This window comes from Trachypithecus francoisi, unplaced genomic scaffold (assembly GCF_009764315.1).
Source record: "Trachypithecus francoisi isolate TF-2019V2 unplaced genomic scaffold, Tfra_2.0 Lachesis_group2, whole genome shotgun sequence".
Taxonomy (NCBI): Eukaryota; Metazoa; Chordata; class Mammalia; order Primates; family Cercopithecidae; genus Trachypithecus; species Trachypithecus francoisi.
In genome coordinates, this window is record NW_022681465.1 from 101,964,574 (window position 1) to 102,020,348 (window position 55,775).

The 55,775-nt window shown below is 42.6% G+C and overlaps 2 long non-coding RNA genes across 2 annotated transcripts; one reads left to right on the plus strand and one right to left on the minus strand.

The window, feature by feature from the left end:
* Positions 1-12,771: 12,771 nt before the first annotated feature.
* On the plus strand, positions 12,772-24,175 carry LOC117064513. The gene is made up of 3 exons (XR_004429504.1): positions 12,772-12,825; positions 22,799-22,882; positions 24,044-24,175. It is a non-coding gene; the product is annotated as an uncharacterized LOC117064513 (long non-coding RNA).
* On the minus strand, positions 22,195-37,688 carry LOC117064512. Its single transcript, XR_004429503.1, has 2 exons — positions 37,316-37,688; positions 22,195-22,317 (listed from the first exon to the last, which is right to left on the minus strand). It is a non-coding gene; the product is annotated as an uncharacterized LOC117064512 (long non-coding RNA).
* Positions 37,689-55,775: the final 18,087 nt, after the last annotated feature.

Below are 55,775 nucleotides of genomic sequence, written 5' to 3' on the forward strand. Positions count from 1 at the left end.
TTTTATTAATAGAAGCTTAAGAGTTTTCCCCAGGCAAATATGTTGGCTAGCTGTACAACTTTTTTTTTTTTTTTTTAATTGCAGGGATGGGTGGTGTGTGTGTGTACGTGTGTGTGTGAATCATTTTCTTGAAATACATAAATTCTTAGAAAAATAATGGCTGGAGAGTTGTGAGTACATGAAAATTTGGTAAACAGGTGGCTTTTCTGTGATAAATAAAAATGCATATGTTTTGGAAGCAAGGTGCTATAGGGTCTTGCCCCCTGCTTCTCTTGGGGCCTATTCCTTCCATGTCTCCCAGTGAGCATGAGGCTTCACCACACTGGCTTCCTTAATGTTCCCCAACACACCAGCCATGCTCTGCCACAGGACCTTAGCATTTCAATTTCCTCCCCCTGCAAGACTCTTCCCCACTAACCTTCAAGGCTGACTTTCTCACTTTCTTCAAATAGTGGCTTCTCCCTGAGGATGTTTTTGGCTACCCATCTGCAAGTTTATTCCTTCTGCTGGGGCTTCGGGATTTCGTATTCTGCTTCTTAATTTTTCTTCTCTTTAGCACTTATTAATATCTAGCACACTATAAAATTTTAAGCTCTTTATTTTATTGATCTCCTTCCTCCCTCATATAACCTTCCTAATACTATGGTAATTGTAATTTTTTATTTTTATTTTTTATTTTTTTATTTATTATACTTTAAGTTCTAGGGTACATGTGCACAACGTGCAGGTTTGTTACATATGATACTTGTGCCATGTTGGTGTGCTGCACCCATCAACTCGTCAGCACCCATCAATTCATCATTTACATCAGGTATAACTCCCAATGCAATCCCTCCCCCCTCCCCCCTCCCCATGATAGGCCCCAGTGTGTGATGTTCCCCTTCCCGAGTCCAAGTGATCTCATTGTTCAGTTCCCACCTATGAGTGAGAACATGCGGTATTTGGTTTTCTGTTCTTGTGATAGTTTGCTAAGAATGATGGTTTCCAGCTGCATCCATGTCCCTACAAAGGATGCAAACTCATCCTTTTTTATTGCTGCATAATATTCCATGGTGTATATGTGCCACATTTTCTTAATCCAGTCTGTCACAGATGGACATTTGTGTTGATTCCAAGTCTTTGCTATTGTGAATAGTGCCGCAATAAACATACATGTGCATGTGTCTTTATAGCAGCATGATTTATAATCCTTTGGGTATATACCCAGTAGTGGGATGGCTGGGTCATATGGTACATCTAGTTCTAGATCCTTGAGGAATTGCCATACTCTTCTATAATGGTTGAACTAGTTTACAATCCCACCAACAGTGTAAAAGTGTTCCTATTTTTCCACATCCTCTCCAGCACCTGATGTTTCCTGACTTTTTAATGATTGCCATTCTAACTGGTGTGAGATGGTATCTCATTGTGGTTTTGATTTGCATTTCTCTGATGGCGAGTGATGATGAGCATTTTTTCATGTGCCTGTTGGCTGTATGGATGTCTTCTTTTGAGAAATGTCTGTTCATATCCTTTTGGGCCAGCATTTTAAAGGAAAGTTGGTGGAGAGTAGAGTATGAGGGCTGAGGGTATCAGCAAAGGATTAAGAGCTCAGCGTTAGCTGCAAGGTTGCCATATTGCACTACTCCACAGAGTACTGTTCTCACTGAATTCTGTATGAATGGTGTGCTCTAAAGTTGTACAACACAGGAAGTCCTTGTTCAGCTGACCCTTACAACTAGTATTTATAGAGTTCTTATGAACTAGGCACTTCGTATGCATGGTCATATTTAATCCTCGCAAAAAATGTATGGCGTAGATCCTTTCTTTGTATTTACAGATGAACGAACCGAGGCTGAAAGAGTTCAGTGAGTGAACCTAAAGTCTCACGTACCTGGTGAGTGGCTGAAGGGGATTTGAACCAAACCTTGTGACTATAACTACTGCACTCTACTGCTCCTTCCACCTGCAGATTTTTTTTTTCTGAGTTCCTTTCTATTTAAATCTGGCAGACTGTAGGCTTTACTTAGAGAGGAAACTGCTCTCTCAAACCACTTGTGAGGACTGTAAGTGATTCATCGTTCTAAGTTATAGATTTTCTTCTAATGAGAAGGATTGTTTGTGTGTTGGTTTCTCTGCCTAGACAAATCCCCTGTCCTTACCTACTGGACTGGGGTGTGTCTCTGCCCTTCCAGATAGCTGAGCCAAGCCACCAGCTTGGTCTAACACAACTCTCAACGGCCTCCGTGGTCACTCTGAATCTGCTCAGACCCAAACCCCACTGCTCAGGCTGGCTCCCACAAATATACCCAAGTTTTCTTTCATTATGGATTTACGATTTTGTTTTTTGGAGGTGCTTACTTTCTTGACATGAAATTAAGTAGACTTTATTTATTTATTTATTTTTTGAAAGGAGTTGGAGCTTCTAAAGTCTCGAAGTTATCACTAAGGCATAAGAAAGGAGAAAGAAAGAAAAGAAGAGAGAAACACGAAGCTCCCAAAGGGCCTTGGTGCTGGCTTGGGTAGAGGAGATGATATATTTGAGGTTTTATTAAAATAAAACTAGATAAATTGCTTGGTGATGACTCAGGCCACTTTTGGTTGAAAAGCAAAACCTGTGAACTGAGGGGGCCTCAGTATCCCAGCATGATGCTGCTTTAAAAAAATCAGCTTCTATTTCCCATTGTATTTTGCAACTTTGATGATTGATTATCTCAGCATCAAAGATGAAATGTCTACGCACATGGAAAATGAGAGAAACAGTCACAGAACTTTCTCTAGCAGTTAATAACACAGCTAATGGATTTTGGGCTGTTTTCTTTGAAAGGTGAACCAAATTGTAGGAGTCTCTGGGGCCTGAGGAAGCTGAGGGCTTTTTTGACCCCAACCACTGCCGACGTCATCCAGGTTTCTGCTTGTCTTGATTAGGCTGAGAATAGCCAAACACTACTCATTGAGACAGATATTGATTTTGGTCAGGAAGTTCTGTCATTGGCAGTAATTACAATTGCTTGTTTTAATTTATCAGACCAGGAAATCTAATAAATTTTCCATGAGTCCTTTCCCCACATTTTGTTGGTATGTAGAAAATATCTCCAAGTTATTTCTGAGAAAATGTGCCACAAAACAGGACTTAGATGTGAAATGAAAACTCTTGCTTTCCTCTTCACTGATACCATTGATAGGAAGCCACCTTTTTAGTGGTATGGCCTGGGAGGAGCAACTTAATCAAGCTACTTAAGTAAGCGTCATGCCTCCTTTTCTACACTTGCAAAACGAGAGGAATAATTCTACCTAGCATTTTTTTTGTAAGAGTTAACCAAGTTTATTCATTAAAAACTTAGAAAACAAGAACACATAGTAGGCACTCAAAAAAAGTCAGCTATCATTGTTACTATTATCATTAATAAAAACACAAAAAGGCCTCCAAGACATATGTTGTAAATAACAGAAGTGGGTTATTTCTGAGGTTTAGTACTGAGGTGGTACAGAAAAGTACAGAGGGTTTGGGGAATAACTGAGAATAGCAAGTTGAATTCCATATGTGGTGAAGATAAAAAGAAACAAACTGGTCTAATTATAAAGCACTGCATGTTTATTGTAGAAAACATATTTCATAGAGAAAGAAAAAACATATCCAAACTCTACAACCCAGAAATAACCACTGTTAACATTCTTCTATGTTTCCAGATTTTTTCTTTGCATCTATAAATGCATGAATTTTTAAAATGTATTTGAAATTCTGTGATATATAGTATAATTTTAATTTTTCTATTTTATTTTCTTTTGTTGTTATATATGATGCTTCAAAATAACATGACATGTATGTAAGTTATAAAGCATAATAATAGAATGAACATCTGTGAATCTAGTCTAACCTTTATGTCATCCCTCTATCCCTGGAGGCAACCACTATTCCCAATTTTGGGTTTTTTATTACTTTGTTTTTTAAAATAAAAGAGGTTTCTTTAAAAAAAAAAGTCCATATAATATATCATTTGTTTCTGAGTTTTATAAAAGGAATAACATACTGTCTGCAGTCTTCTTGAAATTACTTTATTAAAAACATCAATATTATACTTCTAAGTTTTATCCCTATTGTTTTGTGTGACAACACATCATTTCCAATTTTGTATAGTATTCTATTGTGCGTTTATACCATCCTTTACAAAAGTCCATTCTTCTGCTATTAGAGTCCATTCTTTCGCTATCACAGAGTCTGCAATAGACTTTCTCATACACATCATTTAGGGCAGTTTTGGTATCATGTGGGAAACGGTTAGAAATGCAAATATTTAGACCTCATACCAAACCCATTGAATCAGAAACTCTGAGGTGGGATACAGAAATCTGTGTCTTAACCAGCCCTCCAGATATTTTGATGTTTGCAGACAACTACTGATATTGGGACTTTGTTTGGGAGTGGAATTAATGGGTCAGAAGGGTGTCTTAGTTCATTTTATATTGGTATAACAGAATATCACTGGCTGGGTAATTTACAAAGAAAAGTTTATTCAGTTCATGATTCTAGAGGCTGGGAAGTCAGAGAGCATGGCACTGGCATTTGGTGAGAACCTTTTTGCTGTGTCATAACATGGCGGAGGGCATCCTGTGGTGAGAGGGAAGCACATGCCTGTTAGCTCAGGTCTTTCCTCTTCTTATAAGGCCATCAGTCCATCATGAGGGTCCCACCCTGATGACCTTCTCTAATCCTAATTATCTCTCAAAGGCCCCACCTACAATCGACATATGAATTTGGGGACTAAGTTCCCCATACATAAAATTTGAGGGGCATATTCAAACCATAGCAAAGGGTATATAAATGTCCAACTTATAAGACTATGGCTGTTCAATACTGTAGCCACAGGTAGCTACTGAGCACTTGAAATGCAGCTATCATTAATGATGAACTGAATATTTAATTTAATTCTAATTAATTTTAATTTAAATACTGAAATGTAGTTATTGTAAAATTTTTAAGTATGCTTGGAACAATTTTAGTATGTACATGACTTTTTCAACTGTCAATTTTATAAAATCTAAATAGAGATCAAAGATTTCCAGTGGTAATTCAGCCTCTGAATGTGTAAAATGCATCCTGGATATTTTGAAGACTTATTATGAAAAAAATCTCATTAATAATTCTTTTAATATTGATTCCATGTTAATAATATTAATATTTTAATATATTACTAAAATAATATTATTTAGATATAGTAAAGTGTAACATATTATTACAATTACTTCATTTATTTCTTTTTACTTGTTTAATGTGGCTACTCAAAAATGTTAATATTGACTTATAATGCTAACAAGTTTTTCAAATGGTTGCATCAATTTACACTTTCACCATCATTGCATGAGAGTTCCTGTACACTGATAAACTTTATATTCTTCTCTTAACACTGAGAATTGTTGTATTTCCTAGGTTTTGCTAATCTCGTAGGTATAAAATGCTATCTCATTGTGTTTTAATCTGCATTTTACTAGTTTTTAATTATCTTGAGAGTTCAAAAATATGTCCAGTTATCACTTGTGTTTTCTCTTTTGGGAAATGGCTATTCATGTGATTTGTCCATTTTTCTATTGGATTTTTTGTCTTTTTTATTGATTTGAAGAAGTATTAAAACTATATTCTGGATACTAATCCTTGGCTGTTAATATGTGTTGAAAATATGTTCTTCCAGGTTATAGCCTGTCTTTTCGCTTTTCACTTTCTTTACATGGCATTGGAGTTTCCATAGAAAAGAAATGATGACCCAAAGAATTGGATAGGCCTGAGATCTTATATACCATTTCAACAAAGAATAAATTGTGGAGTTGTGACAAGACAAAGGAAAAAGGAGTTTGGGCTAGGGATGGTAAATTTTGGGAAAGTGACTAGGAAATATGTGGGTGAAACTAATGCAAGATGAGGGTTATTTCAGTAGGTTTCTTTGTACAGATTAAACTTGGTATCAATGCTCCATCTCTGGTGATGAGAATACAACTTGTTGGCACAGGAAGGGTACCTTTCTCATGGGAAATTTTATGACCTGCTTTTAGGTAGAAAGGAGGTGGTCAGAGAGCCCTTCTTGAATCTGCTGTTCCTCAAGTGACTTCAGCTCAAAATACACCAAAGTGGCGTATTTTGGAATAGCATGTTCTGATCCTTTGCAGCATCAAAACCTGTAGAATGGAACAAAATCCCTGAGACAATCATGGCACACTCTTTTAAGAAATGTTGCATCACTCATTTTCTCAATAGCACAGAAAATAATATTATGTAAAAAAGCCACAGACACTGACAACTTGAAGTTGAAAAACAATTGAATGATACTATGCTGATAAAACTGTACCCAAACAAGCCTAAAATAAGTTTTAAAAATATCTAAAATTTCCCTCTTCTGCTCTTGATATACAAAAAGCAATGCATAAAATCGATAGTGTCTTCAGTTAAATGAAATATATCTTCTTCTTTCTACTTGGGTTCATTTCATGATTATTTTCTACTATCTTATGTTAAATACTTACCAGCTAGAGTAACTTCATAGTGCTCTTTTCCTAAGTCCTAATCCTATGGGGTGAAACAAGGAGGGTATCATGGTGCCTGTAATGCAATGGGGAGCATTCAAAAGAAAACTTTGAAATTAAAAGACTCTAAACTTGTATAAAACTTCTGGGATCTCTCTGTTCTCCACTTCAGAAAGAGCAATTACTCGTCCTGAAATGTAAGTAAATCTCTTCCAGGAAAGGAGAAAGAGGTCTTTATCTTTGTTACCTTGGGCTATTTCTAGGGAGTGAGATGTCTCTAAGCTTTATCACCCTGAAGTGTTTCCTTATGCAAGCATTGGCTATAAATGCCTTCACTCAGAGGACTCAGGCTGTGCAGAAACATGAGCTATTCATGGAGAATTCACAGTTATATGTTTCCATCTAAATATTGCTTTTGCTACATGACACAGTTTTATTTTGTTTTGTTTTAAATGTAGATTGTAAACATATTTACAAATATACTTATATATTTGTAAACAATGAAATAATATATTTATAATTGTATTTGCTTATCTTTCATTTTTGCATCCTAGTCTGTCTTCGCGGAAAAAAGTCATTCTTTCCAATGTTTGCTCTGTATAATTTTTTTAAAGTGAGTGTTATTTGTGTGGTAAACTTCCTCCATTATGAAACTTTAGGTCTTATTTAGATTTTAAAGACAATGTTGATTTATTTTAAAAGAGACAATGACCTTGTTAGGTTCAGGTCTCAAGTTTTGGCCTATTTTCTGTGCACTGTGGTTCCTGCATCAGTTCTGTTTTCAAAGCCTATGTAGTACTATTTGGATCTGTCCAGCATATACATTAGCCCATCTGGGACCGAGGAAGTGGTCTGCCTTATAGTGCAGATCTCAAAGCTTTTAATATACTGTTTAAGGTCAGATCCATGCATACAAAGCTTGGAGTTGAGCCTGGAGTTTTACACATACTTTCTGTTTACTCTCTTGAGTTCTTTCTTCTCCATGATCTCTGTAACATTTTCCAGCTGACTGGGGCCTCCATTCTTAGTCTTCAGGCTAGAAATGTGGGGTCCTCATTTCCTTCTTCTGTTCTATACTTCCTTTTATTGCATCTCCGTCCAAGGATCCAAGGACAAGCAATGGGAGGAGGGCGGGGAGAGAGAGAGAGAGAAAGCAAGAGAGACAGAGAGAGAGAGAGAGAAAGACAGAGAGAAACAGGAATTCATTCCATGCTCTTGGAATCACAACTACTCTGGTCAGAGAGAAGGATTCCTCTCTTTCAGACTGTAAGTGCCTGCTACCACTGTTGCTGCTGCTATGAGTAAGAAAAAAATGGAAAAAAGAGAAAAAGAACATGGATTTCTCTCCTACTTTCTCTGACCTTTAGAAATCTCCTTTCCCACTCCTAGACCAGAAGGAGAGGGCTCCTCTTGGAGTTCTTCCTTTCCTCACCCAGTTTTGTGTTGCTTTTGAATCTAGGCCAGGAGATATTTGAAAGAAAAAAAAAAAAAAAAAGGAAACTCACTACCAGATCAATTCTTAAAATTTTGGCATCCATCCTCAATCTTTCTGTTACCGATTATTTACTTTTTATATTCCTGAGACAGCTGCTCATGAATTTTGCCCATTGTTTTAGTTGTGTTAAATGAGAGCGACAGAGTCAGATTGTTACAGTAGGTAGCTAGTCAGACATAAGCAGGGCGGGGCAGGGCTCCTGTCACCCCCAACCAGGAATGTCAGGTGACCATCAGGTAATGGTCAGTCAGTTGTTACACTGTTTCTCTAAGATAATAATTGGCTGCAGCCTGTGCCAGGGAAAGGCAGTCTCCTAACAGATAGAAACACCTGAAACTGGTGGTCAGCAGCTTCCTGATAAGATCTCAGTAGTTAGGTGAGTGGGTTCAAGCATGCGCACTAAGAGGCAAAATGGCAGCGTTTAACTGGTACATGACCTTCTAGGAACATTCCACTGGTAAGGGAAGAATATGCCTCAAACGAGCATGCGTATGACTCCAGTAAACATACTATGCATGTGGCCCCTCCCAAGTGCTGGAAGGCCACTGCACATGCCTGCAGCCCATCCCAAGGGAAGAACAGCAGGGGAGAAGTAATGCAGAAAGAGAGCCAACACAAGAAACCCCAAGTCAAAGGTCGAACAGGGCACTGACTCTCTCCAGTCGCCTGCTTGGGCCTCTTCCCAGTGTACTTTACTTCCTTTTGTTCCTGCTCTAAATTTTTAAATAACCTTTCACTCCTGCTCTAAAACTTTCCTCAGTCTCTCACTCTGCCTCATGTCCTTCGGCTGAATTCTTTCTTCTGAGGAGTCAAGAATTGAGGTTGCCGCAGACCCCTAAGGATTTGCTGCCAGTAACAAAATGTACTCACCCTAAATTGTCTGGAATCAGGACCAACTGGTATTCTTGAATGATAGTTGCTTTTGAGCACATAGCTTTAAGTTGATAGTTATTTCTCTTTCTTTTCTAAATACCCATTGTTGCTGTTGAGAAATTTGCTTTCAGTCAAACTGTAACTACATTAAAAATAATCTATCAATTTTCTCTGGCTACTTTTCAAAATCCTCTCCTGTTCTTTTGGTTTTCTTTCACCACAATATCTCTAGGTGTGGATTTCTTTTTTCTTTTTGGGATATGTTGTGTTTCCTGGATTTTTGGATTCATGTTTATCATCAGTTTTGGAATTTTTAGTATTCTTTTTTTTTTGAGACAGGGTTTCACTCCTGTTGCCAAGGTTGGAGTGCAATGGTGTGATCTTGGCTCACTGCAACCTCTGCTGCCTCCCGGGCTCAAGTGATTCACCTGCCTTAGCCTTCTAAGTTGCTGGGACTACAGGCACATGCCAAGGCACCTGGCTGACTGTTTGTATTTTTTGTAGAGATGGGGTTTCATCATTTTGTCCAGGCTGGTCTCGAACTCTCGAGCTCAAGCGATCCAGATTGCAATGATCTTTTTCCTGAATTACTTAAATAGCCTGGTAACAGGTATTGTCTCCTCCAAGTCATTCTTCACAATGTAGGAACAGTCATCCTCCAAAATAGCAAATCTGATTATTTCTTTTTCCTTAATGCAGATGTCAAGCATGGAGCTTAAGCAGCCATGATCACGGGATCGTGAGGCAGTAATTCTGGTAATGTGATGAAACAGCAAGAGATAAGTAAGTCCAGGTCAGTGAAGACTTGGTGGGGCTGACATATCAACTAAGAAATGCCCACTTTTGGACTTTCACTTAAGACAAAAATAAACTTACCTCTTTTTTTCCCAGGTGTCTGTTACTTTCCCTATTTTGCAATACTTAACTGGTACATACAATCTGCCAACTCTTCTCTCTGGACCTGTGCATACACTGCTCCATCTGCCGGAAACAATCTTTCCCTGGTCAACTGCCTACCCACTGCCAACTTGGATAACAGTTACTCATAGTCACCCTCAGATTGTATCATTCTCTTACCCCTCTCGTCCTCTTCCTTCCCATTTCACCACCTCCCTTCAACCTTGGTGGGCTTTGCCCATCTGTCTGCTTGGCAGGATACCCCTATTGTTACCTTTGACTGGACTATTAGATGACATCTCGGTTACTTACCTTTCGTGTGCCAGAATTAATTTCCTAGCTGGAGTTCCCCCCATGACCTGAAGCTGAGTGCCTGCTCTACTATGCAAGAAGCTCTATTGCCAAGGCCTAGGCCTATTTTGGGGGCTTCTCTAGCCAATGTCAATGTCTCATTCCTAGTTGCATTCTGAAATATAACATCTGAATTCATAGTGTTGTCTTAAGCTCTAATCACTAGAGAGAGCTCTGTTGGTGTTGTGGATGCCTTGCACCATGCCTGTTACATAGGAGAAGCACAGTAAATAAGCGATGGTTCCCTAGGATGACTGCATAGACACAGGAACATATGTTTCGGCTTCATGATAGTGATAATGATGTTGCCAGTTGTAAGGGAAGGAACACTGCTCTTTTTTCATGCCACTTGTGAGTATCTACCTCTATGTATCTCTCCAAAGGGAGAGAACTTGTTAATCTGATGATGGAACAGAGTTCCAGACAATTACTAGGAGGTGGGGCAATGTGCCTTGAAGGGTGCCATCTTTGGTTCCACCACTCCTCTTTTGTTTTCATTTTATTCTGTATGCACTTCTTTCTCTTTCATGCTGAGTCCAAGAAATTGGATGATAGCATGCTGGGTGGCCCTGAAAGTTCATCCATCTCTTTATAGCTCTCTGAAAGCACATCTGAGCTTGATAATCCCTAGATTTAGGTTTGGCAGGGAGGTAATAAGTCCTGCTAAGGTCTCAAGCAGAATCGACTTGTTCTAATTCACTATTTATTTATTTATTATTTTTTGCAGAGATGGGGTCTTGCTGTGTTATCCAGGCTGGCCTCAAACTCCTGGCCTCAAGTGATTCTCCCTCCTCTGCCTCTCAAAGTACTGGAATTAGAGGTGTGAGCCACTGCACCTGGCCATAACTCAGTGTTTTTTTTTTTTTGAGACAGAGTCTTGCTCTTGTTACCCAGGCTGGAGTGCAAAGGCACGGTCTTGGCTCACTGCAATCTCCGACCCCTAGGTTCAATCAATTCTCCTCTCTCAGCCTCCCTAGTAGCTGGGATTACAGGTGCCCTCCACCATACCTGGCTTATTTTTGTGTTTATAGAGATGGTGGCCAGGCTGGTCTTGAACTCCTGAGCCCAGGTGATCCACCCACCTTGGCCTCCCAAAGCGATGGGATTACAGGTGTGAGCCACTGTGCCCGGCCAACTCAGTATTTTTAACAGAGCTCTTTTCAAAACATTGGCATTTGAGAGCAATTAATAAAATGATATTTTATTCTCATATTGCTATTGCACCTTGCGTATATCTTCCTGGAATCTTGCTGTAGGGAACAAATGTGATGACAGGGCAGAATTTGTCATTCCTGGGTCTCTGATCATACGACCACAGATAGAGTTGAATGCAACCACGCTATTCTTTCCAATAATCATGGTGACGTAAGAACTCATGCAGTTATGGTTCCCAGCACTGACTGGCTGCTGCTGCTGCTTCTGAAGGAGAAGGAATAGAGAAGGAAAGAGGGAAAGATATTGTGAACTGCCAAAGCTGAGGCCCTTGTAATTAGAATGTGGTTCATTACTGAATGCCGGATACACGTTCGGTAGGTTACCCTCAGGAATATTTTTTTGTGATCCAAGGATGGTACAATTTCACCTAAGAGAGGACCAACTTATTTTAAGTGACTCAAAACTACATGACAAATGGAGAGATGCAAGTTAAAACATAGGCCTAGGCCAGGCATGGTGGCTCACACCTGTAATCCCAGCACTTTGGGAGGCCAAGGCGGGCGGATCACCAGGTCAAGACACGGAGATAATCCTGGCCAACATGGTGAAAACCTGTCTCTAGTAAAAATACAAAAATTAGCCAGGCGTGGCGGTGTGTGCCTGTAGTCCCAGCTACTCGGGAGGCTGAGGCAGGAGAATCGCTTGAACCTGGGAGTTGGAGGTTGCAGTGAGCCAACATTGTGCCCCTACACTCCAGCCTGGTGACAGAGCGAGACTGTTTCAAAAAAAAAAAAAAAAGAAATAAAATAAAATAAAAGACTGGCCTAAAGCTGAAGTTTCCCCACCATTTGGGTGGGCAGTAGTCTTCACCGACCACTTCCATTGGCCATGAGCCTCTCCATTGTCCCCTGCATCAAAAACAAACTCCATATAAAACCTCAGCAGTATTAATGAAATGAACACCACTGTGTTTGGTGGGCTGTCAATGAGGTGATGATGTCTGGCTCTTATTAAGCATCCTAAGTCAATTACTGATTGTCAGAAATAGAAGCACAGCATTATTTGGTTATGATCAGTGACGATACAACCGAACGGCCTTCAGACCCCCTGGGGGGCCACAGCGCTGACAGGCCTGTGGGTGTCTGCATCCTCTGAGCTGCCTGGGGGAGCTGCTGATGTCTCTGAGGAGAGGCGGCGGATGTGGGCTAACGAGGACGTGCTGTTCTACACAGGGCACCCATAAAGTGCTGCCAGGTCTCTCATTAGGGACTCCTCAGCCTGGCCCTTTCTGGCAGGCAGCCAGTGTTCTCATCCACAAAGGAAGAAGGTGAGGCAGACAGAAAACAAAGTCCAGAGTGACCTTGGGACAAAATCAGGGTTGGGACTCAGTGTTCCCACGGCCTGTGCCTGGACTGTTCTGACGCTTGGCAGCTGTTTACCTGAGTAGGCGGCGTGTTCTCCGCCCTCACTTGAATCATTCTTCCCACTAATAGCCTCTGGCCCAAGTAACTCGGAAAAGCAATTGGCATGGCTTTGGTCCTGATGCTGGACTTGTTAAGATGGTAAGAGGAGATATTTGTGTTTATAACTAACTTAGCATGATTTTGTAAGGTAGACCACTTGGGCCATGTTATCTATATTTCCGTATAATATTATATCTTTTGCCTGCCTGAAGATTATGGGACAGGCCAAGAAAATGGATATAGCAATAAAAGATCCATACCCAGGATCTGAAGAGGCAGATAGAATCTGACCATTGGGGGTACTTAGCAACATGCAGCTCTTGGGGAAGGAGGCTACCACCATTTCTTAGAGATACAGATATTTGGGTTGATGGGCTCTCCAGTCCTATCTATGGAGTGACTAAGGGCAGGAGAGAGGGGGCTGGGGAGTGAGCAAGGGCGTATACCTATAGGGAATAGTATCAGTATAGACATGTATTGAGTTTGGTCCAAGCTGCATCCGTCTTCAGTTCCAGTGGAGAAACTGAGGCAGTTTAGTAGCTTTGCCAGGGCCAAAGATGATCATAACTTTTCTGTATATCTGGGTTCTCAGCAGAGGCTCTGGTTTGGGTTTCATTTGTGCCTCACTTATGGGGAAATGGTGATAACAGACTTAGGGCTCATCTAACTTTTCCTGAAGCTGTCAACAGGGCTGGAATACCTCCTGCTTCCTCCTCTGCATCCGCCAGGCGTGGTCCAACATCTATCAGACTTTAGGGGATTGTCCACAGGCTTACATTAATTACACGGGACCATTTCTTTCATCTGAGCACATCAAAAGCTTCTACAATGCTCAAGGAGTGTGATGTTGTCTTGGGGACTTTTTTTTTTTTTTTCTCCAAGTCCTCTTGGAAATCACTTTTAAAAAGTTGACAACAAGAAATTATTCCTTGGGTGATGTATGACACACAGCATTTTCCAAGATCCCCAATCATCCATTATAGATTGGGTCACAGGCAGCATGGGTTTGGCTTGGTCCCGGAAACTTGCTTCAAGCCTATTGTCTATTCCTTGGTGGGATCATCTGGGTCTGAGGAGCTACAGGCAGGCTCTATGGGGAGGATATGGAGGGAGGGAGGTGAGAGAAGGTTTGTCATGACTGAATTCCAGCAAGAAGACTATTGTGGCCTGGAGACAGCTCTCATGTTTACCCTGTTAAGTGTTTGAATTTTCTCTGTTGACTTGTAATTGAGACAAATGGGTTGAGATGTCCAGTCACATTATTTTTAAAAAGTGATGGACTCCCATATTGGCAGAGGCATTGAAGCACTCAGCAGGGCCAATGGGGACGGTGCTTCTGAGCAAAGTATGAGGATGTGTTATTAGTGCTGTGGCCCCAACCTCTTGGCATGCTTGGGGCTCTCAAGGCAGAGGGGCAGAGGGCAGGGAACAGACTAAGCTGGCATAGGGCAGTGGTGGGATGGGGAAGGGGACCAGTATGGACCAATGACTGGCAGCAGCAAGTTCCTAATGCAAGGCGGAGGAGTACTGACACGCTTGGTCTTGCCGTCAGCCACGCCTGAGGTAGCCAGAAGTCAGGGCTTCCAGGAGATGGCTGCAGTTCTTGGTTGTAGCTGAGTGTCCAAGGTACAAATTAGAGATTTGCCTAAGCTAATGTAAGGAAGCAGGGACCAGCCCCAAGAAAGGGAGCTGGCAGTGGGTAACTGAGAGAGTCCAAGCCCCCAGTTCCTGTGGCCCGGGGGGGCAAGGGGCTGGGCCCTAGATTCAATGAAGTTACAGCTAGGAACTGGGGACATGAGGAAAAGGCCTACAAAGTAATCTGACTGTGTGTCTTGGGGATGAGGTAAGCACTGTTTGCTTTTTCTGTGGGCTCCAGACACAGGCAGCAACCATTCCTGGTGGACCAGCTGGTTTAGGAGGAGTTCTTCCTTTTCTTCCCCATCCCCCTCCCCCCTCCTCCTCCCCTCCCCCTCCCCCACCTCTACCCCTCCCCCTCCCCCTCCCCCTCCCCCTCCCCCTCCCCCTCCCTTCCCGCTCCCCCTCCTCCTCCTCCTTCTTCTTTTTCTTCCCCTCCTCCTCCTCCTCCTCCTTCTTCTTCCTCAAGATCTCATTCCATTGCCCAGGTTGGCACAGGCTATAGGACAATGTGATCATAGCTCAACTGCAGCCTCGAACTCCTGGGCTCAAGTGATCCTCCTGTCTCAGCCCCCTGAGTAAACAGGATTACAGGCATGCACCACCACACTTGGCTAATTTTTAAATATTTTGTAGAGACTGGGTATTGCTATGTTGCCTAGGCTGTTCATGAACTCCTGGCCTCAAGTGATCCTATCATTTTGGAGGAAGAGTTCTGAATGTTCTTTCCAGCCCAAAGCCTTATGGCCCATAGCTGGACTAACCAGTCCAGGCTGAAAGCCCTACCAGGGGCAGAAGAAAAAGAACTCCTTCTCTGCAATGTGTTGCCTGCCTCTCTCCGTCATGTGAAATTGTCTCTCTAAGGCTGCCTCATTGCGGAGGATGTGAAGGGCTTCTCTCCCTTCACTGCACTGTGCTCTTCTCTCCAATTACTCTGCAGAGCACCCCTGCCTTCTTCAAATCTCTTCTGTCTTGGCACGTTCCTAGTTTTATTTCTGTTTCTCTGGTCGTTTGTTTGCATCGTCTCTGGATCTCTTTGCTCTGCCCTGCCGTAAGTATAGGGTCCTGAGGTTCAGTTATAGGTGCGTGGTCTCACCTCCCTCTCTGCCTCTCCTTGTGTAATCTGGTCCTTTCCCATGGCTCTTGTATTAGTCAGTTTAGGCTGACATAACCAAATATCATAAACTGGGTGGTTTAAACAACAGATACTTATTTTCTCACAGTTCTGGAGGCTGAAGTCTAAGATTGAGGTGTCAGCACAGTCAATTTCTGGTCATGGCCCTCTTCCTGGCTTGTAGGCCACCTGCTGACTGTGTCCTCACATGGTGGGGGCTTTGGGGGTTGGGGAGAGCCAGCAAGCTCTCTGGTATCCCTTCTTATAAGGGCACTAATCTCATATGAGGACTCCACCCTCATGGGCTTATCTAAACCTAATTATCTCCTAAAGGCCCCGTCTCCAAATACAATCCCACTGGGGGTTAGGGCCTCAACACAGGAATTTTTGGGGGTCACGATTCCTTAGGTAGCAGCTCTTTTTAGTGAGTTCCTAATGCATATCCTTAGCATTCTATCCTGTGTGATTCCTCTATATTTCTAACTGGAACATTCTGACATGTAGTTGATCCACACACCCACAGGAGTCTCACACAAAACACATTATGTTCTGCTCAGACCAGCCACTTCTGCCATGTTTCCTAGATTAATTTATGGCACATAGTTCCTCCAGCATAAGCCTCTTCCCTGTGGCATGGTATGGCGTAGTACTTTGGGATTTATTGCCCTCTCAAATCTGACTTTGGGCAGCCCAGAATAGCTTTCCACTACAGCTGGGGGTAGTCATTCCGAGCACAGCAGTTACACACCTGCACAGGGCTGCAGCCACACCTCTTCCATCTACTCTTTCTGATTTGACTCTTAAGGGCTGTGGTTCTCAAGGAAGGCTAACTCGGGAGGTTTTAGAAAATACTGATGCCTGGACTTCACCCTGGACCAAATGAATCCATTTCTCTGGGAGGGTCCCTGGCATCCAGAGGTTTCACAGTGAGAGTGGAGAACCTGTGCTTTAAACCCCTCAGCCTGGGCACCCACGTACATGTGTCCCAAGGCTGTTATCACAGATCGGGACCTCCCTCTCTGGAACAGCAAACTCCCAGGGCTTGCCTTGCTTCGCTCGCCACCTCTCTATCTTTCCAGATCTATCCATACCCTAAATGATAGGCTTCCTCCTGTCTTTGGTCCTGGCCCTGCCCTTTGAACTTGTCAGCTGATCCACCTCACCTTGACTGATCATGACACACTCCAAAGGCTTCAGCTTCCTTCCATCTCCAATCTTTCCCCCAGGCGAACTGATTTGGTCTTGCTTAGCCGCTTTCCTCTGCAGGAGGATCTGGACATTCCTTTGCTATCTTCTAAAAAAATCACCATCATTACTGCACACACGAGGATGTTTAATACTTGCTGTTGCTGTCAGAGCCCAAAACTGATTTTGACTATTGTTGAGTCCTGCTGATAAAATCAGCAGCTATTTTTAATGATCAATTTCCTTCTTTGTTTGAACTGCTTATTTAGAGGAGGAAAGAAGAGGTATATGGCTTTTGCTAGACAAGATAACTAATGTATCATCTGGCAATTTTCTGTGCTTCTTCTAGGTGTACAATACACACTAGGGGCAATATGCTAACCCCAGCACTGACTTGGACAAGAGTTTAATTAGGATTGTGGTATCAGATTGTGTTTGCTTTCTGAAAACTGACTGCACTAAACAATAGTAAATCTTACAAAATTAAATATTAATAAGAAAAGCAACTCAGTAAAAAAATTGGCAAAGGATATACACAGGCAATTCACAGAATATGAAATGAAAATTTACCAATAAACATGAAAACATGCTTATTGTCACATATAAGCAGGAAACTATAAATTTAAAGGCATCATTTTTCACTAGATCAGTTGTTGGCAAGGATATGGGGAAATGGATAGATACAAGGATATATATATGTTACTGGTGGCATTGTAATATAGTACAATTTAGGATTGTACTATATTTTGGAGGGCAATTTATCAGTATATGTTAAGATTTTTCTCAGTATATATTTAACTTTTTATCAACTTAAAATTTTATTTTGATTTGGAATCATTTTGGTAAATCCATTTTCTCCTGAGCATCTTGGGATCAACAACTGGTAAAACTGTCCAGTGTCAGATTCTGAATGACATCTCTTATTAACTCTCACCCAGAAATATTTTAGGTAGTATTTGACCAAAGCCATGAAATAGATCCACTTGCTTATTTTAAGCATATAAAAAAGGAAAATAATTGGAACCCTTTGGTTTGTCCATTTTACTTAAGGAGCCCATACAATGTTAGACTTTTTAGAATAAAGTTAGAATTAGTGTTTTGCAATGGAACTCAGCAAAGTTTTTCTGTGAAAGACCAGATTTCAAACATTTCGGCCTCGGTGGTCTATGCAGTTTTGGTTGCAGCTGCTCACTTCTGCCGTTGAAACACGAAAGCAGTCCCAGGTAATATGTCAGCTAATGAGCAAAGTGGTATTCCAATACATTCTTATTTACGGATACTAGAAACTGAATTTCATATCATTTTCTTTTTTTTTTTTTTTTTTTTTTTTTTGAGACGGAGTCTCGCTCTGTCACCCGGGCTGGAGTGCAGTGGCCAGATCTCAGCTCACTGCAAGCTCCGCCTCCGGGGTTTACGCCATTCTCCTGCCTCAGCCTCCCAAATAGCTGGGACTACAGGCGCCCGCTACCTCGCCCGGCTAGTTTTTTGTATTTTTTAGTAGAGACGGGGTTTCACCGTGTTAGCCAGGATGGTCTCGATCTCCTGACCTCGTGATCCGCCCGTCTCGGCCTCCCAAAGTGCTGGGATTACAGGCTTGAGCCACCGCGCCCGGCCATCATTTTCATATGTACGATATATCATTCTTCTTTTGATTTTTTGCCCAAATGTTAAAAAAATGTAAAAACTCTTCTTGTTCAGGGCCCATACAAAATCAGGCAGGGGGCTGGATTTGGCCTGCAGGCCTTAGTTCACCAAGCCCTTATTACACTTCTTAAAAATTAGAAATTGCTGGTGCACTATTTATTGTAACTTAAATAACTAACCATTATTCCAAAGAAGACATTAAAGGACCACTTCTGAGCAAGCAAAATGAGTTACTTTACAAATATTCTACATCTTTTATTTTGTTAAACAAAGATTAGGTTTTAAAAAACTTCATCTTATGACCCATTTTTGTACATTCTTTTCTTTGAATTAGTCCCCAAATCCATTTGTATTGTCACTCCTATGGATAATGTATAGGTCAGTATCAAACCAGGACAGCTGATGATGGCACCTGAGGTAGCCCATTCATAAGGCTCTAGGCATGTCCCAGATCTGGCAGCCAAATAGCTGGCCAGTCACCATCAGGATAAAGTCATGATCTCTGTTCCAACACAGGCCCATCCTCGAGGCATTCTGCCTCTATCCACAGCCAGGGTCATGCTGAAAATAACCAATGAAGTGTAAGACCAATGGTCTCATTCTAAGTCACTGACTCCATTCTGAAGAGAGAGCTAGTCAATTCATCTGAAAGGCAGCTTAGCCTCATACATTTGGAACAAAACTGTAGCCTCAAGCTGCCATTCTTATTTTTAGAGAGGAAGAATTGTGTCAAGAGTTATATCTCCCTAAATTTCAACAGCTTATGCAGCTTCCTTGTCCTGAGCAAGTTCATAGAGAGGTTATTTTACTCAACCAAATAAATGTTATGTTTTTGGTTGTTACAGTAATCTTCCTCACTTTGGAGGCGGAGGCAGAAGTGGGAGGATTGCTTGAGGCGGGGAGTACGAGGCCAGCTTGTGCAACATAGCAAGACCCTGTCTCTAATAAAAAAGCGGCTTCCTCTAGATTTTTTTTCTTATGGTAACCAGGAAGCACGCTGATGATTCAGGCTAGAGGTGAGCTCCAGACGTATGTAAATATACTGAGGTTCTACATGTATAAGAAACTCTGCACAGCATAACCAGGCTGCTGAAGATGCTGTCTCACTCGTTTAATAATAAGCTGACTATTGTGAAAAGGGTGGAATGCAAGCTCTAGGGTTTCACCTGAGAAATTCAAACCAATTGTTCTTTAGAACTATTTTGGAACTTTTGGCAATCTTTCAGGTGATACAATTAAACAGGAAAGAATGGAAAGTCTTCATGGCGCTAGCGTTCAGCTTCTAGGTTTACATGTGGTCAATCTGTGCAGGATGAATCTTTTCTAACCTTACTAGCGATAATTCAGCAATATGCAGGTATGCCCAGTAGATATAGAGGAGCTGAGAGTCATTTGTGTTTGCTGTCCTTCATGCTGGTGACTGTGGGGACATCCCTGAGCCCACACCTGTAGTCTTCATCATACAGGCAATGGCCAGGGATGCCCTTTCCCTTAACTATGGGCTCTTGGTCACGGTTCAATTACCACACTCACCAGCTCATTGATCTCTGGTGAAGACGACTGTTGTGCTCATATGAAGCTGTGCCTTTTGCCCAGCAAATTGTGCACCTTTGTGTGAACGAGATGTCATTCCACAGTTTGTCAGTTCCAGTCAGTTTGCACTTGCCCACTGTCATTCTCCTGTGGGTGGAACACAGTGGTAGCTGCAGAGGGCATGCATATGGGAGAAATAAGGATTGGTGAGTGGAGCCCTTTCCATCCTGGCTCAAGTGTGCAATGGAGTCAGGGACTCAGGCTATGGCTAAACAGGATCTCTTTAAGGACCAACATCAGGACTAAACATCATTTCATTGTGCGTGCAGCTTCATTCTTATGCCTCATCTTGGCAGTTTAATTAGTTTTATGGTGGCATGTTTTATCACCTATAATAGTTCAGCCAGACGCTGGCCATTAATTGGAAGAGCTGCATCAAGCTGTGTAGACGAGGCCCGTAGACTCCCATCATGTCCCAGCTTGTACTCACTGAGCTTGTGTCGTTACATACTGCCCATCTGCCAGCCACTTCTTGAGTGAACGACAGAAAATTTTTGTTCCTATGTCTTCTGTAGGATCTGGATGGCGTCACATCTACTTCCTCAGAACGTCCTGTATCACTCAGAGAAGGAGCAGTTATTGCAGCCCCACAATGGATCCCCGTGTGGGTGTGGGTTTGTTGCTGCCTGTGACTAGCAGCTCCTTTTCTGAAGAGCTCCCTGGCTATGTCCAATTCTACCAAAGCAGCCTGAGTAGTCTTTTGTCCATTGAGGGTTTTCAAAAAGCTGTTGTGGAGCCCACTTCAGAAACTCTTAAGGGAACAGACTCTGCTCCTATGCAGGTGGAGGCATCCTAGATCTGTGGCTGATGGGCTCTGTGGACCTTTTTCCTTCTACTCATCATGCCCAAGGTCAGGTGGAGAGAGGCTTAAAATCATATTGCAATTTTAAAGGTCTATATCTTATGTCCAGCAATTTTACTTCTTAGAATGTACAGTGACAAAATATTTACAGATGTGTGCACCTATTCACTGCATCATTATTTATGATAATAAAAACTAGAAACAACTGGCTGGGCGTGGTGGCTCACGCCTGTAATCCCAGCCCTTTGGGAGGCTGAGGTAGGCAGATCACTTGAGGCCAAGAGTTTGAGACCAGACTGGCCAACATGGTGAAACCCTGTCTCTACTAAAAATACAAAAATTAGCCAGGCATGGTGATGCTCACCTGTAATCCCAGCTACTCAGGTGGCTGAGGCAGGAGAATTGCTTGAACCTAGGAGGCGGAGGTTGATGTGAGCTGAGATCATGCCACTGCACTCCAGCCTGCGTGACAGAGTGAGACTCTGTTAAAAAAAAAAAAAAAAAAAAAGGAAACAACCACAAGCCAGGCACAGAAAGACAAGTTTTGCATATTCTTATTTATTGTGGGTGTAAAAATTAAAACAATTGAACTCATGGAGCTAGGGAGCAGGATGGTTACCAGAGACTGGGAAGAGTAGTAGGGGGAGGTGGAGGAAGTGAGGAGGGTTAACAGGAACAAAAAATAGAAAGAATGAATGAGACCTAGTATTTGCTAGCACAACAGAGTGACTATATCAAAAATAATTTAATTCGACATTAAAATAACTAAAAATGTGTAATTGGGTTGTTTGTAACACAATGGGCAAATGTTTGAGGAGATGGATACCTTATTTACCGTGATGTGATTATTACGCATTGCATGCCTGTATCAAAATATCTTGTGTACCCCATAAATATATACACCTACTATGGACCTACAAAAATTAAAAATAAAAAATAACCCAGAATAGAAACAACCCAAATATTCATTGGCAGGAGAACACTTTAATGTGAGCATGTAAGGAATGGGTACAACAGGTACAGAGGATGAGGCAGATCCACAGGTTCGTAAAGATGCGTGAAAAGTGTCTGCAACCCACTACTGACTGAACAACATGAAAGTCAAGATCCATAGGAAGAGTCTGATGCCATTTCTGCAAAGTATCAACTAATAACAACAGCAAGAGCGTCCTTGCTGCTTGGATCCACAGCAGTGTCCAGAGCTGTTCTGGAGCCATGTGCCTGCTCTGGATGCAGAGCCACCAGTTCTCAGCTGGAAAATGAGACAATGACAGTGATGAATCTCTTTAGCATGAGAGGCATGAAGGACGGGAGGGTGTTATTCTGCGGAAAGCAACTGCGGTTAAAATCTTGTGTGTGTGGAAAGGAATAAAGGTACCCCTCTCGGGTGTGAAGGAGGCTGTGCCACAGACAAGAAGAGAACTGACTTGTAGACGTATTCCCAGAACCCCCACCCCTAAAAGACGTCATATTCACCACTTCCAGAATCACAGACTTGGCAGGGCTTAATCATTTTTATTTTAACAGCTCTTACTTTAATGTCTGATTCATACGGGAAGAGCGGGGAAACAGTCCAAGTCTCTGGGATCATGGAGTCTTTAACCTCACGATGAACCTGCTGTGGAAGAAAGAGTTATCACTTTGAATGCTGGCCTTGACACAGTGGCTGGTTTGGAATAGTCCTGCTCTAAAATGCTGACGCCAGACACCGAAGAGACCGGTCATCCACTGCCCTCTGCAGTAGAAAGAGGACACCGCAGTGAGGGACAGGATCTACCCAAGCCATACAGGTGTTTCAGCTGTGATTTCTTTTTTATTTTCTAAATTGACTAATAAAATTTTTTTTATTATTCATATTTATTGTGTATAACACGATGTCTTGATATATGTAAACATTATGGTATAGCTGAATCAAGCAGATTAACGTATGCAGTACCTCACATACTTAGCATTTTTTTGTGCTGAAAACTTAAACTCTACTCTCTTAGCAAATTTCAAATATACAATATATTGTTATTAACTATAGTCAACATGATGTGCAATAGATCTCTTGAGCTTATTTCTCTTATCTAACTGAAACTTTGTGTGTCCCCAAACAGACCCCGGCTTCCCTGCCCTTCAGCCCCTGGCAACCACCATTCTACTCTCTACCTCCATGAGTTCTGCTTTTTGAGATTCCACATGTAAGTGGAACCTCTCACGCAGTAGTCTTTCTGGGCCTGGCTTATTCCACTTAGCATAATGTCTTCCAGGTTGATCCATGTTGTTACAAATGACAATATTTTCTTCTTTCAAAAGCGGAATTGTATTCTATTGTGTGTAGATATACCACATTTTCTTCACCCATTCATCCATTCGTGAACACTGAGGTTGATTCCCTATCTTGGCTATTTTTTTTTTTTCATTTTTTTTATTATTATTATACTTTAAGTTCTAGGATACATGTGCATAACGTGCAGGTTTGTTACATATGTATACTTGTGCCATGTTGGTGTGCTGCACCCATCAACTCGTCAGCACCCATCATCAACTCGTCATTTACATCAGGTATAACTCCCAATGCAATCCCTCCCCCGTCCCCCCTCCCCATGATAGGCCCCGGTGTGTGATGTTCCCCTTCCCGAGTCCAGGTGATCTTGGCTATTGTAAATAGTGCTGCAACAAATATGGATGCAGATGTCTCTGAGGCATACTGATTTCACTTCCTTTGGATGTACACCCAGTAGTGGGATTGTGGGATCATGTGGTAGTTCTATTTTTAATTTTTGAGGAAGCTCAATACTGTTTTCTATGACGGTTATACTAATTTTACATTCTCACCAACAATGTACAATGGTTCCCATTTCACCACATTCTTACCAACACTTGTTATATTTCATATATTTGATAATAAACATTCTAACAGATGTGAGATGGTATCTCATTGTGGGTTTGATTTGCCTTTCTCTGATGATTAGTGAGTGAAGTTGAGCATTGTAAAATATACCTATTGGCCATTTGTATGTCTTCTTTTTTTTTTGAGAAATGTCTTCTCAGGTCCTTTGCCCATCTTTAAATTTGGTTATTTGTTTGTTTACTATTGAGTTGTTTGGTGATTTTTGTTATTAGGAATCTCTTTGCTTTCTCTAATTCTAGTATTTTGATTTCTTTTGCATGTTATGCATGATCATTGCAATGTACTGAATGTTTGTGTCACTTTCAAATTCATATGTTGAAACCCTAATCCCAATGTATTAGGAGGAGGGGACTTTGGGAGGTAATTAGTTTACAGAGACCCCATTAATTGGATTAGTGTCCTTATAAGAAGAGGTCAGTGATCTCTCTTTTTCTTTGCACTGTGTGAGGATACAGCAAGAGGTCAGCCATCTGCAACTTGGAAGAGGGCCCTTACCAGAATCTGGCCATACTGGCACCCTGATCTCAGACTTCAAGCCTCCAGCACTATGAGAAATAAATTTCTGTTGTTTATAAACCAACCAGTCTATGGTAATTTGTTATGCAGCCTGAACTGATTAAGAAATAACTTCATTAAACATTTCAGAAGAATAAGTATCATATCTGTGGCAACTGAATCTCTGTTGTTATTTGCCACCTTCTTCCCTGACTCTTTGCACACAGGAAGACGTTTCAGGACCATCCGAGTTCATGTGGGTCATGTGATGTGTTCTAGTGACGTAGTGTAGTGGTGCCAGTCACCTAACTTGACTTAGCTTGGGTCTAAATGCTACCTTCCCTATATCTTGACAGTGGCTACTGCTCATCAACAGGTGTGACAGTGTAAATGGCCGAAGGAGGGGTGGAAGGACCTTGCACTTGGCAGTTCAACAGACAGTTTGTGTGCAGTAGTGTAATGTCCACTTATTTCATGGTCTGGAATCTTCCTATGCTCCTTGTGGGGGCAGACCTCTTTCTATTTTCCATGAGGGACTGTGTCAGTCTGCAAAAGTCCAGCACTTCGCTTCTCAGGCCATCCCTACTGATGGTGCAGCCTAGACTTTGGGGAATGGTCTTTTCTTATCGTAGTTACACTATTATTACCAATATATAGTCCTTTCCATTTTGTTGGATATCTTATGAGAAATTGGAAAGAGGAGTTTCAAGTACTGTTAGTCTACCTCGTGATGCCTTATCTGTCATCATTGGTTTTATTACTATAATAATGGAAACATTTACAATCTTAGTGCCAATATGTCACTTGGGGGCCCAGGCCTAGTGTCCCAACTGTCTCCCCTGTAGTGAAGTCTGCTAGTCAAACTCCACAGACACACACGGAGCATCCAGTCAGCCATCTTGGTGGTGGGAAAGACCTGACAGGGATAGAACAGCAGGAAAAACTCTGGACGGTCACCTGGTCTTCCATTAAGTATAAATGCACAATCAAAAATCATGCATTTTGGATGTACTTATCCTTTTAACAACAAGACAGTTGGCAGAAGCTAGGAAGTAGAATGTTCCAGGAGGAGAAGAAGGGTGGGGCTGCTAATATCTTTCCCTCTCATGACAGGGAGTTAAGAGATAACAGTGTATGAACCAAGGGATAAAGATATAAATGTACAAAACAACATAAATGATTGGTTTGAAATAAACTTTAAATTGTACTGAACGTTTAATTAATTTTCCTCTGCTAAACCGTGGTGAGAAATTGAAGTAGGAAGATCAGATTAATTATAGACAAAATAAATACATTAGATTTCCTCATTAAATCCAAATTATAGAATGAATTAACTACTACCCTGCTATATGACAATTTTTTAATAGACACAAACAAAACCATGTCAATATTTCCAGTCACCAACAGAAAATGGAAGCAGTTTTGAGCAGGCATTTTAGCTTTCACTGTTCTGAAATATATTAGCCTATAGACTCTGTTTGCTGAGTGTAGTGATGTTTTGTAAAATTTTTAATACATAATTTTTAATACAATCATGTCTGAAAGTACAAAAGCAAAATATTACATTTGCTAGTGAGAAAAGGCTGATGATTATGATGAAAATGAAAATCAAGATAATTTTACAAATTCAAAATGATGATAAAATGACAAATTCTACATGTAAATATGAAATAAATTTTTCAATAAGAGACTGTTCCATGAACAAAGTCAGTCATGCAAAATGTATAAAGTGCTGTGCTTATGCAATTGACAATAATGAACAGAAAATGAGTAAGAGTCACACACGAATTAGAAAATTGTATGAGCTGTCGTTTTAGAATATTGTCAATATCAAGACTGATGTGCTTCTCTGGAGTGGGTTCTTTAAAAAATTCCTTATAATAAGATATGTTGGTAATTAGGCCCTCAAAGGAAAAAAAAATCTCTGATTTGTAACATTTGCCAATTTCTATTGTGTAAATACTCCCAGCACGGCTGATTTCAAACAATGAGCCTGACCTCACTAAACTTGGAGCTGGGAAAAGATGTGTAATAGGCTCCAAAGCCAGCTTGAGCTGGCTGCCACATGCCGCTGGATTTTCTAATATACTTCTTGTTCTCTGCACTGGACAATGGCAAATCACACCTAGATGCTATTGTACTGTTTTTTGGCTCTTATGGTGAGATAATTTTTTTCTGGACGTTGGCATACTTATGAACTCTGCTTATATGTTTTATGGGGTGGATACAACCAAGTGATTCCCTCAGAATGGGAGGGGCTCTGTCCTCTTCTCTCACTTCCCTGGGAAGAAATTATTGGCCCTAGTGGCATTTGGGGCACCTAAGTGTAACTTTTACCTCATTTGAGGTGGATTTAATGGGAAATTCTTTTCCTCTTTATTTTAAAAATACATTCATTAAATCAGTAAGAAAGCATAATTTCTGGACTGAGATTTCTCACTGGAATTTGGCAAACATAAAATGATCTCATTTCTTGTTGAGTTTAGTATAATTTATTTTCTGAAAGATGGGCACTCAAGAACAATAAATAAAAATCACAATGTTCTAATTCCCCATGTTTCCCAAGAAAAAGAGAAAAAGTCATTAAGATCCCCTAACAATGGCCGTAGGATCAGCATCAACACCAGATGCCTATTGACCTATTGCTAATTTCAGATAGGGCTAGGAGTTGGTCTGAGAGATTACAGATTAAACATGGCAGAGGGGCTGCTGCAGCAAATATTGTTGCAAACTCTGCATGCCTTGGACGGTTCCAAGGACCCAAGCCTCATTGGAATCTGCCTAACATTAAATTAAGTCCTGAGGTTGGGAGAAGGAAGACCACGTGTCTTAGGCTGGCTTTCCCGGGTACGGATACTGAAGTTCCCATGAGAAACTGATGAGGAGCAGGGGAAGCAGGACAGGGAAGCGGAAGCGTGTGATTTCAGGTAAAGCCTCGGGGGAGGTAACTTTGGCTTGATGTATTTGAGAAATTCTGGTGGGGAAGTTACCCTGAGAGTTTGACCAGACTCAGGCCAGGGAGCTGGGTTTCATATTCCAATACAAGTTGATTATTGTCGGAGGCCGGGCGCGGTGGCTCAAGCCTGTAATCCCAGTACTTTGGGAGGCCGAGACGGGCGGATCACGAGGTCAGGAGATCGAGACCATCCTGGCTAACACGGTGAAACCCCGTCTCTACTAAAAATACAAAAACTAGCCGGGCGAGGTGGCGGGCGCCTGTAGTCCCAGCTACTGGGGAGGCTGGGGCAGGAGAATGGCGTAAACCCGGGAGGCGGAGCTTGCAGTGAGCTGAGATCCGGCCACTGCACTCCAGTCCGGGCGACAGAGCGAGACTCCGCCTCAAAAAAAAAAAAAAAAAAAAACAAGTTGATTATTGTCTAAGGGCCAAACAAGGAGATGTAAATTCCCAAGTGTTCCTTGTTTTCTGTCTGTTGGGGAAAAGTGGCCTTATAGCTTGATGGCAGTCCTCTAAAAGAGTCACAGGTATGGGCTGTTAGAAGTAAAGACACACAGAAGCTGAAGGAGTGCACACACACCACACACACAGATCCCAGGAGTTCTGGTTGGAACACGAAGGTGGTTTACATCGTGGTTGCTAAAAATTCTGCAGAATACTGTTGGAGATCATCGAGGGGGTGAGAGGGAGGTGGTGTGGATGACACCTGCCTGAGGAGATTTTCAATGTGGATGCAACAGTTTAATTTTAGGAGATGCCTGATAGAGTGTAGGTAAAGCAAAGAGAACAGCACAGCCAGTTTTAAAGCTTTGGGAGCCCTGCTCACACATGAGTGTGATGGCAATCCATCCAGGGACTGCGAGCTTGGACCCTTCTTGATTATGTTTTACTTACCTACACACACACTTATGAAGAGCCTCTGGAACTAAGTAGCTGCTTCTTTATGAGTGGGAGGAGGCAGTATGAGTCTTAGAAGTCGCTCCTTAGGCCACCCCTAATATTTACAGGACCTGGGACAGAGCGTTCAAGGTTAGATAAAATAAGTCCTATCACTTTACTTTTACAAATATGCTTTCAAAATAGTCTGGAAGGCCAGGTTCAAATTCTGAATTTTCAAATTCCTTAGAGTTTCATGATGAAATGTGGTGGCTAGGAGAACGCTGGGCCCAAGCTCATCGGCCCCCACCTGGCCCCTTCCCTTTCCATCACTGTCTCCTTCATTGCAAGCAGCTTTGAGTACGTGTGTGGATGCCCCAACTGGAATGTCCAGAGCCTCTGCAAATAGCTGCCCTGGCCATTCTTTGGGCCTGGGAGTGGAAATACCAGTGGTGCGGTTTAACCCTGGGAGGATGTACCTATGGACAAGGCCTCTACAGGTCCTGCAAGCAGGCTTGGGGTTGTTTGGGCATAGAATTCCAGGCTCTTGAGCTTCTAGGATGTGGTCTAGAAGGGCTCTGGGTGGGCACATGCCCTTGGTCTTGCAGGTTCCTCTTGTGGTAGAGAAAGACATAATCCAAAAAAACGCCAGAGTGGGGCTTTCTAAAAACTCAAGGTCCAGGTACCAGGTGATACTGCCGAGCAGTGTGATTTTAAGTCACAGTGAAGCTTATCATGAAGAACTGGACCATGGAGGTAGGGAAAGATGCTACTTCACCGGTAGGTTGTTTCTCAAGATGACTATCTGGGAAATCAACTGTGAACTGCATACATTGGTCTATCCCTTAAAGACCTGAGTGGATTCTTTGATTCATATTGAAGCAGGTAGAGAATGGAGTCAAGGGCAACTACCACCTACCTGTTAGCTTTCAACCAGTGTGGATAGATCTTGCTTCATTTGAGAATGAGTAAACATCAGCAAAACATGAGCCCAGTTAAAAATACTGCAGAACAATGGATAAAGGACAGTACTCTGGAACCTCATAGAAAGATTCTATCTCTGGAGAGCCTATAGGAACCAGAAGAAAATTACAGGAGATTGTTTAGAATCTGCAATAATAGATTTCAATGAGGCATTGTGCTGTGAAACAGGAACATAACACCGTGAAGAGACAATAGGCTGAAAGAAGACAGCATGCTGAGATACGGAAGTCTTTCAAGTAAACCAAGAGCACCATAACATGATCAGTACCTAATTGTAAATCAGAATCAGTTATGTACTGAACAAATTTGAGAAGCTTTTCTAGCATGCAGAAGAAAATGCACAAGCAGAAGGAAAGAGAGAAAATGAAAGCTCTAACATATGATTACTTTGTGTTTCTTGGGAAGATAACACAACACATGGAATAGAAGCAATCATAAAAGATGAAATAAAACCTAAGTTTGCAGGCTGCAGGGGCTCATTGCATTTCAGATGAAAACAGAAGAGATCCACATCTACATATATCCAGAGAAAAATTTTGAATTATACAGATTTTTAAAAAGTCCTGTAAATCTATTTAGAAAAGACAATCTATGTGTCAATTGCAGGAATGATTGAGCAGTTTTTTTTTTCCTAAAAGCACTCTGATGCAATTTTAGGAAACTGACTCCTCTTTACTTGAGTCATTACAATGGAACCATAAGTCAAGATATTTTGTTCTTTCCTTCCAAGAAATGGGAATGCAACCTGAGACTAACAGGAGTGTCTCTCTGGAACTGAAACTTTAGCAGAGCAATAAAATGACAGAATATAGTTGCGTCCGCTCATTCATCCTAGTTTCAATGCCATAATGTCTTTTATCACTTCTTACAAATTCCAGGATTGGCCCTTGTTTCTTTTTTAAACCTGTTGGGTTACCTTTTCTAGGTTCTGAGTTCCCCTATATTCCACTTATAACTTCCACTTTTGCTTCAGTTGGCAAGATACCCTAAGAGAAAGGTAGATTTTTGAGGAGCAGGGAACTGGCCAGAATGCGGAAAAGGGGGAAAATTCGCTTTCATATTGCAGGTTAGTATCCCAACAGTGTAAAACAACTGTTATGTTCCCTCTATGTGTGCCAGAAGGTGGTGCTCTGAAAAACTGAGTAGCTGATGGCAAAGAATAATTTAAACATTCTGGAACAACAGGGTAGGATAGCTACTTCTGGTGGCATTGAATAACATAAAGCAAGAGAATAGTAAAATCAGATCTCTAAATTATCACATCAGGCTAATTTTCTGTGGCCTTTCTGTTTGGGTCTTCAAGACTCACAATTACTGATATAATCATGTTGCTGTGGGCATATTTCGTATGACTTTCCTTCCTTATTTTATTACTTTAGATAAGCTGTGAGTGCATTAGACCAGACGGTTTAGCTGTTGGCCATTTTAATGACAGTTTTTTTGTTTTTTGTTTTTGGAGACAGTCTTGCTCTGTCACCCAGGCTGGAGTGCAGTGGCATGATCTAGGCTCACTGCAACTTCTGCCTCCCAGATTCAAGCAATTCTCATGCCTCAGCCTCCCAGGTAGCTGGAATTACAGGGGTGTGCCACTGCACCTGGCTAATTTTTGTATTTTTGGTAGAGACAGGGTTTCGCCATGTTGGCCAGGCTGGTCTCAAACTCTTGACCTCGGATGATCCGCCTGCCTTGGCCTCCCAAAGTGCTAGGATTACAGGTGTGAGCCACCACACCCAGTCAGAGAGTTTATTTTTTAATTTACTGTATTTATATTCTACATACAGACACACACGGACACCCCTTTACACATACTCCTGGGAAAAATGCAGGAGCAGAGCACACAATTATGGAGGTTTGAAAATATCTTCTTTTTCTTCTTTTCTCTTTTTAGCTACACCTGCTGGAATGGGAGTATTTTTAAATATCTTCTAATGACACCAGCAAATAAACAAAAGTTGGGTTGTCTTCACAATCACTATATGCTAGAAGGCTTAAAAAACTTCAGTATCTACAGAATTTGGAGGGAGACAAGTAAAGTTTAAAATAAGCAAAGTTGTCTTTTGTGTGTGATGGCAATAGAAAGTTATTCTTAGACTTGTATGGGCACCGGAATCACACCATCCACACTACCTTCTAGAAAAAACTGCTCCAGTCAACCAAGAGAAGCAAACTAGAGAGCTAAATAAGGACAAGCGTGGTCTGAAAGGGCTTGTGGTTCTCACCTAAGCCTAATCCCAAACCTAACTGTAACCCTGCACTCAGGACCCCTGTGCAGTGTTTATTTTCAGGGGGATTTTGCAGGCAAAGGTGAAGCCTGGTCCAGCAGTGCTTCCTCAAGCTGCTTCCTTGCCCTGCTGCTCATTTCCCATACCAGGAAATGTGTTTCTCACCATACATCCTTTGCTCCCTGGTGCAGCTAGAATTCAAAGCTTTGTTTGGTGAACACATGTAATTTGTATTTTGTTTATGTATTTGCAAACAAAAGCTAATCTATACACTGGGTGATGATTCAGTGCTGAGAAATAAATACATTTTCCCCTGATTCCACCCAGCAGGGTGCTTAATGCAACATAATGGACTTTTTTATTGCCAAGCCAAGTAATGATTTTCTGTGTCCTTAAAACTTATATTGAAGGATTTTATCCTACAAAAATAAAAGAATTAGCTTATAAGGATATGTATAAAGATACACATTGAATGTGATGAAGCAAAGTAAAACAACTTGAATGCCATCAACAGGGAGTGATTGAATCAACTGTGGCATGTCCATATTTCTGGAATATTATGTAGCCACTAATAAGGAGGAGTTAGATTTATATGCAATGACCAATAGGAAAGGCCACCAGCAAAGTACATTGCAGAGAAATGTATATAAATGATTGTATTTTTGTAAAATCAGAAAAGCCTTTTATTGGTGTGAATATTTTCAGCGTGTGCATTCATATGAATGTAGAAAAATGTGAACACTAAGTTAACATTTCTTGTTTTCAGGAAGGGATAATAGCAGGAGTGAGAGTCACAGGAAAGGCGAGTGTTGTTGGGTTTTTCTTTGATACTCAGGATTTTTTTTTTCTTGGGAAATAAGTGGCAATACAAGCATGTATTGTTTTTTCAGTTTGAAAGAAATCTGATAGAGTAGATTATAAAGATAATTTATCTTGAATGACTTCAGTATTTTTTTTAATTGTGAAAGTTAAATACATGAGCCAGGGACAGAAGTGATGTCAAACTCCTTTGCAGATCATTTTCTATCTATGATTTGTGAGGGTGCTACTCTGCTTAAAAATTACTGTGTATTAATTGTTCTCTACTTGATCATTTATATATCATATAATCCACCTTCTTTTTTTTTTTTTTTGAGACGGAGTCTCGCTCTGTGGCCCGGGCTGGAGTGCAGTGGCGGGATCTCAGCTCACTGCAAGCTCCGCCTCCCGGGTTTACGCCATTCTCCTGCCTCAGCCTCCCGAGTAGCTGGGACTACAGGCACCGGCCACCTCGCCCGGCTAGTTTTTTGTATTTTTTAGTAGAGACAGGGTTTCACGTGTTAGCCAGGATGGTCTCGATCTCCTGACCTCGTGATCCGCCCGCCTCGGCCTCCCAAAGTGCTGGGATTACAGGCTTGAGCCACTGTGCCCGGCCATAATCCACCTTCTATATGTGTGCAGTTTGGTGATTTTTACTATACTTGGAATTGTGCAACCTGCAACCATCGCCACGATCTAATTACAGAACAGTTTCGTCACCCCAAAGAGAAATCTTCCACCCATTAGCAGTCATTCTTCATTCTCTGCCCTTCCACCCATCCAGCCCTGGGCAACCCATAATCTACTTCCTTGTGTATGGATTTGCCTAGTATGGAACTTCATATAAATGATCCTACAATACGTTGCCTTTTGTGTCTAGCTTGTTTGACTGAGCATAATGTTTTCAAGGTTTATTCATGTGGTAGCATGTGTCAGTATTTCATTCATGTCTTTTTTTTTTTTTTTTTTTTTTTTTGAGATGGAGTCTCCCTCTGTCACCCAGGCTGGAGCGCAGTGGCTTGATCTCTGGTCACTGCAACCTCCGCCTCCCAGATTCAAGCGATTCACCTACCTCAGCCTCCTGAGTAGCTGGGATTACAGGCGCCTGCCATCACACTGACTAATCTTTTTTTTTTTGTATTTTTAGTAGAGACAGGGTTTCAGCATGTTAGTCAGGCTGGTCTCGAACTCCTGAACTCTTGATCCGCCCGCCACAGACTCCCAAAGTGCTGGGATTACAGGTGTGAGCCACCATGCCCGGCCATTTCATTCCTTTTATAGACAAATAATATTCCATCATAGTGGCATATTACATTTTGTTTATCCATTCATCAGCTGATTGACATTTAAATTGTTTCCATATTTTGTCTATTTTGAATATGACTGCTATGAATATTTGCAGACAAGTTTTTGTGTGGACACATGTTTTAATTTTTTTGTGTGTGTGTATACCTAGGAGTGAAATTGCTGGATCATGTTAGCTCCATGTTTAACATTTTTTGGAAACCACCAAATTGTTTTCCAAATCAGCTGTGCCATTTTGTAATACCACAAGGAAAGTATGAGGGTTAAAATGTCTTTATATCCTTGCTAACACTTGTTATTTTCTGTTTTTTTTTAAATTGTGGTTATCCTGATGGATATGAAATGGTTTTGATTTTCTTTTCCCAGTGATATGCCATTGAACATTTTAAATGTTCTTTTGGTTATTTGAGATGGTTATTTAAATGTTATTTTTGTCTTTTTGAGATGGTGTCTTGCTATGTTGCCCAGGCTGGTCTTGAACTCCTGAGCTTGAGATCAGGGATCCTCCTGCCTCTCAGCCTCCTGAGTACCAGGGACTACAGGTACATGTCACTGTTTCTGAGTTAACTTTTATATATGGTGTGAAGTAGAGGTCAAACCTTTTTTTTTTGGCATGTAGATATTCTGTTGTCCCAGCACCATTTATTTAAAAAAAAAAAAAAACTATTCTGTCCATATTCAAGTGTCTTGACACCCTTGCCAAAAATCAGTTGATGATAGGCATCCAGGCTTATTTCTGGACTTTCAATTAATTCTATTGATATGTTTGTCTGTCTTTATGACTGCACCACACTTTCTTTATTACTGTTGCTTAGTAGTAAGTGTTGTAATTGGGAAGTGTGAATCCTCTCAATTTTGTTCTTCTTTTTAAAGATTTTTTTTTTTTTTTTGCTATTCTGGGTCCCATGCAGCTGTATATAAATTTTAGGATCAGCTTGCCAATTTCTGCAAAGAAACCAGGTGAATTTTTTTTTTTTTTTTTTTTTTTTTTTTTTAGGCAGAGTCTCGCTCTGTCGCCCAGGCTGGAGTGCAGTGGCGCGATCTCGGCTCACTGCAAGCTCCGCCTCCCGGGTTCACGCCATTCTCCTGCCTCAGCCTCCTGAGTAGCTGGGACTACAGGCGCCCGCCACCGCGCCCGGCTAATTTTTTGTATTTTTGGTAGAGACGGGGTTTCACCATGGTCTCGATCTCCTGACCTTGTGATCCGCCCGCCTCGGCCTCCCAAAGTGCTGGGATTACAGGCTTGAGCCACCGCGCCCGGCCTAAAACCAGGTGAATTTTTATAGAGATTACATTGAATCTGTAGAACAATTTGGGAAGTATTGCCATCTTAACAATATTAAGCCTTCCAATCCATAAACAGGGGATGTCTTTCTATTTATTTATAACTTAAATTTCAGTATTCAAGTCTTGCACTTCTTTTGTTAAATTTATCCCTAAGTATTTTATTCTTTTTGATGTTATTGTGACTAAAACAGTTTTCTTAATTGCAGTTTCATGTTGTTCATTGCTGGTGTATAGAAATATAGCTGCTTTTTGTATATTGATCTTGTGTCTTGAAACTTGCTGAACACTTTAATTAGTTTTTATAGTTTTTTTGTGTTCCTTAGGATTTTCTATATACAAGATCAAGTTATCTCTGAGCAGAGATGGTTCTACTTCTTCCTTTCAACTGGATATTATCTATTTCTCTTGCCCAGGCAAATTTGTGTTCAGTACAACATCGAATAGAGTGGTAAAAGTGAGTACTTTTCTTGTTTTTAATGGTAGGGGGGAAAGCATTCAGTCTTTCCCTATTAAGTATTATGTTAATTTTAGATTTTTAAAAAGATGCTCTTTATTGGACTGAGAAAGTTCTCTTCTATTCCTACTTTGTTGAATACTTTTATCATGAAAGGGTGTTGTAGTTCATCAATTCTTTTTCTGCATCTATTGAAGTAATCATATGGAGTTTGTTCTTTATTCTATTAATATTGTGTTTACAATGATTGATTATCAGATGTTAAACCAATGTTGCGTTCTTGTGATAAATTCCACTTGGTCATGGTGTATAATCTTTTTGTGTGTTGCTGGAGTCAGTTTGTTAGCATTTTCTTGAGTATTTTTGCATTTATATTGTGTTAGTCTATTTTGCATTGCTGTAAAGTCATACTTGAGATTGGGTAATTGATAAAGAAAAGAGGTTTGTTTGGCTTGCAGTTCCGCAGGCTGTACATGAAGCTAGTGCTGGCATCCGTTTCTGCTGAGGTGCTCAGGAAGCTTACAATCATGATGGAAGGTGAAGGGAAGCCATGACAAAATGCCAAAAGCAATTGCAACAAAAGCCAAAAATAACAAATGGGATCTAATTAAACTTAGAGCTTCTGCACAGCAAAAGAAACTATCAGCAGAGTAAATGACCTACAGAATGGGAGAAAATATCTGCAAACTATGCCTCTGGCAAAGGTCTAATATCCAGCATCTATAAAGAACTTAAACAAATTTACAAGAAACAAACAACCCCATTAAAAAGTGGGTAAAGGACATGAACAGACATTTTTCAAAAGAAGACATACATGCGGCCAACAAGCTTATGAGAAAAAGCTCAGCATCACTGATCATTAGAGAAATGCAAATCAAAACCACAATGAGACACCATCTCACACCAGTCAGAATGGCTATTATTAAAAAGTCAAAAAAATAACAGATGCTGGTGAGGTTGCAGAGAAAAGGGGACGCTTGTATACTGTTGGTGGGATTGTAAATTAGTTCAAATTGTGGAAAGCAGTGTGTGAGTCCTCAAAGAGCTAAAAACAGAACTACCATCTGACCCAGCAATCCCATTACTGGGTATATACCCAAAGGAATATAAATCACCCTACCACAAAGACACATGCATGCATATGTTCAATGCAGTACTATTCACAATAGCAAAGACATGGAATCGACCTAACTGCCCATCAGTGGCAGATTGGAGAAATAAAATGTGGTACATATACACCATGGAATACCATACAGCCATAAAAAAGAATGAGATCATGGGAATCTATTGTGAGAATATGGTTGGAGCTGGAGGCCATTATCCTTAGCAAACTAATGCAGGAACAGAAAATCAAATACTGCATGTTCTCATTTATAAGTGGGAGCTAAATAATGAGAACTCATGGACACAAGGAGGGGAACAACAGACACTGGGGCCTACTTGAGGGTGGAGGATGGGAGGAGGAAGGGGCAGGAAGTTAGCAAACAGTGGGAAGGGTTCGCAAGATCCCAGACGGAGGCAGAAAGTATCCCTGCCTAGACACAGCACAGTCATCTCCGGGTGCCCGCCAGGCGTCGAACACTGCCTGTTGTTCTCTGTCCACCCTGTTCCCCAAGGCGTTGCTGGATGATCTGTTTTTGCCATTTTATGTAAATAATCTGGCATTGGTGGTACCATGAAAGAAAAGGCTAGTTTTTCTAGGGGAATGTCAAAACTTGTCAATAATAGAAGGCAACTCTCTGTCTAGACCTGGGTGTGACCTGGAGGGAAAAATGTTCCTAGAAGTGGTGGGAAAACAGAGTGTGAACAGGCCTGTGTCACCTCTAGTCTATGAGGTGGCATGAATGCTGCAGTATCTTCCCTCCCGTCACTGGACCTGCAGCTGATAGTGTCCCAGATGAGGTCTGGGCACACACACCCCACACATAGTGTGCTTAGCCCTGCCACATCCCCACGCCCTCCACAATCCTCTCTCCAGCCACGCTGCCCAGCTGGGGTCCTGTCTGGACACCTCCACCACTGTCTCAGAAACATTTATTAAGCACCTCTGCATGCCAGCTCCATGTGTAAGTGCTTTGTGTATGAGTGTATGAACTCATGTAATCTTCTCAACCAGCCTATGAGGATATGCCATTCTTAGGTTTATTTTACTGGTGAGCACACTGAGATGAGAAATTACTTGCCTAAAGTCATAGAGCCAGTCAATGGAAAATTGGATCTCAGCCCAAAGGGGTGACAGCTGGTACTTTTAACCAAACACTGTGAAGCTCAAAAACTATTTACTGCCTCCAGCCCCCCACGCCTGCCACACTGAATGCTGCAGGCTCTTTTGCATCTTAGTACCTTGGTTCAGACTCTCCTGTGGTTCCAACTCCTTCCCTCGCCATCTTCTCCACCTGGTGATCTGTTCCTCATCTTTCAAGCCTTGGGTCAGGCATCCGTCTCTCTGTGCTGTTCTACCTGGATGCTCACCTCACAAAGTAGGAATGGCCACGCCCTCCTTTGTTCCTTCCCAGATCCTGTGCAGGCTTCTGCTCCAGCCCTCGCCAACACCATTTCAAGTGTCTCTTTAAAACCTGTTTTCTGCCACTGTGAACCCCATGTTCTGATCATCCTGGCAGCCAGCCCAAGCATAAGGTGGGTTCTTGAGAAACATTCAGTGGACACTCACGGCCTGCACTCTGGACCCTGGAAGGTTCTTGCTAGCCAGGCAGAACAAAGCAGGATGGAAGCCAGAAGCCATCCCTAGGAGAGCATTCAGGCATGGTCCAGCTGGGTCCCTAGTGTTTACTTGCAGTCTTCTAGAATCTGTACCAATGATTCTCAAACTGGGTTCCTCTTGAAATCCCCTGGGTGTCTTTACAAATTCTTTCTGCCTGAGTCCCCCCCCAGACATTTATGTTTCATTGATCTCAGGAGTGGCCTGAGTTGAAAAGCATGTTGCTACACCCTTGCTTTTCAAAGGATGGTCCTCAGACCAGATAGCACCAGCATCACCTTAGTGCTTGTTATAAATTCAGGTTCTTCAGCCACATCTCTCAGGCCTGCTGGATGCGAATCTGCATTGTAACAAGCTCGCCAGGCTTTGGATGCACATGAAAGTTTGTGAACCTCTTTGTCTACACCTGGAGTTCTCAAAACTGGCTGTGTGTTCGAAACATCATGGTGACTTGTACCCCAGACCTATGACATCAGAAATTCTGGGAGTGGGACCCAGGTACTGTACCAGGCACTGTAGTTCTTTCTTTCTTCCTTTCCTTTCCTTTCATTTTCCTTCTTTTCTTTTTTCTTTCTTTCTTTCTTTCTTTCTTCCTTTCTTTCTCTTTCCTTCTTTCCTTCCTTCTCTTTCTCTTTCTCTTTCTCTTTCTCTTTCTTCTTCTTTCTTTCTCTTTCTTTCTCTCTCTCTCTTTCTCTTCTTTCTTTCTCTTTCTCTTCTCTTCTTTCTCTCTCTCTCTTCTTCTCTTTCTTTCTTTCTTCTCTCTTTCTTTCTTCCTTTCCCTCTCACTCTCCTCTCATTCTCCCTCTCTCTTTCTTTCTTCCTTCCTTCCTTCTTTCCTTCTTTTCTTTTTTCTTTCTTTCTTTCTTTCTTCCTTTCTTTCTCTTTCCTTCCTTCCTTCCTTCTCTTTCTTCTTCTCTTTCTCTTTCTCTTCTTTCTTTCTTCTTTCTTTCTCTTTCTTTCTTTCTCTTTCTCTCTCTTTCTTTCTCTTTCTCTTTCTTTCTTTCTCTTTCTTTCTTTCTTTCCTTCTTTCTTCTCTTTCTTTCTTCTTTCCCTCTCACTCTCCCTCTCATTCTCCCTCTCTCTTTCTTCCTTCTTCCTTCCTTCCTTCCTTCTTTCCTTCTTTCTTTCCTTCTTTCTTTCTCTTCTTTCTTTCTCTCTCTCTCTCTCTCTCTCTCTTTCTCTCTTTCTCTCTTTGTTTCTTTCTTTCTTTCGAGAGAGGCTTGCTTTGTCACCCAGGCTGTACAGCAGTGAGATCCTGGCTCACTGCAACCTCTGCTTCCCGGGTTGAGGCAATTCTTGTGCCTCAGCCTCCCTAGTAGCTGGGACTACAGGCGTCCACCATCACACCTGGCTAATTTTTGTATTTTTAGTAGAGATGGGGTTTCACCATGTTGGTCAGGCTGGTCTTGAACTCCTGACCTCAAGCAATCCACCTGTCTCGGCCTCCCAAAGTGCTGGGATTACAGGCATGAGTTACCGCACCTGGCCCACTGTAGTTTTAAAATCCCAAAATGATCCTTGTGGACAGCCAGGGCTGAAACTACTGCTTTGGACCTTGCTTTGGCCTTCTATGGCTGGCTGACTCACGTGCTAATTTCCCTTGGTGCTTCCTAGCTGGGACAAGAGAACATGCTCTATCTTCTCACTTTGGATAAAATGACCTTTACATGCTGTTGCTTCTATGACTCCAGTCATGGTCAGCTCTACTGAAATGGCCACTCTCACCGTAGCTCACGGTGGACTCCTTATCTTCCCATTCAGACCTCTCCTGCTCACTCTACCCAGAAAAAGGCTCCACAACCCACCTACCCAGGCACCCAAGCTGGAAAGCTTGGTGTTCTCCTAATTTCTGTCCTCCTCGTCCCTGCAACATCTATTCAGACTTCAAGTCTTGTCAATTCTTCTTCTAAAGATCTCTCCAAGCCATTTCCTTCTCCTTAATCCCTTGGTCTCTGCTCTTCTTCAGCCTGTTGTGATTTTGTTTGTTTGTTTTTGTGCAGACCTCTGCAAAAACCTCCTTTTTGGTATCTCTTCTTCATTCTTGCCCCTGACAATCCATCCTCTTGTTGCAGCCCGAGTGATCTTTTTGGAGTAAAATTTGATTATGTCTCTGTTCTACTCGACTGTTTAATGGGTCACTATTTCCCTCCGATCTGGTTCTAAACTCCTTAGAGTAGAGGCATTCCCTCTCTACTCACCTAACCAGAAGTGCCCTCTGCTCTACTTGTGTGGATACATTTAAAGTTCTCCAAATCCACCATGGTGTTTCCCCCCTCCCATGCACACATAGGCCTCAAGTGCCTATTGGATGGCCCCAGGTCTGCCTGATAAACTCTTTCTCCTCAGAAATTGAGTCCTTTATTAATCTCTCTATCCCCCATCCCCCAACACCCTGCAATTGAAAGAGATCAACAGGCACGCCTAGAAGGGAATCTTTCACAATCACCTGCAGCTTTTAGAGAGGACATTGCTTAACTATTGTTGTCTGTGTCTACAGGGACTTGGACAAGAGGAAATGGGCTTGAAGAGAAATAGGAACATTCCCCTTGGTCACAAGGAAGATATTTAACCATGAGCTTGTAAAACACTGACATAGACCCCAGAGAAAGGTATTAGATCTTCATCTCTATCAGTTTCCAAGAAGATAATCTGTCCTGAACAATAAGGAGCTAAACCTGCTGCCCTCCCAACCTGCACAGCTCTAGGATTCTAGGATTCTGTGCATTGGTTCTAGGGCTCCCTGGAGAGTGGAATTTATGTGTTCCACCAGACATGGAAGGGAAAAGAAAGGCCATGCAGAAAGAAGCGAAAGAGCCAGGCTAGGAGTCAGGAGTCTGGGCTCTGTGACTGACTTGTGATGTGTCCTTTAGCCAAGTGAGTTGGTCTCTCTGGGCCTCTGTTTCTTCATCTATAAAATCAGTCTTGAACTAGACCAGTGATTTTCAACCAGAGGAGATTCTCACCCCTGGGGACATTTGGCTATGTCTGGAGACATTTTTAATTGTCCTAACTTGGGGATGGGGGTAGGAGGAGAGTGTTGCTACTGGCATCTAGTAGGTGGAGGTCAGGGATGCTGCTCAACACCCTACAACACAAAGAACCACCCCCAGAACAAATAATTATCCTGCCCCAAATATTAAGAGTGCTGACATTGAAAAACCATGGACTAGACAGTAGCTGCACATTAAAACAACCTGGGGAGGATTAAAAAAATACCCAGCCTGGACTTACCCAAACTGATAGAATCAAATCTCCTGCCATGTAGAGCTTCCTTAGCACTGGAATCTCATTCAGCCACTCTCTTGTATCTTCCTTTAGCGTTCATTGAGCACTTTCACTGGGCTTGGCTTGGTGCTAGGTTATTTCAGAGTTTCTATCCTCTAGGAACTCAGAATTTAATAGTTATAATTCTGAGACTCATCAGACTACAACTGAACCGATATCTACCTTCATTTTTGGTCATATGACCACATGTTACAATTTTCCACTGATCTGAGTAGACATAACGCCAACTCTAAAAGAGAATTCCTTAAATCACAATATGGAAGGAACCTGGATTCCTGAATGACTGTATGGAGCAGAGCTCCCTCCACTGCACTAGACTGTGACATAACAAATAAAATAAATAAAATAAAATAAAATAAATAAAATAAATAAATAAATAAATCTTTATTGTGTTAAGAAAAAAATAATAATTCTTTGGCCCCCACATATATCCTATTTAAACTGAAGTACGAAAGAGTAACAATAATCAAGACTGAGCTAGTAGCACTTGGCATTTCTAGGTACTTAACAATTTTCTTTCAACTTGGTCAAATTTGAGCCTGGGCCGTATTTTGGGGAACATGGATCAGAGGCTTCTGAGGAAAAGCCAACTGTGCATGGTGAACAAAGCACTGGGACTAAGGAGAGTTTCCCATCCCAGGGTCCGGCTCTGTGGTGAACATCCCTAGTTATCATAGTTGGATCTCTCCCGTCATCCCCTAGACTGGATCTGCATTTGCTGACCAGCATCTGGGTTGACACAAGTGTACAACATGCTGGAAATCCAGATGTGTCAACAAACTTCATTTACTGCTTTGTTGGTACAAGGTTGCCTGTGTTTCAGAAATGACCATAATGTGGCAACCTGAAGAATCCAGATGCCCTTTGGGTCTCTTGCCAGACAGAAATTGTAGAATTCCCACCTCTTTCTTTGTATCAGACTTCACTACTTCACCTGTCATCTAAAGTGTACATTTAGAGTTGAATCATCTTGAAACCTGGCATATTCTTACAGCCTAGCCTCCCTGGCCCTCAGTAGAATATTGGTAAAGCCTTGATCAGTCCTGCTCCAGGGCAGCCTTACACAATAATTACATTACGCAAGGTCATTCTATCCATACCCTGCTCCCTGCAGTTAACAGACCCAGGGAAATGGCTGTTTTGAGCTCACAAATTGAATGAACCATCTGTTGACTTTATGAAGTCATAAAGTCAAAAGCCTGCATTTGCTATTGTTGAATCTTCCGTGGTAGCCTCAGAACTTGGCAAAGTTGATACACTGGTAAAATTCATCTTCACTGGCCTTGTCCCTCTTTAGGTCCTCTGCCCCACCAGGAACCCAGGGGCTTTCTGTGACTTCAGGCTTCCCAAGACATTTCCTCACTCCTGTTCTCTCCTCTTCTAAAGACTCCAAGTGGGAATCTTGCTGTACTCTGGGTTTTCCCACCCCATCAAAACTTACAGTTGGTACACCCCATCTTCTGCTTTAAGTGGTGATAATAGGCCAGATACTAGGTAATTAGGTTGCAAAAATGAATGGATGAATGAATGAAGAAAGGGCTTCCTTCCTCCTCTCCCAGTGACTCCTTAGCTTCAGTGGGATGTGGGCCTTTCAGCAGGGCTCTTGGGGAAAGAGTGTTTTGACTCACAAGAGTAGCTCTACAGGCTAAGCATTTTAGTCCACAGAGCAGGCCAGAGGAGGAGGGGTTTGGGGGTAGATGGAAGAGTTTAGGGGTAGATGAGGCCTACCCCTGAGTTCCCGCCATACTGGCAATCACCTCTGCCAACCTGTAGGCCCAGACCTGTGCACAGAAGCTGGGGTACCAAGAAAGTGTCACCAAGAATGCATCTTGGTGATGTCTGGGAATGCATCTGTATTTTCCAGAATCTAGAAGAGATCCTTACATATTTGGGTCCTTAATACCCACCCCCATCTGGTCACAGAATCCTGGAGGAGTTGGCTAGGTTCTTGGAAAATGTCCTCACTCAGCCCCTTTCCTGCTTGTGTGCAAATGAAGAACAGCACCATCCAATAGTACCTGCTGACTCTTGTCTTCTTGGAAGCCTAGATGAACAGAGGCTCCATGGTACCCCCAGCTAGGGTTTCATCCTGTAGCAGTGAGGAAGTGCCTCCTTCGTATGGCCCCTGGGTTGATGCCCATTTTCTCATGTCTGGTCTCTGGAAAACACAGAGAACAGTGAATCAACATGCTTCTCATTATAACCCTTCATTGCCTAATAGACAGTCTTGATTGAAATTAATTTGCTGGGCCGGGTGTGGTGGCTCATGCTGGTAATCCCAGTACTTTGGGAGGCCGAGGTGGGCAGATCAGGAGGTCAGGAGATCGAGACCATCCTAGCTAACACCCTTCTCTACTAAAAATACAAAAAATTAGCCGGGCATGGTGGCTGGCGCCTGTAGTTCCAGCTGATCGGGAGGCTGAGGCAAGAGGATGGCGTGAACCTTTTTTTTTAACTCAGTCTCAAAAAAAAAGAAAAGGAAATTAATTTGCTGAAATATATGCCTTTCTGCTGTTAAACTTGCTTTGTAAGAAAAATGCCTATGTTCAACAAATCACTAAGCCAAGGACACTCTTTATGATGAGAGGCAGGTATCCCATTAAAAGAAATACATGACTTGGTTACATTTAGCTTGTATTTAAATTCTCTGTTCCTAACTATTTTTGTCTGGGAACCTCTATCATTCCTGCTGGCTTCAGGATTAGCTTCTTGCCTGAAACTCTAGCCTTTTAGCATTGAGCATTGATTCTCCTGAGGACAATAAAAACAAATAATAACTGACACATACTGAATTCTATAGCTTGCATTTCAGTATGTAGCTAAAGGATTTTATTTCTAGGAAGGGAAATTAGTACTATGCTGACTCAATGTCTGTAGAGATTTTGTTGCATTAATTGTTGCCTGATCACCCTTTCTGTCAGTTCTTTCTATATTGCATAAAGCCATTTTTAGGTCTTTTTAATTTTTTTTTTTTTTTTTGAGATGGAGTCTCGCTCTGTTGCCCAGGCTGGAGTGCAGTGGGGCGATCTCGGCTCACCACAACCTTCACCTCCCTGGTTCAGGTGACTCTCCTACCTCAGCCTCCTGAGTAGCTGGGACTACAGATGTGTACCACCATGCCCGACTAATTTTTGTATTTTTAGTACAGATGGGGTTTCACTATATTGACCAGGCTGATCTCAAACTCTTGACCTCATGATCCGCCCACCTCAGCCTCCCAAAGTGCTGGGATTACAGGTGTAAGCCACTGCACCCGGCGTGGTCTTTTTAATCTTAAAAATGGTTGCAACCAAAAACCTCTTCCAGCCCTGCAAATAAAACCAAGGAGACATTATCTCATTGTGTATCCCTTGTCAACTACTGTTTGAGCACCCTGCTTCCCTTCACAGCCAAGCCTCTTTAATGTTGTCTATGCTGCCTCTCCTCTTCACATTTCATCCACAAAACCAAGCACTGGAATCCGTCTTGTGATCCCACCTCTACACGGCAGCTTCTCTTAGGGAACTCCTTGTTGCTAAATGCAGTCTTATTTTGCTTAAGTTCTATGTAGCATTTAAACCTTCCTAAAATCATCCTTTCGGGGTCTTCCAGGATGCCCCTTCTGTGTCATTTATTCTAACCTCCCTAGATATTCTTTCTTCATCACCTTTGCTATCTCCACTTTCTCCATTTTTCCCTTCACTATGGGGCAATTCTCTTAACCCTCTTTCTCTCCCAGCTACACAGTCCCTGGATAATCTTGTCTACTCCAGTGGCTTCATGCTCTGGCTGGGACCTCTCTGCTGAGATTCAGATATAAATATCTAACGTCCTAGGAACATCTCTGGTGTTCAAAACTACTGGAGTCCTCATCCACTCTCTACTTCCCACCCAATGCTCTTCCTTCCCCCCACGTGATTCCTTTATTGGTGAATGGCAGTACCACACATTTGAGATCTACCACCAAATGTCAGGGTCATGCTCTCACATCCAATCAATAACAAAGATCATTTGACTCATACTTCTTCATCATTTCAAATTGATCGCTTCCTCTCCATCACTAAACATCCAATCAATAACAAAGATCATTTGACTCATACTTCTTCATCATTTCAAATTGATCCCTTCCTCTCCATCACTGAAGCACCAGGACTGCTGCTGAGTTCGCCTCTCCATCACCATCCCCCAGGAACTCTGAAACTACTTCCCAACTGGTCTCCCTTCCTCCAGCCTTACCCTCACCCAATCCATTCTCCACACTGCCACTGAAATTATCTTTCTGAAATGCAGAAGTACAAATCTGATCACTTGCCTGCTTAAAATCTGTTACCGGGTCTTCATTGCTTTCAGAAGAAAACCCAAACTCCTCACCTAGCACGACAGTGAAAGACCCTGCAGAAACTGACCCTCCCTCCTTCTCCAGTCTCACTTCTCACAAACCCTGTTCTCATTCTCCAAGCTCTACCCAAACCCAGCCACTTGCTTTTCACCACTTCCAGGGGGCTCTTGATCTCTCCTGAGGCTGCAGCCAAGACATCAGCCAGGGCTGCAGCCATCTGAAGGCTTGGCTGGGGCTGGAGGATCAGCTCCAAGGTGGTGCACACATGCAGCTGGTGGTGGGTGGTGCTGGTTTTTGGCCTGAGAACTCAGTTACCCCATGTGGATCTGCCAGTAGGCTGCTTGAGTGTCCTCACAAAATGGTGGCTGACTTCCCCTGGAGTGAGAAACCTGAGAGAGGAGAGAGAGAGGGGGAATTTGCAGGCATATTTTTAAATTTCTTTAAAGGCTGACAGTGAAGGGCTGGATTTTCCCAGCCCATGACAGTGATGGAAAGTATTCTAGGGAGTAGAGAGTATATGCTGTCCATGAATTCCGTAGCAGCAACAGGATCTCAAGTTAGACACCAATAGGGATGGAGTTCTTTACAGAAGAGAGGCAGAATAGCGTTCTGTTTAAGTGAAGGGAGGGTTATAATCCAATGAATCTGGGTTTAATTACAGGCTCAATCACTGACTAACTGTGCAACCTGGGAATTACACTTATTTCTCTGTGCCTCTGTTTTCTCCTTGTATTATGAGGATAAAAATAGTTATGGCTATCTTAGCAGAGTGTTGTAAAAATTAGATAAAAGAATGCCTGGACCGTTCTTAGCCCAAAGCCTGGCATGGTGCTAAGTATTAAGTGATAAGTACTAAGTACTCAATAAGTACTCAATATGTGCTAGTTAATAATAATAACAGTAATAGTAATACTAATAATGTGACTGTCCACCTGCCTTTCTAGTGGCCTTAATGATGGGCCTCCTTAAGGCAGAATAATAAACTAAATCACTTTCTAAAATTCCTTCCAGACTTTCAGTTCAGATGACCTTTGGGACTTTGGAGATTCAGATGGCCTTCGGGCCAGTGGAGATCACAGCTAATCATTTACTACCTGGCCAGCTAACTGCTAAATTGCCCCTGGTTTACATTGAACTGATGAAACTGATGGCAGAGCCCAGCCTGACCTTGAAATTCACAGCTATGTGGAGGTCATCATTTACTTACCCAACTCTGCTTTTTTTTCAAGGTCAATTTCTTCATCTTCCTGAAAATTCTCAAGCTTCTCATTTCTAAGCTCAAAGCTAATCAAATGTGCTTCAGAGATTATAAATACAGGTAAGTGGCTTGAGGTTGGTCCCCAGCAGTCCAAGGTTATTGTAAGTCCTCTGGCTGTTCTGCCTAATGTCTTGGGAAGGACATTTATCTCCTAAGGTCAGGGTATCAGAAAGCACTTCTGGAAAGGTGCTGTGGGATCAAGCGAGGCTTTTGTCAACAGTGAGGACCTTCTAAGACGATGAAGCAGATGGTGAGTAGTCAAAGGCATTCACATCCCTCAGCAGAAAACTGTTAAAATGCCCCTAAGAGGCCAGGAGTGATGGCTCAGACCTGTAATCCCAGGACTTTGGGAGGCTGCAGCAAGAGGATCGCTTGAGGCCATGAGTTAGAGAACAGCCTGGACAACATGGTGAAACCCCGTTTCTACGAAAAATACAAAAGTTAACCAGGCGTGGTGCATGCCTGTAGTCCCAGGCTGAGGTAGGGGATTGCTTGAGCCCAGAAGGTCGAGGCTGCAGTGAGCCATGATTGTGCCACTCCACTCCAGCCTGGGTGACAGAGTGAGACCCTGTCTCAAAAAAAAAAAAAAAGTTTCTAAGAATGGGTGGTTGTGGGAGAAGGACAGTCTTATATGAAGAGAAGTTTGGCAGTTGCCTTCCTTGGGGAAGGATTTGAAGAGAAGAGATTATTTGGGTGTTTTTGAGAACCTTGAGAAAAGAGACCACAAACTTTTAGGGTCTAAGGAAAGACATCCTTTCACAGGCATCCTTTATTTGTGACTTGTCATCGCTGCACCTCACCTTCCTCTTGCTGAGATGACAGCAGTCCTCATTCCTAGTAAGTCAGATCATAGGTTTTTGCTGGATCTGCATTGTTGTAAAAGCAAATGAATGAATGAATGAATGAATGATAGATAAAGCGTTTTCTCCCTCTTTCCTAGTTATTCTTTACTTTTTTTTTTTTTTTTAGACAGAGTCTTGCTCTTGTCACCCAGGCTGGAGTACAGTGACGCAATCTCAGCTTGCTGCAACCTCCGCCTCCCAGGTTCAAGCCGTTCTCCTGTCTCAGTCTCCTGAGTAGCTGGGATTACAGGCACCTGCCACCACGTCTGGCTAATTTTTGTATTTTTAGTCAAGATGGGGTTTCACCGTGTTGGCCAGGCTGACCTCGAACTCTCGACCTCGTGATCCACCAGCCTTGGGCTCCCAAAGTGTTGGGATTACAGGTGTAAGCCACCGCACCTGGCCTATTCTTTGCTTTCTATGTGGCATAGGCATTCAGCAGGGCTCTGGAACGAGAGTGTTTTAACCCACAGATTAGCTCTAAGAGTAGGAATTCCAGTCCACACAGGAGGCCAGAGGAGGTGGGCACGAGTGAAGATGGCCCTAGCCCCGTTTCTCACCCCTTTATAAGGTCTGACCCAGGCGCTAGGAAGGGAGTTTTTCCTTTTATCTGACAAATATTTAATAGATGCCTACAATGTGCCTGGTACTGTGCTTGGAATAAAAGGTAGACACGAGGCCGGGCATGGTGACTCACGCCTGTAATCCCAGCACTTTGGGAGGCCAAGGCGGGCAGATCACCTGAGGTCAGGAGTTCGAGACTAGCCTGGCCAACGTGGCAAAACCCTGTCTCTACTAAAAATACAAAAATTAGCTGGGTGTGGTGGTGTGTGCCTGTAATCCCAGCTACTCAGGAGGCTGAGTCAGGAGAATCACTTGAATCCGGGAGGCGGAGGTTGCAGTAAGCTGAGATCGTGCCATTGTACTCTGGCCTGGGTGGTGACAAGAGCAAAACTCCATCTCAAAAGCAAACAAAAAAACAAACAAAAATGGTGGACATGATGTAAACCCTGCATTTGAGGAGCATGCGTTCTACTTCGCTAAAGACTAGGATGTTGGCATGGAGCAGGAGGTGGAAGGGAGGGAGCTGGCCATGACCCTAGACTTGCCTACTGGCCTTAGGCAAGTGCCTTGGCCCCTTTGGCCTGCTTTCTGGTGTGTAAAAATGGGAGTATCACTGCATACTCATCTCCTGCTTATTCTGAGGATTCAAGTAGGCTGTAGATGTGGTTATAAATACGGGTGGCCACTCTACCCTCCCTCCAGGAGGTCTAGAAGGATAAACATATCCGGCTCAATAATGGGCAGACATACTATAGTTGCTAGTTGGAGCTTTGGTCCAAACATTTTGCAAGAAACTCATAGCCCTGGGAAACTGGCCTGGCCTGGGCTCCAGGGAGCCACGCTGTCTCTCTTGGCGCCTCCAGTCGAGGCTCCAAGTGGCCAAGCAGTCTCTTTGGCCCCCTTCCCAAAGGCTTAGCTTCTCTCACCACTCTTTGAGGGTGGAGCTTCAAGGCCCACTCTAGTCCTCCCTGCTAGGTGCACTCAGGGAGGAGAGTTCTCTCAATAAACAGGTGCCAGGAAAACCAGGGTGCCCCAGAAACTGGACAGAGGCTAGTGTTTCCATGAGACAGAAATGGTGCAGTTGACCCGCAGTGGACTCAGAGCTGACACCCCGCTGCTTTGTGCCCCCAAAGCCTACTGTGGGCCACTGGCACCTCCCCCATGCCCAGGACCCACAGCAACTCCTACATAGTTTTTCGTCATAGCTGCTCATTAGCATCCCCGGAGAGTCGGCCAGAAGTGCAGCCTTGTGAGCCCTACCACTGGGTGTTCTTGCTCCGTAAGTGTGGGATAGAACCTCACAGAACAGCCTTGTCCAACCCTTAGAATGCAAGGACTTTTTTGCTTTTCTGTGGTGGCGGATATCACAAAAATTATGCACGGCGTTTTTTTTGTTTGTTTGCTTTTGTTTGTGTGTGTGTGTTTTTGTTTGTTTGCTTTTGTTTGTGTGTGTGTGTTTTTGTTTGTTTGTTTGTTTTGTTTTAGCTCATCAGCTATTGTTAGTGTTAGTTTATTTTACACGGGGCCCAGGACAACTCTTCTTCTTCCAACGTGGCCTAGGGAAGCCAAAAGGTTGGACGCCCCCGCTACAGAGTCTCCCAGGAGATTCTGATACATAGCCAGCGTGGAGGACTGCTGGGCCAGATGTTCTAGTGAAAGAACACATGGAATATTCTGGTTGGGCCATTACAGACGTCTTGTAGCCTCAATATTCTCTTTTCCAGAGTCCCCTCTAGAGTTATCCAAGGCAGTGGTTTTCAAACTTTTCTGACCACGCATCTCTGTCAGTAAAGAAATTCTGAGCATGTCCCTCCTTATGTATTTGCATGGTCTCATGAGCTAATATATGTATTACAAGATAGACCAAAAAATAGAAAATGTAAGAGGATAGATATAAATTAATATATACACAACGCCTATTATCCTCTATTATATTTTCTTCCAATATCAAATAGATTGCCTGGCATAGCCCTGGAGGGTATGTACCCACCAGGAGCCGCTGGTCTGGGAAAGGGTAAATTAAGACACTGGGGAGACCCTCATGGCTGAGCAATGACCCAGGGTGATTGCTTTGTGGGGAGAAAGAATAACCCTGCCTGACATATGCAGGCTGTCTGGAAATTCCTTTTTTTCCTCTCCCCTGCCCTTATTCAAAGAAAAAGCTCAAGAAGAACTTGGGGCTGGGTGCAGTGGCTCATGCCTGTAATCCCAGCACTTTGGGAGCCTCAGGGGAAGGGATCGTGTGAGACTGGGAGTCTAGACTAGCCTGAGCCACAGAGTGAGACCCTTTTTCTTTTTAATAGTAATAATAATAAAGAAGAACCTGGGTATATGTCTACCCAAAGTCCTCCCATGGTGAGATGCCTCACCTTGGTGAGTTTGCCACCACCTGGATATGGTACAGGGAATCCATCTATATTCCTGAGTGGCCTAGACTTTGAGAGGCTGACTGACCCCAGCTGAGCTCACGATGTATATAATCTAGAACATTGTTCATTTTTAATGTCTGTGGAAGGTGGTGGTAGGGGTAGAGCATTCCTTTCTTGTGCCCATGCACCTCCCAAAATTTCCTAATTGCAACACCAGAAGATTCAGGAATCCAGAGAGTCACCAGAATGTTACTGGTGCTCACATCATCAAAGCAGAGTCTTGCTGTTGAAGGATCCTGAGGGTAGCCTGAAAAATCACCACCTGCCCACAGTACCACTTACCTGTTGGGAAGGAGGCTCATTCCCCAGATCCAGCGTGCCCTCCACAGACTAAGGTGGGATAGGTACTGAGAACGTCCTCCCTCTGTGCTTTCCCTGCCATTTTCGTTGGCCACCTTTCTGTTTACTTGTTCTTTCTGTAGAGTGCAAAAGAGTTGATTAGCTAATACTTATTCATTAGCAAAAAGGCAGGGACCGATCTCTCAGGACACACCGAAACCATCTTATTTAACTCCCTGGGCCGGCAAATCCTGCAGTATCTGTGAACTCACTTGCCCATTGTGCTCTTAGAAAGCAGTGCTAATTCTCTCATTTTCAAGTTCTGAGAGAGGGCTCTTTATTGTAACCCCAGCGGGGCATTGGCACCCCTCTGTTCCTCAGCTCACACCGCCCTCTTCCATGTCAGAAAGTTGCTCCTCTTCCTCATTCCCTTCCACATCTGTTTTCCCTTCCATGTCTGTTTTCCCTTAAAGACTTCTGGTGGGATAAGGAGGAGGGGATGACAGGGCCCAGCATATTTTATCCAAATGCTTGTAGGTACAGGCTGCCTCCAACTCTTGAAGATTTTGAGAACTTTTAGAATGTAACCCTGATCTGGCCTCCCTCCAGGATTATATTTTAGGAAAGTTTAAATTAAACATATTTAGGCCCTGCCAAAGAGGCAAGTTGCTAGGAGCTGGAGAACCTTCTGTAGTCTTAGCCCTTGTCCCTGGGCTTCCACCATCAAGCAAAGGAAATAAAAAAATGGTCCATCTGTCTGGCTTCGAGAAAGAGAACTGAGCCAAGTGTGAAGGAGGAACTCTGGGGCTGTAAACAGGGTAAGCAATGCCCTAGGAATGCGGACAGAGTTCAGCAGACCCTCAGCTTGGCTGGAGTTCTCTGTTCTTTGTGGTTCCCACAGGGGATGGGATCCCACAGAGTTGTGGTTCTCAGAGGCAGCTCTCTTCCCCTAAATAAAGGGCCTTAACTCTCCACGGGATGCACCTGGGCAGAGCTCTTGATTCATTTATAAAGGAGAAGAATTTCTTTCTTTCTTTTCTTTTTTTTTTTGAGATGGAGTTTCACTCTTGTTGCCCATGCTGGAATGCAATGGCACGATCTTGGCTCAGTGCATCCTCCATCTCCCAGGTTCAAGCGATCCTCCTGCCCCAGCCTCTGAAGTAGTTGGGATTACAGGCAAGAGCCACCATGCCCAGCTAATTTTGTATTTTTAGTAGAGACAGAGTTTCTCCATGTTGGTCAGGCTGGTCTCAAACTCCCGATCTCAGGTGATTCGCCCACCTCAGCCTCCCAAAGTGCTGGAATTATACGTGTGAGCCACTGCACTTGGCCCGACAAGCATTTCTTAACATGCTAAAGCCCAGTTCTTTCTGAAAGGACTTTCTGATAGGCAATGTAGGAAGCAAAAGCTTTTCCTCAACCCTCTTAGGGTTCCTGGCTGGGTCTGAAAATTAGACAAAGACAAATTAACAGGAGAAAAAGCATGCAAGTTTATTTCATAAGTTTTATATGACGTAGGAGACTTCATAAGGAAAGGAAGACCCAAAGAAATGGTCAAACGTGCGTATTTTTATGCTAGGTTTGATGCAAAGTGGGCGGTCATGGGAGAAATATGATTGAACAAAGGAGATCTAATGGTCATAAACTGGGGGAAATTTAACAAGCCCTGTTTGTACAGATTCTTGTGTCATTGTGTCTTCAGATATAAGGACATTCCTTTCCTCCACCTCTCACATGAGGGTCTTATGATCCGCTTCAGGAGAAGGTCAGAAAATCCTTCTTAGGTTTCATGACCTGTTTCAGGGGAGAATGGTGGGAGAGTCAGAGAGACTTTCCTGCTCCTGCAGTTTTCTCAACTTCTTTCAGCTTAAAATACTTAGTATGTCAAGGTGCCATATTTTAGAGTACCACGTTCTGAACCCCATCAGCAACCAAAGAATAAAAATGTCACAAATTCAAGTAAATTTGATAAAAAATATTGAAATTATAAGCAACTGAAGGTCAGGGATGGCTTCTTTAAAAATAGTAATAACTAAAATGTATTGATCATTTATCATGTGTCAGATACCATTTATTCTGAGGGTTTACCCTATGCTAGTTGTTTAATCCTTGTGACAGCGCTGTCAGGTAGATGCTATTACTATTATAATCCTCCTTTTACAGACGAGGAAACTAACAGATAGAGAGGTTAAATAATTTGCCTACAGTCATAGCACTAATAATTGGCAACACTGAGATTTGAACTCAGGCCCAGATACTCTTCCTGTACCCTGCTGTCTTTGACTACAACTCCTTCTTTCTCATCAGATTCACTCATGTGCCATAAGCAGATGCTCAATAAATATTTGTTGGATAGTTACATGATTGCAATAAATGGGACCATTTAAATAAACAAATGGTTATGGATGAAAATGAGCATAAACACAGTCTGTAAGAGTAAACCACTATTGCTATTTATGGATTTTCTTCTGGACAGAGATACAAATAGTACTTTGTCTAAGGAAAAGTTAGAATAAGGTGAAGGGTAGACAATCCCTTCATGTCTCCATCCAGAAGGGTGAGTGGCCCAAAACTTTATTTAAAAATTGTTATTCTTTACAGATCATGCCGTACTAAACGAAACGTGGGATCAGGGAACAGGAAAAGGACAGTAGTGGGAAATCCACATAAACTCCGAACTTTAGTTACTAGAAATGTACCGTGTAGGTTTCTTAAGTTTTGACAAATGGGCACGGTTATGTAGTATGTTAACATTAGGGAAAACTGAGTGAAGAGATGTAGGAACTCTCTATACTGCCTTTGCTAATTTTCTGTAAATCTAAAATTATTCCAAAATTAAAAGTTTATTTTAGAAAACCATAACACTGTAACATGGCATCAGAATAAGCTGATGATAAGACACAGGTCTGCTTGGAGGCATCTAAGTCTGGGTCGTGAAAACCCAGACCACCCAGAACAAGGGTCACAAATTCAGACTCCTACAAGGGTCAAGCAAGTAACACAACTGAGTAGTATAAGCCGGGTGGGGGCTGGAGGCCACAGACTCCCTCTAAAGGGACAGCCATTGCCCGGCTGCAACCAATGATTGCCAAGCAAGAATTTGAGCCCAGTGTTGCCAGATCTCCTCATTTTTCCAAAGAAGCCAGAAACCTGGACACTTTTGCTAGAAATATTATTATTGAAAGATGACTGCAATAACAAAAATTGCTCTGTGGCCTAAGCAAAAGTTGTCTGCAGGTCAGTTACCATCCGTGGTCACTACTTTGTAACCTCTGGGCCAGAGGGCTTTAAAAACACTCCTGGAAATACAAAACCCTTGAAATGTTGTCTCATGGGGACCATATCAATGTTGCCTAGTGAAATGACCTCTGTAGGGGTAGGTGTTAGAGTGGGAGTCTATCTGAGCTCAGCTCAAGAGAACCACATAGCCAAGGCCCATGATTCCATCTGTCTGCTCATCAGCCTTTCCTGACAGTCAAGGCTCTGGTTCACACAGTCACATGGCCAGGTGGAGTCCCTCCATCCTGGAGGCTCCTGCGCTGCTTTAGATCCTTTGGGGGCACAAAGATGAGGTTGTTTGTTTCATTGATAACGTTGCATTTGAATGGCCCTTGCAGACATAGGATTCACAGTAAGCTCTTGCTCTTGGACAGAGTTAAACCTTCCTTAAGAAACTCCCCCATGAACTGCTAATGCCACCCTGTTTTTCTACACCTTTAATTCCACGGGATCTGAGGGGAAGTTCTCCTAGTCTGGCCCCTTTACAAGAAGTGACCTAAGCTAAAAAAAAAAAAAAAAAAAAAAAAAAAAAAAATCTTTACAATTATGCTCCTCTTTCCCAATGTGGATAAGACAGTAGCTTTGTTCGTACCCTGAATATGAGTCATCTCTGCTAATGTAGTTAGTTTTAAATTAAGAAGCAGCTCAACAGTAAAGAGCAGTTATTTCCAAACCTGTCTACTTCTCAGGATCCATGGGGGAGTTCCTTAAGAAGTCCACATCCGGCCAGGTGCAGTGGTTTGCACCTGTAATCCCAACACTTCGGGAGACTTAGGCAGAAGTAGTATATCACTTGAGGCTAGGAGTTTGAGACCAGCCTGGGCAACAACGTAAGACCCCATCTCTATAAAATAAAATAATAAAATAATTATCCAGGCACAGTGGTGCACACCTATAGTCCCAGCAACTGTGGCGTCCGAAGCAGGAGGATTGCTTGAGTCCAGGAGTTCAAGGCTGCAGTGAGCTAGAATCGTGCTACTGTACTCCAGCATGGGTGACACAGGGAGACCCTGTCTCTTAAAAAAAATTAACTTCCTAGGACCCAACCTCCAGAGGTGTGGATTCAGGGAGTTGACATTGAGGCCCAGGAAACTATGTGTATATATTTTAAGAGCTCTGTAAGGAATTTTAATAGTTGGCCACGTTTGGGAACCACCAGTATGGAGCATTTGGGCCCCAGCTGTGCACTTTACACGTGGGTGGCACAAGGAATGTTTGTCTTTTTTGTGTAGACTATATACAACAGCGAACCTCCACACAGCACTTTTTATGAGGAGGATCAGTTTTTCATTTCCTGCAGTCCTCACTGTCACCAGGGTTAAGGGGCAGTGTGAGGGCTGATAGCGAAGTCCAGAAAGGAGTCTGCAGGTCGGAACTGAAGGTCAGATGCCCCACATCCAGCCTGAGGTTTACTACGGAGTGTCTGTGTGACCCTGGGCAACTCATTTTCTCTCCTTTCTCGTGGTAACACTGGAAATACTGATGTTGAAAGTCCTCAGTAAAGAAAGATAGAGGAAACTGCTAGCCAGGCGATAGGAAACTTAACAAACCTAGTAGAGTCACTTGTGTGGAAATCTATCCATCAGGCAAAACATTAAGAGCTGCAGACATATGATAATAGATACGGGGGAATTCATTCAATTCATGTTTTCTGAGCATCCCCCATGCATCAAGTGTAGGAACGCAACAGTAAACAAGACCACAGTGGCCCTGAAGCATTAAATGTTGTAGTCAAGGAGACCATCTGGGAAACAATGATCGATATGGTAAGAGCTGCAACAAAGGCATGGCACAGAAGAGCAGGAAGTGTTGCCTGTTCCCCATGTGGCC